The 72,089-nt window shown below is 38.4% G+C and overlaps 1 protein-coding gene and 1 long non-coding RNA gene across 2 annotated transcripts; both read right to left on the bottom strand.

The window, feature by feature from the left end:
* Window positions 1–11,156: 11,156 nt before the first annotated feature.
* LOC147567283 (uncharacterized) lies at window positions 11,157–11,815 on the bottom strand. Its single transcript, XR_015237617.1, has 3 exons — window positions 11,697–11,815; window positions 11,321–11,616; window positions 11,157–11,240 (listed from the first exon to the last, which is right to left on the bottom strand). It is a non-coding gene; the product is annotated as an uncharacterized LOC147567283 (long non-coding RNA).
* Window positions 11,816–22,432: 10,617 nt separating this feature from the next.
* ERD1 (Clp ATPase) lies at window positions 22,433–30,696 on the bottom strand. The gene is made up of 12 exons (XM_086653919.1): window positions 29,325–30,696; window positions 29,073–29,242; window positions 28,763–28,992; window positions 28,549–28,657; window positions 28,329–28,459; window positions 27,844–27,945; window positions 27,484–27,765; window positions 27,297–27,400; window positions 26,923–27,217; window positions 23,311–23,544; window positions 22,986–23,222; window positions 22,433–22,877 (listed from the first exon to the last, which is right to left on the bottom strand). Exons 1-12 carry the CDS (start codon window positions 30,095–30,097, stop codon window positions 22,566–22,568), a joined length of 2,979 nt encoding a protein of 992 aa, XP_086510045.1. The 5' UTR covers window positions 30,098–30,696; the 3' UTR covers window positions 22,433–22,565.
* Window positions 30,697–72,089: the final 41,393 nt, after the last annotated feature.

Raw genomic sequence — 72,089 nt, forward strand, 5'->3', positions numbered from 1 at the left:
AGTGGTGGACTATTTCTACTGGCAACGAACAGGCTAGGGCAACGGGTATCGTAAGGCTACCCTTATCTCTCAAGAGATCAACGGCCACGGAAGCAGTCTAGTGTGATCCTACTATTGCGGATCCAACAACCCTGCGCCCCCAAGAGCGGTTACTATCCTCTACACCCTATAAATAGAGGAAGCCTCACTCTTGGAAAGGGTTCAGACTCTCACTCGAAAACTACTTACTTATTCTCTACTTAGCACTCCAGAAGTCTACTGCGATCACTTCAATCATTCTATACTAAGCTCCGGCTACGAATCACCTACCCCGACGATCTCTGGTCTAAGCTAGCCTAAGGCAGAGATTCCGGCTAGAAGCTTCCACGAAACCACATCGGAACTTGCTAGAGGCTTCTCGTTTCTCTCATTCTCCGCTAGTCTATCCTTCTGTGAGCAGAAGACTACCCTTCCACAAGCAGAGATCTACTCTTCCGCAAGCAGAATCCTACTCTTCTATAACCAGAAGTCTACTCTGCTGTTTAAGTAGTCCAGAAGCTACCACAACTCCCCATTCCGTAGAACCGAGCTCCGGCCACTCTACGAGTCGTGCCACCCCGACGCTACAACGATTCTACCATCAATAGTAACTCTACCTTCGGTTTATTCCCTTTATTACATCGAACTAAGTTACTGACTTGACCGTCGGAGGGTCCTTGGCCGACACCATCTCCGGTGCCCCCTTGGACTTCACGGTTGTGTTTCCCTTGTGCAGGTTTACAGGCTACTGGTACCCGTTTTCCACCCTGACGTTAGCCCGACAGTAGCTGTTTCCTTCTCTGACGTTTGCCTACCCGTCTACCTGGCTACCAGAACCGACCTTCTGCCCGTCAACCCGTCTATTTGAAGGCCCGAAGCCTAGTTGCTGGTGCCCACCCGACGATCCTTCTAACCGTGTGACTTTCTACCCGTCCACAGTTTGGCGCCCACCGTGGGGCCTCAGCAACAACTATCAAAGACGACCTTTGCAATGGCAGATGACATGGTAGCCACTCCGATCGATGTTTCAGCACAGATAGCTGCTCTCACAGCCCAAGTACAGGAGAATGCCCAAAAGTTCAAAGCTCTAGAAGAAGAGAATTCTCTGGTGAGAGCAGAAAACCAGCTACTTCAAGAGAAGATCACCGAGCTCTCTGTACCAAGATCAACAGGGCTAAGGTTTCGAGCTCCTGTTACTTCGATGCAACCTTTCACTCCAGAGCCAGGAAGTTCTTCCAGCCAACCACCCATGCAATCGGCTACTGTCAGTGGTTCTACAACACTACCTGCAACTCAAGCTGGCTCTACAACACCCTTCATAATGCCTCTGCCTTCATTCCAGAGCTCTGCTCTGCCCCTACACTCTACTCTGCCCTTACACTCTACTGCTGCTCCTCTTTTCTCCTCTTCAATGTTTACTGTTCCCCCCTCACACACTGTGGCAGGTGGGACAAACCTTAACTCACAAGCTGACATCCTAAACTTGTCTTTTACAGGTACTCCTCTGGAGCAGATCATGGCTAGGAAACTCGTAGAGATGGAGGCAATGATCACCAGAATCCCTGGAGTCCCTGCTCCGCTAAGGAAGAGTCTGCCCCAGAGCTACGCAGACTCACCTTTCGTTGATGCTATTGCCTTGGTAGAAATGCCTAAGAAGTTTTCGTTCCCTAACATGAGGATGTACGATAGGACTTCCGATCCAGACGATCACATCGCATCATATAAGCAGAGGATGTTCACCGCTGCAATACCAAGAGATCTCAGAGAAGCATGCATGTGCAAGAGCTTCGGTTCAAGCCTCGTCGGACCAGCTTTGCAGTGGTACACAAATCTGCCCAACAATTCGATCACCTCCTTTGCCCAGCTCACAGACACATTTGTAGAGCAGTTTGCCAGTAGCAAAAAGCTAGAAAAGCTATCTGGCGATCTCTACCGAGTCCACCAGAGAAGGGGCGAGCCACTCAGAGACTACGTAGGGAGGTTCAACCGAGAGAAGGTATCGATTCCCTACTGCAACCAGGAGACTGCAGTTGACGCATTCCGAAAAGGCTTGCTACCAGAAGGCGAGCTGTACAAGGAGCTTACTAAATTCAACTGCACTACCATGGAGGATGCCCTGGCTCGCGCTTGGGTAGAAATTCGGTGGGAGGAAGACGAAGTCCACCGAAACAAATATTATTCTTATGATGACAGGAACAGGGACCGTCGCTCTAGACGACCAGATCGGAGAACAGATAGCAGACCAGGGGAGCCCTACCCAACTTCCAGACGTGGCCCTCCTAGGGAGAACAGAAGGCCACTTGACCCTCCATCAGGTCGCCCAACAGAGAAGCCTCAAGGACCCGTTCGTACCAGGATTCCAGAGTACAACCTAAGCATTGAACCAGTCGAACTAGTAGCGGTTATGAAGGGCATGGGCAGTACTGTAAGATGGCCAGGAAAGACAAAGACTCCTGGCGAGAAGAGAGACACAACCAAGTGGTGCGAGTTCCACGGAGATCACGGCCACAACACTACAGATTGCATAGCCCTCAGGCTAGAAGTTGCAGAGTTGCTGAAAAGAGGCCACCTTACCGACTTGTTGACAGAGAAAGGGAAGAGTACCCTGGCACAACGAGACACCCAAGTCAAGGAACCAGAGCAGCCGATTCCTACGAAGACGTGTCTAGTAATCTCAGGAGGTTCAGAAGTGAGTGGAGTTAGCCACTCTGCAGCCAAGAGGAGTGCTAGAATTGCAGCCAACCCTCTAGCCCACTCTACAGAAGTTACTCCTCATGCCTACACCAACCAGACAATAACCTTCATAGATAATGAAGCCACAGGGCTCGTCAACCCTCATCATGACGCTCTTGTTATCTCTCTTAATATTGCAAATGTTCTAGTTAAGCGTATTTTGATAGATAATGGTTCATCCACTAATGTGCTTTTCTTGAATGCTTTGCAAGGTATGGGCTTAGATGAATCTTGCATATGTCGACGCTTTACTGTTCTGGTAGGCTTTAGTGGAGAACAGAAACACACATTGGGAGAAGTCACCCTTCCCGTCTTCGCAGGAGGAGTCAACCTTAGCACTGTGTTCGTTGTACTGGACTGCCCTTCTGCCTATAATATCATACTCGGTAGGCCATGGATCCATAGCATGAGGGCAGTGCCATCTACGTTCCACCAAGTGCTCAGGTTCCCAACTCCCTGGGGTGTCCGAGAGATCAGAGGGGAGCAGAGTACCTCGAGGAATTGCTACAAAAACGCAATGAAAGCCCCGAAGTCAGCCTTATAGCAATTACAGAAGGAGAAACTCAGTAGCACCGATCCAGACTGCCCAAGTGTGGAAGAGCTAGATGAAGTCCAGATCCACCCAGACTTCCCGGATCATAAAGTACAGATTGGTTCTAAGCTCAATCCTACCCTACGGAGCAAGCTCGTCGAGTTTCTCACAACCCACCACGATTGCTTTGCCTGGTCTCATGCTAACATGACTGGAATCGACCCTGAGGTAATGGTACATAAATTGCAGGTAGATCCTAGCCATCCTCCAGTAAGACAGAAGCATAGAAAATTCGCTCCAGAACGAAACAGGGTAATAAATGGGGAAGTTCAGAAGCTGATCGAAGCTGGGTTTGTCCGAGAAGTCAACTACCCCGACTGGTTGGCTAACGTAGTCGTGGTAAAGAAGAAAAATGGGAAGTGGAGAGTCTGTATCGACTTCACAGACTTAAACAAAGCTTGTCCCAAGGATTCATTCCCGCTACCTCACATCGACATGCTTGTCGATGCCACTGCAGGCCACCAACTACTCAGCTTTATGGACGCGTTCTCTGGGCACAACCAGATACTGATGCACCCTGCAGACCAGGAAAAGACTGCCTTCATCACAGAAAGAGGCATCTTCTGCTACAAAGTCATGCCGTTCGGGTTGAAGAACGCAAGGGCAACTTACCAGAGACTGGTAAACAAAATGTTTGCAGGCATGCTGGGGGACACCATGGAAGTCTACATCGATGACATGCTAGTCAAGTCTCTGATAGCTGAAGAACATCTCAAACATCTCCAGCAGGCTTTCGACGTACTAGAAAGGTACAATATGAAACTTAATTCTACTAAGTGTTCCTTCGGTGTTTCTTCAGGGAAGTTCTTGGGGTACATGGTGACCCACAGAGGAGTAGAAGCCAACCCAGACCAGATCCAGTCTGTGATGAACATCCCTTCTCCCACATGCATCAAAGATGTGCAGAAACTAGCTGGTCGAGTGGCAGCACTCAGCCGTTTTATCTCACGGTCCTCTGAAAAATGCCACCATTTCTTCTCTACCTTACGAAAGGCCAAAGAATTTGCATGGACTCCAGCATGCGAAGAGGCACTCCAACAACTGAAGGAGTACCTGACCTCTCCACCCTTGCTATCCAAGCCTCAGGAGGGAGAAAAATTGTATGTCTACCTAGCAGTCTCCGAAACAGCAGTAAGTGCAGTGTTAGTACGGGAAGAACAAGGTAAGCAACTACCCGTCTATTACGTTAGCAAGCCCCTGCTTGATGCAGAGACCCGTTATAGCCAGCTAGAAAAGCTTGCACTGGCCTTAGTGATGGCTGCCAGGAAGCTAAGACCATATTTTCAGTGCCACCCGATAGTCGTAGTTACTACATTTCCGTTAAAGAATGTGCTTCACAAACCAGAACTATCTGGTAGACTGACCAAGTGGGCTGTCGAATTAAGCGAGCATGATATTTGCTACCAACCTCGTACTGCGATTAAGTCCCAAGTGTTGGCTGACTTTATAGCCGACTTTACACCTAGTACTCTAATTCAAGCCGAGAAGGAGTTATTGTGTCTTGCAGAGCAGAAAAAGTTGAAATGGACCCTGTCGGTTGATGGCTCCAGTAACATGAATGGGGTCGGGCTAGGGCTAGTCCTCCAATCCCCTGAGGGAGACCAAATCCAGCGTGCCGTCAGATGTGAGTTCAAAGCCACAAATAACGAAGCCGAGTACGAATCATTGATCGCCGGGCTAGCTCTCGCCAAAGAAATGGGTGTTCGAAGGCTAGAGATAAAGTCAGACTCCCAACTGATAGTCAACCAAACGCAAGGAGCATACCAACCAGAGATGCCAGGATGACCGCTTACCTAGCCAAGATAAAGGATATGTTAGCTGACTTCGAAGAGGCCAACATAACACAGGTACCCAGACTGGAGAATGGCCATGCTGATGCCCTAGCCAATCTAGGCTCATCGATCCCAGCCAAGTCAGAGCAGTCAATCCCACTAGTTACCCTCCAGTGGCCAGCCACATGGAAAAATCCTGCCCTGGAGGTAGCAAGTGTAGACTCCAGCAACAATTGGATGACACCAATAATAAGTTATTTGACCACTGACGAGCTACCAGAAGACAAGAATGAGGCTCGTAGACTAAGAGCAAAAGCAGCTAGGTTCACCATGCTGGAAGGTCAACTACTTAAAAGGTCCTACTCTGGACCCTATCTCGAATGTGTCACTCCAGAGGAAGCCAAATACGTGCTAGCCGAGCTTCATGAGGGAGAATGTGGCAACCACTCAGGAAGCCGTAGTCTAGCCAGTCGAGTCCTCACAGCTGGCTACTACTGGCCTACCATGCGAGCAGATTCTATAAGTCACGTCAGGAATTGCGACAGTTGCCAGAGGTTTGCCAACTCCTCCCATTTACCTCCAGAAAAACTCAACTCCATACTTTTACCATGGCCGTTCATGAAGTGGGGTATGGACATCGTGGGAAAACTACCCACTGCTCCAGGGCAGAGAGTTTACATGCTAGCCGTGACAGACTACTTCACCAAGTGGATCGAGGCTGAGGCGTTCCACCAGGTCAGAGACCGCGAGGTAAAGAATTTTATTTGGAAAAATGTTATTTGCAGGTTCGGGGTACCCAAGGAGATCGTTACCGACAACGGTTCCCAGTTCATTAGTTTCGACTTCCAGGACTTCTGCAAGGGATGGGGAATCAAGCTTAGCTTTTCTACCCCACGCTACCCTCAATCTAATGGACAAGCAGAGTCTTCTAATAAGACCATCATGAAAACTATGAAGAAGAGGCTCAAAAAATCTAAAGGGGCTTGGGCAGACGAGTTGCCAGGGGTTCTCTGGTCGTATCGAACTACTGCTAGAACCCCGACTGGCGAAACTCCTTTCTCCCTAGCCTACGGTTCTGAAGCGGTCATACCAGTGGAAGCTGGAGTACCATCAGTACGTTGTCAATGGACTACAGAAGAGTCAAATTGGGATCAACTCAACCACAACCTCGACACAGTCGACGAGCTTCGAGATATAGCAGTAATAAGGAATGCAGCATACCAGCAAAAGGTAGCCCGTCATTACAACCGGAACATCAGAGCTCGTACCTTCAAAGTAGGTGACTGGGTGCTCCGAAAGGTTTTCCAGAATACCAGAGAGGCTGGAGCAGGCAAACTAGCCCCCAACTGGGAAGGCCCTTACCTAATCACCAGGGTGATAGGCCAGGGAGCATACAAGTTCCAAGCAAAAGATGGGCTCAATATTAACAACAGTTGGAACGCCACTCATCTGAAGTTGTACCACTTCTAACCCTATCTCTTTACTTTACTTACCACTTCTAATAACACTTGTTCTGACTTAAGCATCGGAGAGTCGGTGGCCATGCCACCGACTACCCCTCTCACCCATTTTGTGACAGGATTCTTGACAATAAAATGGGACACACCCCATTAGACCTGCTGGTCTACCAGCGTAGACATACACACCTGGTGAAGTTGGTTCAACTCCCAGACCAAGGAGCATAAGGGCAGTTGCGGCTCCAGTATAACTCGGTAGCATACGACATGCCCACACCGAACCCCTCAGAGGGGAACAGGGAGTACCACATATTCTTATTTCCTCTGTCCATTTTCTATTCTCTCCTCAGAACATTACTGACTTGGGCGTCGGAGGGTCGATGGCAATGCCATCGACCACCCTTTCTTCTTTTCTGTACAGGTTGATTATCCTACGGTAAACATGGGCAAGCTAGAAACAGAACACTCTTCTCCCACCTTGTAGCATCAACAAGGATGACGACCTAAGCCCAGAACAAGCCTAGTCCGACCTTTAACCTGAGGGAGAGTAACACATGCCCTTACCTCCTTTGTATATTTTTTCTTTGTCATCTCAGGGCGTTGCTAACTCGAGTTTCTGAAGGTCGATGGCATTGCCGTCGACCACCCATCATTCCAGTGTGCAGGTTGGCTATCTAACGGCAGACTTGGACAAGCTGGGGAAGGACGCCCTTCTTCCATCCTACGGTGTCGACGAGGATAACAACTTAAGACCAGGACAAGCATGGTCCAACACTTTGTCTAAGGGAGAGTAACGCATACCTCTACCTCCTCTGGCTATCTTGTTTAACATGTAAAAAACTCACTAACTCGAGTTTCCAAAGGTCGATGGCATTTGCTATCGACCACCCCTCTTGCAGCGTGCATGGTCGGAAATCTAATGGCGAATTTGGACAAGCTGGAAAAGGACAACCTTCTCCCATCCTACGACGCCAACGAAAATGACAGCCTAAGTCCAGAGCAAACTGACTCTACACTTAGGCTGGGGGGACAATAGATGGCAAGACAGTGTTCACACGGACAATCCGACACCTCTGCCCAGATGACGCTTCCCCGCCGTTGGCATGCATATCCCTGCCTAGGTCGGAGTAGTACAAAGCAAAATGCAGGGCACAACCTACCCTCTACTCATTAAGACATACAACGTCGATTAACGAGTCCACCAAAGACTAATAAAGTGTGCGCAGTCGACGACTCAGGCTACCCTGATGTGTGCCTCTCCTTACCCCAGCCCTAGGCTGCCCTGGAGCACCACTCTTTGTCCTAAGGCTGCCCAAGAGCACCACTCTTTGTCCTACTACATACTTGTTGCACTTTTTGTTGAATTACTGTACTCAATGATTTATCAATTCGCAAGTCATCAATAAAGCATAGTTAAAGCAACTCTAGCTTCATTTTTCAAAGAGTAACCCAGAAGTTAGAATAACAAGGGGAGTCACCCCACAAAAAGTCTAGCATGCCCCATGGGCAACCAAAGATACTACAGCCCTCCGAAAGTCTAAGTTTAACACAAACTAACGACACAGTATTCCTGACATAGCCCCATGGGCAAGCAAAAGAAAGTAAATCTAACTACCACTCAGTGGAAGAAGCCAGCCCAAGGGTAGCACAACTCAACGGGGACGACTACCCGACGCTCTAGCCCTAGCTTGAGCCTGCTCTGCCTCTTCGATCGCCCTATCCTCCGCCTCCTGTTGGTCAAGAAGCGCAATCGTGCCAGCCGGGTCTCACTCGGTAAGGTGTGTCCCCGCCACGTACTCCCGCATAAGCATGCCCCTTGCATGTATCTGTACCCGCGCCCCGTGATCCTCAACCGCCTCATCGAACTCGTCTGTTTTCACCTTCAACTTGCCTTTGAACTCTTCAGCAAGACGCCTCTGCTCCTCGGCAAGACGAGTCTGCTCCTCAGCAAGGCGAGATCTCTCCTCGACGAGAAGATGCTCTGCGTGGTATTTCTGCTTCCACGCGTTAATCTGCTGGTCTTTTGATCTCTAGCATAACCCATGCCAGACAAAGCCTGCGACGGAAGCACATAAAAACACAATGTTAGATAACAAATCAATACGAGGAATGTTGAACACACCTGAGTAAGAATAAGGTACTCCTACCAAGGATCTTGTCTAGCCCTCGCGGTTGCGGTAACAAGGTCTTACCCTAGCTAACACGCCAACTACAAGCCTAGCATGATTTTACACTGTTGTTACACATTTTCTGCCTATCGTGATTCTACCCCGCCACTACACATTTTCTGCCATGCATATGTTAAGTTCACCACACTAACATGGCATGCATAGAACATAATTTGGTTGAATCCTACGCTTACTACGAGAGTAAAACAAGGCAAACATATGGCTAACCTAGCCCACATAGTCATGGTAAAAAAGTTCTACCTTAACTCACATGAAAACTCCGCGAGAAGTCAAGATCGGATGAATGACGTCGGCCGTCGCGTTGGCGAATCAACTGTCAAGTCGAACGAAAAATGAGGCAGCAAAAATTTCAGGTAACTCTGCAAATTTACACATATACGTACGTATATATATATATATATATATAATAAAAAAAAAAAAATCATGGCATGCTGCCTGGACAGGAATTCCTGCCCTGCGCCCAGCAGCAGGGCAGGAAGCTCCTGCCCCGCGCGCCAGCAGCAGGGCAGGAAGCTCCTGCCCCGCGCGCCAGCAGCAGGGCAGGAAGCTCCTGTCCCGCGCCCAGCAGCAGGGCAGGAAGCTCCTGCCCCGCGCACCAAAGCAGGGCGGGCACCCCTGCCCCGCGCGCCAAAGCAGGGCAGAAGCTCCTGCCCTGTCGCGACCTAACCCGGACACACCGCGTCAGCTCCTCTTCCTCCGGTCAACCCGACCATCTTTCCCCCTGACTTGCCACGTCCCGAACATGGCTAACGCTCTGGCATCCGTCTCTCTATCAATTACGAGCCTCCTTGACTCGCTGCCCACCAGTTACGGTGCCGCTCCATCCGACTCATGTCAAAACGCTCCGGCGTGCCACACGGGAAAACGAAACAACGATACAAAGCTTCCGGGTACTATTCCAATAGTTCCAGCTACAACTACTCCCTAAGTCAGCCACTCGCTAACTCAGGGAGTGGGGGACAAACTGTATTGGCAAAAAACAGCATTGGGCCTTCCTTATGCGCCCACCCTCGTGTATCATATGAGGGGTGCCTTCAGTAGCCTCTACGGTCTAGCAAGGAAGCCCACCGAAAGCCCAACACGCCTCGCAAGCCCAGAAATTCTAAGCAGGCCTACCCAAGCCGACGCTCCTGGCATGCCGAGAGGAAGTCTGCCATGACGATCCACCCACACTCCAGCTACACTACAAAAAATATGGTCATTTGGGACGGTTTTAAACTGTCCCTAATAGTCATAAACTGTCCCAAATGTCCATTGGGGACAGTTTCAAAACCGTCCCTGTTACCGGCGTCCCAAATAATATTTGGGACAGATATAGGGACGGCTAGATAACCGTCCCAGATTCATTTGGGACAGGCAGCAATTGTCCCCAATAATATTTACGATCCGTCAACCACCTATCTATTTGGGTCGGTTCTGTTTCACTAATCTGTCCCGAATAAATATTAGGGACGGAAGATTAACCGTCCCTAATAAGATGAAATTTACAAAAAAAAATAATTTAAAAATTTCTAGCTATTTAATATAAAATGTATTCAATGTTCCTAATACAGAATAATCAAAATTAATTACATAATCGGAAGAGAATGTATTTTTCAATCATTCTATATACCTAATTCCCAGATATCAACAGAAAAAAATACATTAAAACTATGTTATTTAGTCTCTATAAATCGTCAAGATATCCAATCCGCTTCAACTTTGATGCTGCCATTCCAAATGCCTTCAATAACGATCGAAGAGTCTGTAGTTTCCTGTCACATATCACACATAATCAACAGTAAGAAGATACCTTTGTAAGAACTTGAAAACAATAAATAATCCAATTAGAAAGATGCAGAAAAAGAAAAAAAACCTAAGCAACAAAATTGACAACCTATGTTACAAAAGAAACAAAGTATTGAAGTAAAGAAGACATAAAGTAACATCATCCAAGAATAAAGGATATACATAAAAAATAGAGTAGATATTTAATTAGAAACACTGACAAGTCACATTTGAAACGAAATGGGCAACCTATGATTTAAAACAAGTAAATCGGATCACATAGTGTTTTATGATACAACTGCTACATAAGAAAACAAATACTTAGAGTTAGTATTATTCAACAAAAGGAGGACATCTAAATGGGTTGAATGGGTAAGCATTATGAAGGTGTCCATGTTACATAGATCGTATTTATGTAGATATACTAGTTAATACCTATAAAGGTGTCTATATTACACATGTCATATTTATGTTTAGTTACATGGTGGTGTTGGATTGATTTCAAGCTTTACAGCTTAGTTACAAGGTGTTCAACTAAGTGTCTCTTACGTATAATCTAGGTTTAAAGCTAGAGAGCAACAACTCAAGGAGAATATGTTCATAACTAAGATATGCATGATGTAAAAGATTACCTTACGCTAATTTAATGAGTGGATGAACTTGGATCGGTAGGAGTACTTCCAAACGACAACTCAGGTGTTGAAACATGTTGCTGCAAAACGATTATATAGGTTTGTAATATTGATTTTGTAATGATATTAGATCTTAAATCGTAATTATTTAGGATTATACCTCTTTGTTGTGAAGATTTCTCAAGTAATCCTTTATTGCTGCTAGTTCCGCCCTTGTACTATCAAGTTCGTTTTTCATCTCTTCCATTTTTTTTTCGTTCGGATTTTCCTCATTGCTATTACGAGATTTGGTCGTTGATGATTCTCCCCAAATAGTTTTTGGAGTGCCTTTTCCGTAACACGGATAAATCCTCTACTTTCGGGTCCCATAACCTCCGCAAATATGGGATCAGGTCCATCTTGTTGTATAGGTATCCCGTCTTGAGTATTCTTGGCAACTCGGTCCCTCATTTCTTTCTTGAAATATTGAAAGTACAAAAAGGGATTAAAATATGTTTATAAGCAAATTGTATAACATTGGTTAATTTACTCATTACCATCTTTTCATCCGCCTGAGTTGTTACTGGTGTATTATCCTTTTTCGTACGTGTTTTGATGAATACTTCTACTTGAGTAGCTGGTGTACCCGTTGGTGCAATTCTTTCAAGATCTTCCTCGATCTAAAAAAAGTCATTATGTTAGTACATATATATATATATATATATGTATATGTATATATGTATATGTATATATGTATATGTATATATGTATATGTATATATATTTAAAAAATTTAATTATAATAAGTATTTTTCACCTCGATGCCATGTTTTGCATAATTCTTCGAACCACCAGTGTGTGGCATTGTAAGTTTCTTCCTGTTCTCTTTGTTTTTTCTGCTTTTTCCTGTGTTGTTACAAACAATGACAATGGTAAACTTATTAATGAAAACCAACAATTAAAACAATAATAATGTTTCATTGCAATTGTATTTTGAAACTTACCGCGTTTTTATCATCTTCCCACAACTTCACCAGCAACCTCCATGAATCTAAGGGAACAACTTTTGGTCTGTTTCTAATTCGTTCTCCCGATGTGGAAAAAGGATAAAAGTGTAAGCGCTTAAATTCGTATTTCTGATCTCTCCAAGCTCTATTTAAACTTTCAAGCACCCACTTTATGTTATCATCCGGGATGAGAAAATGCTTCCTGATATTGCGGACTGCTTCTTCCTTACGTTCTGAGGGCATTTGTTTCCAGCTGCTTATGTGGACAGGTAAAATTTTGACATCTCTCCCAATTTTTCCAACTAAAGATGACAATTTAGTTGAGTTTGTTTGAACAGGTTTTCGGCGTTTCCAACTTGTAAGTAGTGGATCATGCGTGTCCCCTAACCAGGTGAATTTCGTTTCTCCTCTTCCCTTTCTAGAAATGGCTTGTCCTTCTGATTCAGCCATCTACAAAAGCATAAGAATAACTTGTTAATATATTTAAACACTGAAACCAATACATAACTTAACCATCATACATAAAGGCAAAAAAAGAAAACAACATTGCACATTGGCACATCACTCTTCATAAGGATACGGCTGCATTATTAGGAACAATGAAAGGGTTCAAACCCCTTTAAAAGTTTTTGATTTCTACGAAAGATCAACATTAAACAGAATACATACCTGCTACGGTGCTAGTGACTGCCTCGATAATAATTTTATCTCCACCAAATGCACTGCTTAAAAAAAATCAAAAACAAAAGAAAAAGATCATATAACCCATGGTAAAGGGTGCAATCAAACAATATTTATTAGTAAATTACTCTAATTTGCAGCATATAAAGTGTATTACTTATGTAAATTGGAGAAAACTCACTCGATTATTGTAGAGATGTTGTCATCATTGAATAACACATAATCATGTATTTGATCCCTTTCCTCATTGCTAAGAATAAAGCCTTCAATACTTCCAATATGACTGTCATCCACATATCTTGGGGGTCTAGTTAGTCGGGTTTCAACATCCTCTAAGTATCTTGTGACAAACGTCAAGCACTCTTCAATCATGTATCCTTCTGCAATGGACCCCTCGGGTTGAGCCTTATTTCGCACATATTTCTTTAGTGTACACAAGTATCTACAAATTGTAAATGAAAAATTCATGTAATATAAATATGAGAAATAGTTTATTAAGAACTCAATTCACGTGTACAAACAAAAAATACCTTTCCACAAGATACATCCAACGGTATGTCATTCGATTCTTCTACCCCCATATCCACATCGTCGCCCACATTCCTTATCCCATAAGCATCGCGCAACATGCTTTCTATGTCGTCACCTCCCTCACTGTCTATGCCACTATTAGTAGGAAACAAATCAGGTTCAGGAGTATGTGACCCGTCAACACTTTCACCATGAAAATCCCAAACCTTATAACTGGACATCATTCCACGACAAATTAAATGTTCGTAGAGCGTTTTTCTATCAGCATACTCTACATTAACACACTCTATGCATGGGCATTTAACAACTTCTCCATCATAAACTCTTCCATGGGTAAAGGCATATTCAATGAATGCCTTTACCCCATCAAAATACTCCTTAGTTGACCTATATTTAGATATCCAACTCTTATCCATATGAAAAAAAATATGCCTGAAATTTCAAAACAATGTAACTTTATAGTACTTCCTTTACGAAAATTATAAAACAAGTGAAATGTTATATACATTTCAAAGATTGTACACAAACAGCGCACACAAGATCAAACGGAGAAGGTTTATCAATACATACAAGAATAAAAACTGGTCGAAGAGGATGCAAAACCAAAGCAAAAAACAAGAGAAAAAACGTGGAGAGAAGAAGATTTACCTTGAAGACGATGATGGAGGAAGAAGAAGAAGAAGAACAAGTGTTTTTCTTCTTCTTTCGAATGGAAATAGTTATACTGTATCTTCATTCGAATGGAAAAGTCTAGCTATGATTCCCATAAAAGTAATGGCAAAAGCTTTACAAATTGAAACAAAGGTGATAGAAAAGTTATTTGAAGATGGAGTGCAGAGTATGAGAATGAATTATTATCCACCCTGTCCGCCTGACCTAGTCATTGGCCTCAAAAGTCACTCTTATTCAGTTGCTCTAACTATTCTCCTTCATCTTCATTAAGTTGAAGAACTACAAGTTGTTAAAGATGGAAAATGGGTTCCTATTAAAATCATAAAAGAAGCATTTTTTGGAACAACTACTTGTAGAGGAAAAGGTTGTATTACATTGAATTAAAACAAGAAGATCCAAAAGGTCAAAGGTTCGATCCGTTCGAATTATTAGATTTAATATAGGAAGAAAATAGAAATATTCAGTCAATCCTGAGGGGGCACAGAGATCAACACCCCTCTACCTAAAATATGGATTAATATGAAATAAAACAAGTCTTTCCACGATTTATAAATTTTAGAGAAAACAAGTATTTTATGATATATATCTAACAATTAACATATCTAATCATGGTTTAGAATTGTCACTACCAGGTGGAATCGAAACGATATCAGATGCCTATAACAAAAGAGGTGTTAGGAGTTATGCATTTCTTTTGTGCCCATCAATCATTCTTCACAGACAGTTAATCAAACACTTGATGAGCATCTTCAAACCATTATGGTATGAAGCAAATAACAAGAGAAGAAAATAACAAGTTCAATCAAACTCAAAAGACAATATATATATAACCTAATTTAAGGCAAATAACTTATTTAAATTGATGTAACTAACCCTAAAATCGACTGAACATCAAAATTAGAGTTCTAAACCAGTTGTTAGAAGGTAAAAATTGATGGAAAAGTGATGGAACTAACTTGAATTTGTACTATAACAGCAGCCAAAGCTTGGAATTGAAGACTATGCCTTGAAGGTGATGATGGAGCTAAACCTAAAATTGATTGAGTTGCCCAAAATTAGAGTTCTAAACCTGTAGTTAGAAGGTTAAATTGATGGAAGATAGTAGAAACTAACCTGGATTTGTGAGCCTAGAACTAAAGATTGCAACTCAAAGGTGTTCAAATGTGATAATGAAGAACCCTAAATTTCATTAACTAACTTGAACTCGTGAGATGATGGAATGAAATCGATAAGGGTTCCTCTTGATCGTGGGACCTGAGATTTCTGCCAAAAAATTTAGAGGGAATTTTCCCGCAAAATTCTCGAATTGGGGACGGGGATTTTCTTGAATTCTCGGGTTTAGGAAAATCTGACCCTAATAACATAATTTTTTATGAGTTGTTCCAAAACTAACTTAGTGTTAAACTGTCCCAGATACATAGGTTTTAGGGGCAGATGCCTATAAGACTGCCCCGGATGTGCATTTATAGGGGACAGATGGAAAAATCGTCTGTCCCTAATAAACATGTTTTTTGTAGTACTAGTTGTGCGTACACGTGGCCAAATTGTTAGAGATTGGGTCAGTCCAATCCTAGCATTCTGCTACACGTTGGGGTCATGGTAGAAGACCGAGTCTTGCGCTACTTTAAAGGAGTGGTGGACTATTTCTACTGGCAACGAACAGGCTAGGGCAACGGGTATCGTAAGGCTACCCTTATCTCTCAAGAGATCAACGGCCACGGAAGCAGTCCAGTGTGATCCTACTATTGCGGATCCAACAACCCTGCGCCCCCAAGAGCGGTTACTATCCTCTACACCCTATAAATAGAGGAAGCCTCACTCTTGGAAAGGGTTCAGACTCTCACTCGAAAACTACTTACTTATTCTCTACTTAGCACTCCAGAAGTCTACTCTGATCACTTCAATCATTCTATACTAAGCTCCGGCTACGAATCACCTACCCCGATGATCTCTGGTCTAAGCTAGCCTAAGGCAGAGATTCCGGCTAGAAGCTTCCACGAAACCACATCGGAACTTGCTAGAGGCTTCTCGTTTCTCTCATTCTCCGCTAGTCTATCCTTCTGTGAGCAGAAGACTACCCTTCCACAAGCAGAGATCTACTCTTCCGCAAGCAGAATCCTACTCTTCTATAACCAGAAGTCTACTCTGCTGTTTAAGTAGTCCAGAAGCTACCACAACTCCACATTCCGTAGAACCGAGCTCCGGCCACTCTACGAGTCGTGCCACCCCGACGCTACAACGATTCTACCATCAATAGTAACTCTACCTTCGGTTTATTCCCTTTATTACATCGAACTAAGTTACTGACTTGACCGTCGGAGGGTCCTTGGCCGACACCATCTCCGGTGCCCCCTTGGACTTCACGGTTGTGTTTCCCTTGTGCAGGTTTACAGGCTACTGGTACCCGTTTTCCACCCTGACGTTAGCCCGACAGTAGCTGTTTCCTTCTCTGACGTTTGCCTACCCGTCTACCCGGCTACCAGAACCGACCTTCTGCCCGTCAACCCGTCTATTTGAAGGCCCGAAGCCTAGTTGCTGGTGCCCACCCGACGATCCTTCTAACCGTGTGACTTTCTACCCGTCCACAGTTACCGAACCAGCTTTACCCTATCATCTCCAAACCGATCAACACCCAAACCCACGTAACCGAGACCCACACCAACCGATCACCCGAAACCGAGAGCCCAACCTAGTCCTTACCCAAACCCGTGAACCAAACACACCATTCCACCGTACAAACACCCAAACCCAACGAGCACCGATAGTTTTTCAAACCCCTCAAACCGATCTCGAACACCACCATCAACAAACCGAATCCGATTGTCCCCATCCAAATTCATCTTATTGTATTCGAATGGAAGTACCATCATATGATGGTTCAATAAATATCGAAGATTTCTTAGATTACGTCTCACGACTCGAGATCTTTTTTGATGTTATGCAAGTAGAAGGTCCTGAACAGGTACGTTGTGTTACTGGTTATTTATCTAAAACTACTCTAACTTGGAGGAAACAGGAATCCGAAAATCGACGTTTATCACAACTACCTCCCATTTCTTCTTGGTTAGAGCTTAAACCGTTAATGTTCTCACGATTCCTCCCTCCGGACTATGAGAACCAATTATGTGTTGATTATTTACGTTGTCGTCAAGGAAGACGTTCAGTTGAGGAATATGCTTCGGAATTCCAACGTCTAATCACAAGGCTTAATCTTCCCGATTCAGAATCAATGAAAGTGGAAAAATTCAAAGACGGACTTCGGAATGATATTAAGGATTTGGTTAATTTACGGTCTTTCAATTCCGTATCTGAATGTATCAGTGTAGCTCGATCTTTTGAATCAGATTCACGTTCTATCTTTCGGGGACACAGTACTAGAAGTCAATCAGTAAGAACTTTACCGGATGAATTAGATCAACCAAAACAATCAGAGGAGGGAACTAAAACAGTAGTTGAAAATCCTTATAAAAAACCTCCACCGGTAAAGTGTTATCGTTGTTATGAAACGGGACACTATTCTAATGCTTGCCCCTCTCGCGGTAAAGCAAATATTATAGTAAAGAAATCAGATTTTGATTCAGATGAAGAACAGTTGGAACGTATTAACCTTAATCCAGACAACGGTGATCGAGTTATGTTACTAACTCGGAGAATTGTTTTTACACCTTTCGAGAGGAATTTATCGCAACGAAAGAATTTGTTCGTTACACGGGGAACAGTACTGAATAAAGTGTGTACTATAGTGATTGACAATGGTTGTGTAGAAAATTTAATTTCTACAAAGCTTGTCACTTCTTGGGTATTCCTACAATGATTAAGTCAAACCCGTATAAAACCGCTTGGATTCAGTCGGGTACTACTACACGGGTTGATCACATGTGTACTATTAATCTTTCTATTGGTTCTTCTTATTTGTCTACAGTTAATTGTGATGTCACAGATATGGATTTATGCCACATCATATTAGGACGACCATGGCAATCTGATGTTGATGCCACTTACCGTGGTCGTTTGAATGTTTATGAATTTCCGTGGAAGAAAAAGATCGTGACGTTATTACCAATTGAAGATGGATCGGAGGAATTACGTTCTCTTCACAAACGGTTCGGGACGAACCTCTTGAGGGAAGGGGATGCTGATGCAGGGGCACCCGGCGTGGAGACTTTTTCCATGACCGAACCCGGTCATGGGCCAACCGGCCAGAGAGAGTAGATTTAGGAAGTCCTTATTTTAGTATGATTATTAGATAATTTAGGTTTAGGAAATTATGTTATTTTAGTATTTCCAATAATTGGAAAGGTCCAGATTTGAGTCTAGTTATTTAGGCAGTTGCAGTATTTAATTATTTAGGAAAGTCTAATTCAAGTCTATCTAGGAAAGTCCAGAATCCTATAAAAGGATATCTAGTTTGTCTATTATTCTCAGATTGAGAGAAAACCCCCTTTGAAATTTTAATAAAGATGAGTATTTAGAGTTATTTGATCTTTATTTTCATCGTTCTTATTTAGTTATTTAATCTCTTTTAATTCCGCTGCGTTTCTACATCAGTTTCCCACATGCACAAATTTTCGTTCTCAAGAGAGGCAGTAGTTGGAGCTGAATTTTTGAGCCTGAGTTAAGGCTAAAATTTTTTGAGTGAAAAACTGATTTTTTTGAACCTAAAATAGGCTGGGGTTGAAGTTGCTCTCAAACCTTCTTTTCCTAACTACTTTTACTATTGTCTTCAATTAGGTTTCTTAATAACTATGTTTGTGGCTACATAAGCAGGTCAATGACTAACACTTTAGATGTGGACTTTAATTATCTAATTCGGTTAGGAGAATGCTCACATATCTACTATTGTACGTACAGACTGACGGTGTAACCTGTGTGCACGGGGCGGATAGTGCTGTCAACCACCATACTCAAACCACCATACTCAAACCACCATACTCGAATTTATACATAAATCACTTTTCTATTAGGTTGATGTAACCACGAGGGAACCAAAATTATATGAGCACCTGCCCATAGCAAGAGCAACGAATAAAGAAGTGACAATCATTCTAACAAACACCCCTGATTTGATAAATACATAGTTACTATAGGCCAAGCACACGATGTTTTGGAAGTGAATATGTTTCTGTAGGGGTTGCTATTTTCCATTTCTCTCAGTCAGGCATATCTCGACATTCCTCAGTAGATTGTGGTTCATAATCATAATTTTATTTGATAATATCAGTAGCCACAGTAAAGGCAAATATATTATCAATGATAATTTCATTTTGATCCCACGCTTTTTTCGGCATTTGTGTAATCGAATCTCCACTTCCCCAAATCTCTGTCTATCAGAAGCTTTTGGTTCTGTAGAGGGTGTCTTTGAGAGTTCCGTGTTATTCAACTCATCATCGTAGATTCATTCAAGATGATCATGTCAAATCTTGGGAGGGTTATTCACCTTACCCTTTCCCCTATTATTCATCGGTTTGGTACTATTTTCGAGTTTTTTTTCCTATTTTCGGTGGTAAATTTGTCTGTTACTTCTTTTCTATTTATTCATGTGGAATGCACGTCGATGTTTTTTTTTCCTCTGAAACCACGTTTCTGTTTATAGTTTAATTTATTTTCTTCCATGCTCATAGGACAACTGTAAATGTGCTTCAAGCACCGGTGTTAAACACGTAGGTTGAGATTCATGATGTGTCATGATAAGAAAACAAGTAAGCAATTGGAAAAACAAGGGAGAACGCTGTGGCTAAGTAATGGGCCGGTCTAGGGGCATAGTGACACCGCGTACTTTGGTAAGAGCTTTTAAAAATGGCTGGAGAAGTCAAGAGGACATCATATTGAGCCTAGCAAATGGATTTGGGCCTGTTTGGCAAATTTATGGGTTGTCAAGGGAGGAATCATCTAGAGATATATGGAGCATTAAGGAGTACTCTAGAAGGTTTCTAGGGACTTCCATGGAAATGTCTACACACTTCCAAGCCCTTAGATCTTAGACACGTATTTTAATCGTGATCGTCTATTATAAGTGTCTAGTAGTATAAATAGGGGTTAACCTCCTCATTTGTAAGTCATCCAAGTGAACTCAAAGTGTGAGTGACTTGGGAAGCGTGCTTGTAATCTTGTACTTGAGAGTTCTTAATGCAATATAAGAGTTCCTTCCACCAAGTGTTAGTGTGGTTTAGTAGAATACTCTTGCTAGTTCTCTTAAGTACTTTAGTGACTTAGATTTCTTGTGTGATTCCTCCACCAAGGGATATTGTTTGTCTATAGTGAAGGTTACTTGGCCAACTTGGGGAAAGCCTGACTTGTGCTCCACTTTTGCCAATCTTGAAGCGTAAGTGCCGCACGGGTAATAGGCGACAATGCTAGGTCGAATTTTACTCAGTGACAACGCGCTCTCGGTGTTGAGTCTGCAAGACTATATCCTGATGATTCGAGAATTGGTCAGCAGTTGACTGAGGTCAAAAAGTCAAGATCTCAGCGGGTCAACCCGCATCAAGTCAACATGGAGGTTGAATCCGAAGGAGGTCTGCCACTTAAGCCCCGAACTGGAAGGTCGGTATGATTATCTTAGACGCCTTAAGTCATGCTTGACTCAAATACAACCAGGTCTTCCCTGGAATTTACGAGCAGATTAGGGGAGTCTGCATAAGTGGAGCTGATACCTCTATTCCGAAATATGGGAAGTAGAAGCGTGCCTAATGCTTAATGACGTAATCTCGAATCTTATCAAAGATCCCAGACGGTGAGGGTCTTTGGTATTTATCAAACTTTGACTTCAAAATTCTTGGAAGGAGGAAACATCTACTAAAGAATTGTCAACTCGGAAATATAATTTATCGAGAATCCTTATAAGAACTTCTAAATATCAAAGATATGGGATATTCTCAAAGAAGAACCCTAATATCCTCAAGCTAAGAAATAATAGTTTTAATCAAGGCAACATGGTGGATCTCAACCGCCTCATCATCACCGCCTCCTTGGAGTTGGCCAACAACCTATAAAAGGTGATCAAATCGTCTTGGTGCGAACTCGTTGGAAAACTCATTCAACACATACCCGAGTAAGTCTCTAAAGGTTCATTGAATATTCAATTCTTTAAACTGCAAGGACAATCTGACTGTCTTGAGCTCGAAGAGGTTTCTAAGCTCCTTGCAGGTTTCACCCTTAGATCGAGATGAGCAAAAGCAGGATTCAAGGTAGGAGTCTCATCACTCTAAGTGGGGGTCAACATCACGGTTTCACCATTCTCACTGATACCAGAAGGAAAATTTTTGACATCAGCATATCCGAGACGTGAAAGGTGCACAATGTCTTGTTAATCCTCTATTATATATAATGTCTCCGCCTAATTTCAATCGTGAGAGTATTTTACAAAGAGCTGAATTATAAGATAAGAGAAGTAAAATTTTGCAAACGAAGATTCATAAAATCTTTTCGAGCTTTAGGTGAGATGTCTATCTTCACGTGGTGTTCTTCTACATATAAATATTGTGACTTCAGGTCATCATGTATGTGACGTCGTATAAAACTACGAGAATTTGCAAGTTTAAATCAACAACCCATTCGAGATAACATCTCCGAGATAAATCTAGAGTGTTAACAACTGGTTTGTTTAGTCATTAATGAAAGCAGAAATTCAAGTACTACACTAGCATAACAACTCGACTCATTTTGAGAGAGACAGTATAATAAATTGCTCTATACTTAATTGGTAAAAGACTGGTATTGATTATATAATGTAAGTATAAACATTGAAGCTATAAAATGAGATAAGAAACCAGCAACTGACTCAGATTAGAAATATACAATTACTGTAAACAAAATGGAAGTTTACCACTTTCCTTCTCTTTGTATAATAGTGATACAACCATGGGTTATTATACCCAATCTCAAACTATTACAAAGACATGTATGTATATTTGCACGTAATAGGTCAAAAACCTACGCATCTTTAATCCATATGCACATTGCATGTAATAGGTCAAAACCTATGCATCTTTAACCCATATGCACATCCTGCTTGCCTCATTGCATGTTACAGATGAAACTTATATAACTACCAAATCTACGAATTCAAATGGTGGATTAGTTGGAGATCAGTCTGGGTATCTAATTTTTATTGGAGAGAGATATTTATAAAAGAAAACGATATTTGTCAAGAACAAAATAGATCCAAGTACATATGATTTTGGTAAATCGTATGGCGTTAGCCAAAAGAAATCTCATTCAGGTATATATGATTTTCCTAACCGTGCGGCGTTAGCCAAAAGAGATCCGACTCAGATACATATGATTTTCGTAATTGTACATCGTTAGCTAAAATGGAATCTACCTCACTGGTAGGGCGAGGTGTGGGAACCTTGTCCCTTAAAAGTTCAGAATGTTTAAAGGCACCCACGGTCAACCACCGTATAGCATAACATTATTTACAGTATAATTGAATCTTTATACAGATTATAATCACTATACAAGAATAGGAAAATGCTCTGTTTTGAACAAAATCTTGCAGAGTTAGTTACAACATATGTACAAGTGATGTTATATATCATACAGATGGAGCATCAGATAATTGGGATTTTTGGTTTGAATGAGCTGTGACAAATGGTTTTCCAGACACAGTGTCGACATCAATGAAAGCAGTATCCCCAGGCTTACACTCACCGGAAAGGACCGCTTCACTTAGTAAATCTTCTATCAAAAGAGATATCGCTCTCCTCAGAGGCCGAGCTCCATAGCTCTGGTCATAACCTTGTTCACATACCAGTTCGACTACGGCTTCAGACATCTCCAGCCCTATTCCCAGGGATACTAATCTACCCTTCAATTCCTCCAACATTATACTCAATATCTCCTGCATCTGAAACGCAATCATCCCTCAGTATTTACATAAATCACATAAAAGTTTCAACCTTTTATCGATGTAGTCTTATTCGTGCAGAATAAAAAGAACGTGACGATGACAAACCTGTGTCGTCTGGAGGGGGCGGAAAACGACTACTTCATCCAACCTGTTGAGCAACTCTGGTCTGAAATACGCCTTTAGTTCTTCCATTAACAAAACTTTCATGGCAGTGTATGAGCCTGACTTGTCATCATCGTCAATCAAGAACCCCATTCTGTTCCGTCTACCTTTTGCTATGGAACTAGAACCCACGTTTGATGTCATGACAATCAATGTATTCTTAAACGATACTCTTCTTCCCTAGAGACAAACAATTAGGGAAAAGGAAAAAGTTTTAGTTGCGACGATGCTGCAAATCATGTGCTAGAAAGTGAACTTGATTACGAACCTGGGAGTCACTGAGGTGGCCATCTTCAAAGACCTGGAGGAGGATGTTAAATATGTCTGGATGGGCTTTCTCAATTTCGTCAAGCAATACAACAGTGAAAGGTTTTCTTCTGACTGCTTCTGTCAGAGTGCCTCCGTCTCCATATCCCACATAACCTGGAGGAGATCCTATCAGCTTGCTAACACTGTGCCGTTCCATATATTCACTCATATCCAATCTTAGCATTGCTGCCTCCTACATTCAGAACATCAATGGAAAGGTAAAGCTTGGATGACGTAATAGAAATACTTCTGTATAACACAATAGAAATGCTCAATGGTAATAAGTGAAAAGCCATGTAAGATGATCAATTATGCTTCTTATACTTGTTTGTGTACAAGTACTTCTACTCATTATCTAATGCGACAATGATTTTCATAAAGTGCTTTATCTCGATCTAGTCGGAATTCAACTTTTGTAAAATTGATGCAATGCTTAATGACAGACTTCAAGACAATTAGCAAGATACGCTTGCCACTTCCAAAGAAGATCTCATTTGTCTGACATTAAGTTAGGAAGGCTACCCTTGGATGTTTACGAAATTACCTTTAGCAAAAATTATGACAAGTGAGTGTTGAACAAGAGAACTTAATCGTGGATGTCAAGTTCTTCCTCCTTCCCGGTTACTTTTATTCCTTTTAAAATTAACAGTTTCAACCAAGGAATGAAATTTTGGTTTCGGTTAAAAGTTTGGCCGGTCCAAGGTGGAAATTTTACAAATCTGCGGAAATGTTAGTATCTTTATTAAGGTTTGTTTAGTATAAAAGGCTAGTATCTGAGGGGATGTATATGCAATAAAATAGTTAAGTTAGAGGGCTAAATTTATTTATTCACCTATAATAACCCTAAAGTAGTTACGTTAGGGGTTAATCTACAAAAAAAACAATTAGTTTAGGAGGTAAATTGAATTATTTTTAACCATTCTGTTAGTTTGAGGGGCTAGTTTCACTTAAGAAATTGTTTAGGGGTTAAGTAAGAAATGATGTTACAGAAATAATTAGAGTCTAAAGGCGCCCCTCCAAATTGTTATTGGCACCCCCGTAGGGCATTGTGATAGTAAGGGAAGGGGTGCCAATAACCTTTTTGGGTGGTGCGTTTTAGAGAAAGGGAAGGGGTGGCAATAACCTTTTTTGGGTGGTTCGTTCGAAAATTTTCGACATTCGATTCCATGATCTCAACTGGATCCAAGAAACTAATGCAAGCAAGGAACTAGTGCATTGGTAAAAAGGAAGCCACAAACTCGGCCCGCTGAAAAAGGAAGCATGTACCCTATTGTGCCTACATCTTCTAAACCATAATATAATATGGGGAAATAAATGGAAGACCATAAATGTTTCCAATCATCGAAGTTGTGCAAGTTTATCAGAGAGAATCCCCCTACCTACTTTCTAAATATTGATTTATATGCAATAAATTTTCATCAATGGAGTCAAAAAAACTATATAAAACTAGAAAACACCAGATTAAGTTCATACTAAGGGTTTTTGGTTGCAATTAAGAATCTTGTTTGATTTACTAATTTACTTGACTAATCTAGCAATTTATATGACATTCAAATCTCTCTTACGATTTAAAAGAAAATCATAGTATGTTGACGCAGGAGCATCCATGGCCAACAAGGGCACAAAGCTGCCAAAGCAACCATGGCTTCGACGAAGTGGCAAATTAGGTTTCTAAAGAGATTTTCGGTTCATCTAGGTCTTTTAGTTTACCTTGTTAGTATTATCTTATCTTGCTATATATTCGGATGTTGATAAGCTTGTTCGCCCAGTTAGAGATAACTTAGGAGTCTATAGGATAAAGTTAATGTCCAAAGAGGATTGTTTATATCTAACTCAAGCGTCCCTTTCGGCCTCTTCCAAAGAGCCTACGAATATAACAAGGAATCAAATGTCGAAAAATTTCGACCATTTTTTAGAAACAACCTACACCAAAGGTAACTTACATATTTTTCTTGCAAGATCGGTCGAAATTTACGAAATTTCGGCTGAAATTTACAAGAGTCGGCTAAAATCAAAACAAACTGAAAACATATTGGTGATTTTATAGGTACAAATACCAGAACTTTCGAACAAGTAATAGAAAATAAAACCCTACCATTACAAACTTTCTTTTCTAGTTTAATTTTCCTCATCTCGTTCTTTTCTGATCTTGAAACTTCTTAAAATATTTTGGATCTTTGTTCTTTTACTTATCTTTAAAACACTTGATCTCCTTCTCTAAAACACTCAGTATTGAACTCTCTTTCCATCTTTAGGGGCGAAGAAGGTATTAAGGTTTCAAGAAGAAGAAAAGAAAGTGCGGCTGAAAAAGTAGAAATTGATTAAGGTTCCAGTTTTTTTAAATTGAAATTCTAAAGGTCCCACCCAAAAAGGTTATTCACACCCCTACCCTCACTATCCCAATGCCCTGTGGGGGTGCCAATAACAATTTAGAGGGACGCCTTTAGACTCTGAGTATTTCTTAAGATTATTATTTTACTTAACCCCTAAACAATTTCTTAAGTGAAAATAGTCTCTCAAACTAACAGAATGGTTAAAAATATTTCAACTTACCCCCCAAACTGAATGATTTATTGCAGATTAGCCCATAAGGTAACTATTTTAGGGTTATTATAGGTGAATAATTAAATTTAGCCCCCCTAACTTACTATTTTATTGCATATTAGCCCCCTAAGATACTAAATATACCTTAATAAGAATACTAACATTTCAACAGATTTGTAAAATTTTCACACAGACCGAAGCGTTTCCACTTTTTGACCGATCGAAATTTTCACCGAAACAAAAATTTCATTTCTTGGACTATAACTATTGTCATGTAGATGTTTAACCACGGGGTGCTGAAATTATTTGTTCTTCGGCTTTTTTTATGCGTGTCATGCATTCCTTAATGAATAATCACTTTAAAAACATGTTTTTGGGAATGACGAATGAACTCGCACTGTAAGGAACCCGAGATGAGGGAGGTTCATTCTCCCTCCTTTCATGGTGCACAAGTTTCATTCTAGAATCTAGACAATTTTACATGACTGAAGTTGCCTAGGCGAAGCAAAACCTACAATTAGACCTAAAGTTGCCTAGGTAAAGCAAAGCAACCACCAAAACAAATATTAAATTCTAGAAAGCAATTAAAAATTCAAAAAGCAACAAACCAAGCAAGAGGTGACAATTAGTCATCAATTGCACATTGAGGTTGGAAAAGAAAGAGGGATGTTGACACTTGACATGGGACTCGCGAACATCTTAGAACCCAGAAAGCCCACTGACATGGACACTGAAGTGTGGTTGCAGCTTGCAGGTCCAGAGTGCACATGAATCCCTCACTGGGAAATAACCAGAAACTCTGGGGTTCTTATGAAGTTTCATAAAATTAAACTATCTAGTCATTGTGGTACCCAAATTTGTGAAGAAAATAACACAAGAGTTACACAGAAAGACAAGCTAAGTTTTCCAGAAATGCCAAGGGGAGCACATGATAAGAACCTACGAGATATGAATAAAGCTTTAGGCATTATCCTGTGGAGTCCTATTGCATTATCAATGTAAGAACAAAGTGTATGTGAAGACTTACAGATCCAAAGTAGCAGGCTGCCAGAGCTTTCGTAAGTTCTGTTTTGCCAACACCAGTTGGGCCGCAGAAAAGCATTGCTGCAATGGGTCTGTTGGGGTCTTTCAAACCAACACGTGATCTCTTCACGGCTCGAGATATGGCAGCAACAGCATCTTGTTGGCCAACGACCCGCTTCTCAAGCAGGTGGTCAAGATCCAACAAACTCATTCTTTCATCTGCAGTGAGCCGCTGAATGGGGATACCGGACCAAAGTGAAGCAACAGACGCTATCTCTTCCAGTCCTACGACTACTGGTCTGCAAAACTAGGAACTAATCAATACCAAACAGCTAGAGACATACTTAAAACCCTCATTTTTGGCGGAGAGAATCATACTCATCATCATCTGCTGTGGTAGGCACAGGGGAATCAGCGATGATTTCTGTGTTATCCTCAGAGTCAGAAACACTGGCTCCATATTTTATTTTATTTGCCAAGACCTGCATATAAGAGAAATTTTGGTAACTCATGACAAGGCCTATCTGAAAACCATTTTGACATAATCTAGAAGCACTCTTATTACCACTTCATGCATTGAGTGAACAGCTCTGATTTCTTGCCAATAGTCATTTGGGGTCTGTGAAAGAATAATTGTTTGATGTTCCTTCTTCTTCTTAAATGCATCTATACGAGCCCTGCTGCCAGCCTCATCAATGAGATCAATTGCTTTGTCAGGAAGATACCTATCAGAAATATATCTTGCTGACAGCTGTACAGCAGCATTTATAGCTTCCAATGTATATTTGCACTTATGGTAAGACTCGTACTTCTCTTGTAAACCCAACAATATTTTAACTGCATCCCCCTATAGAAGGTCACATGAGATCAAGTCACAGTGAAAAATGATGATGACATAATTAACAAAAGCTGGCACCATTATTACCTGACTCGGCTCATCAATAAACACAGGCTGAAAACGGCGAGCCAATGCTTTATCCTTCTCAAAGTGACTCCTGTGTTCATCCATGGTTGTTGATGCAATACACTGAGAAGTGAACTGTCAGTGCTATCTATATTTAACGGGAAAGTAGAATAGCAGAAAGAGCTCTTTCCTTAACTCGCTTTACTAAGAAAGTCTTTGTCAACTAAGTTAAGACACTGCAAGCAATGTACTAAAATCCAAATATACTTCTGGTTTCTTATATCAATAGAAGCTCAAAGGCTCTTATATCATGATTCTATATAGTCATTCACAAACGATGAGGAAGGATGAGTATTCATGGTTAAAAACTTCAAACATCAGATTACCTTGCTAACTAGTAGAGATTAAATGGATATGATCTAAGACATTGTCCTATTCCAAACAAATAATGGGTCGTTTTGGATTTATTTGGTACAGGATGTGTGGGCAGACCGTACTGACGTTACCTGTAATTCACCCCTCCCAAGTGCAGGCTTCAATAAATTGGCAATGTCAAGACCTGATCCTTTGCCTCCTTTTCCAACAGTTCCAGATCCAATAAGTGTATGGACTTCATCAATAAACAAGATCACGTTACCTGCATTGACCCATTCAAAGACAATGATGGATAATAAAAGGTTTATACCACAAAAACAAAAGAAAACCGAATGGGAGGCAGTAAGAAACCTGCTTTTAGTATCTCATTGATCAGTGTAGTAACACGTGCCTCTAGCTCTCCTCTCTCCTTAGCACCTGCCATTAGTAAACCAATATCCAAGGATACTATGCGTTTTGTCTGCAAATAAAAATAGAAAGCGACCCAATTGTGTAAAATGAAAAGTCTTAACAAATTGAAACTAACAAAGCAGGGTGATGATCGAAAAATTCAAAACTTGTGTACCAGTAGAGAATCAGGAACATCCCCGTCTGCTATACTAATTGCCAAACCTTCAGCAATGGCAGTTTTCCCCACCCCTGGTTCTCCAAGAAGAATAGGATTCTTCTTAGTTCTTCGGCAAAGAATCTGAACAACTCTTTGAACTTCATTTTCTCGAGCAATTACAGGATCTATAAGTCCCTCACTCGCTCGAGCAGTCAAGTCTACGCAGAATTGTTCCAAAGCACTTTTCTCTACAAAAAAACAAACGGGAAATAATCAGAGCAATCATCTAAATTACTAGAGATGGGTCAAAGTGACAAGAAAAACCAACCTTTCTTTTTTTCAGAAGGTCTTACAATAGAGTTCTTTTGAGATGACAACTTTTGATGTATTGATTTTGATGAAGCAGATGAAGATGATGGTTCTCTACCATCTTTTGCAAGTTCCCCTTGAAGCTTGGAGATTGCTACTGCTGCTAACTGATTAATGTTTGCTCCCAACCTGATTCATCAATATCAGTAATTTGGGTATGCAAAATTACATAGCAATATATATATATAGAGAGAGTTTTAGAGAGAGAAACCTCTTGAGGACCCGAGCAGCACTACCATCATCAGCAGTGAACAACCCAATGGAGATATGCTCAGGAGAAATGAAATTATAACCCATACTCCTTGAATACTCAACTGCTGCTTCAAAAACCCTTTTTGTGCTAATCGAGAAAGGAACATCAGAAGCTGATACAGAAGATGATGGTGATGAAGAAGAAGACTCAGACTTTGAATTATCATCGTTACTGGAATTGGGTTGATCGTTCCAGATAGTACGAACAGCATCTCGAGCTGAATCAATGGAGATACCTGAACCAAGAAACCCATTTGGAGAACGATCTTCAGCTATTAAACCAAGCAAGAGATGTTGGGTAAAAACCATGTCTTTTCCTAAAGCTCTAGCTTCTCTCTGTGAGAAAATGACTGATTTGATTGCCCTTTCCGTGAATCTCTCAAAGACTGCTGAAATTCTAATTCTCCCTCTTCCTTTTCTATAATTAGAAGACCAGGTAGAGAAAGATAGTTGATTTGTGGGAGAGAAAATTGGGGTTCCAAATATGGAAGAATTAGAATAAGAAGAAGAAGAAGAAGAAAGGGAAGTTCGAATTGGGTCAAAGGGAATAAGAAATTTAAATCGGGTGGCATAACAACAATCAAGGGAAGAAGATGAAGATTTGAATTTATGATGATCACGATGGAAGGTAGAAGAAGGAGGATTGAAACGACGAGGGTTAGTTAAACGAGAAGAAAAATCAAAAGAATGAACTGATAGAGGTGAAGAAGAAGAAGAAGTAGATACTTCCATTTCAGAACAAGAAAGAAATAACAGATTACAATTAGACCTTATTCAGAAGAAGAAGAAGAAGAGAAGAGGGTGATCACACTTTCTCTCTCTAAACTGATTAATTTTTGTTTAGAGAGAGAAAGAGAGAGAGGGGGAGAGGGTTAATAAGTAATTGTTTGTTGAAGGAAGACAATTATACGAGAGTGAGGATTAAAGAAAACGTTTTTGACTTTGTGTTTGTTAATTATAGAGGTTAATTGACAGCGAAATTGAAGAAGAAAAAGGTATAGAGGAAGGAGAAAGAGAGAGAGAGAGAATAGAAGGAAGAGGAGGCGTTACTCAATCCCATCCCGCGTTGCTTTTCTTGTTTCTTTATACTTACTCCATGATAATTATATGTGTCTTCTTCCACTCGTATTACAAAATCCCTTGAATTGGGTTTCTCATTCGGCTCATACGAGACCGTTGGTGTTGGTGGTGGCGGCCGAGTTATTTGCCGGCCTGGACTAGAAGACTCCCAATTGGGCACGCTATCTCTCCGACCCAACTAGGAGATAGAGACTACTCTCGTTGTTATTTGTTTGTCGTCTTTATTCATGATTGTCTTTCTATCTTTGTTCCACGCTCCTTTAACAAAAAAAAAAATATCTTTGTTCCACGTTCTCTTATTAAGAACTTTCTATTGGCACCTAAGCCAAAATAAGGTAAACTAGTCAAAGCAGTTGATTTGGCCCACATCTCGACTCAGGGGTCGAAGGTTACATGTTTTAAAGCTTTTTTGTTAGAAAGAGAACATAAACGAGTCCTACTTTTGTTACTAAAAACATGATACAAAGGTTCTATAGGAGCCTCCCGTAATTGCTAAAAGTGTTTCTCGTAATTGCTAAAAGCACCTCCCAAATTGACTTCAAAGCTCTACAAACGTCCCTTTTTCCTGTTCTTCTTTTCCCACCCAAATTTGAAGACGAAGATGACAAGAAAAAATATATAAGAAGGAAGTAGAATTAGAACGAAACAAAAAGACTTGGAAGTTAGATAACGATTAAGGAATTGATGTTTGGAAGTAGATCTGGATCTGATCATGCCACTCTCTTGAAAACTCGAGAAAAAACCCTAGTTTAACTCTATTATTGTTTTTCTATGTAATAGAAAATTCCTAATTTTATCTGATCTTTAATCTAATCATATGTATATCTTCATAGGTATAAAATCTTCATGGTTGAGTTCGAAAGAAACAAATTTCCGTTTATGTGGAAAGAAAATTAGAGAGTTGAACTAGATTTGTTTAAAGTTTTTGTTAATAAGGGAAACAATTCAAAATCTATTGTACAATATCGAATGTTCGATCTTCCGATCGTGATCTGGCTTCTGATTGCGACTTTTATGTAGTTCATTTTCATCTTTATTAACTTCTTCTGTTTAAAGTATGGAGGGAATAAAGAACAAACAAAAAGGGGCGCCTACAAAATTCTAAGTTCAAACGGGAGAGACCAAGTTCAAACTAGTTGGGAGGAGATTCCATTAAGACTAGGTTTTCATAGCGCCCATGAGCACGGTAGATCCCTTGAAAAATATGCTACGAAAGACGTTGAGAAGAATACTCAAATGAACAATAGACTAAGTGAATTCGACATTATGTTCGTAAAGAGAGCAACCATCAAAGGAACTAGCATGCTTCATCTTGAAGTGCGTGGTCAACAAGGTAGAAGTACACTCTAAAATAATATGTAAGTTGTACGTGGATGGTGCTTCGAGTGAAGCCTCGAAGGGAGTCGGGAAAATGCTGATCTCTCCCGAAAGAAACCAATTTTACTAGACTTTACAGTTCGACTTCTCTGTTACAAACTACGAAGGCAAGTGACGCGAATGGAACTCGTCGACTAAGGAGGAAGGACGCTTTTTATACCATGATTGATGATGTACTTAATCGAAGATCCTTCGCATATCTTCTACAAATATGTTTGTCAGAGAAAGAGTATGATTATTGATGAAAGAAATACATGAAGGCTCTTGGGGAAATCATGTTAGACCTAGAGTGTTGCCCAGACAACTAATAGTGGCAGGATATTACTGGCCCGAGATGCAATAATATTGCAACGCATACATGAAATACTAAGAACCTTTTCTGGTACATTCAAATATACCTAGGCAGCATCTGACGCGTCGATTGATAGTCAACCCGTGCCTCTTTGCTCAGTGGGGTTAGATCTTGTAGGACCTTTCTTAAAGAGCCCAGGAGCAAAATATCATCGCGAACTAGTAAGGATATACTACTTCACTAAATGGGTAGAAGCAATAAATTTAACGAAGGTAGAGGGCAAAAGACATTCTATCTTTTATCTAGTAAAACATTTTTTGTAGCTTCAGAGTCCTGAAAACTCTGATAATGGATCTGGATCACATTTCGAAAACCACGAGGTACAGAACATTTTTGTCAGAGTTCCAAGTAAAGGAAATATATGCTACTATAGTACACCCTCAAGCCAATGCAAGTAGAGGTAACTAATTAAACTATAACTCAATACTTAAAATCTATATTCGAATAGAAAGGTGAAAATTGCGCAGGCATACTCTATCGGGTCCTCTGGGCCTACTAAACAACACCAACGGGTCAAAGTATTTAACTCGTAAGATATGGATGTCTATTTTTATGGTCAGTGATGATGTCTAAAAGTGGTATCTATAGACAGGCCTAGCTTACGAGTTGAATACTTTAACACTGAGACAACCGAAGAAAGAATCAAGGAACATCTGGACTTGATAGAAGAGGTCCGACCAAACATATCTTAGAAATTTCGTTTACCAAGACATGGAAGCCGAACAATAAGAGTAACGTGAACATAATAACATTCTAGATATGAGACATTGTATGGACGAAGTCCAGATTTGTACAGAGGCCCCCAACAACCAAGTTGTTCCCCAAATGGAAGCAAATCATGTTCCCGAGAACGTACACCTTGGAAGATGCGAGCGAGCACGTCTTACCCCCGCCTGAAACTTCGACCATTGAAAAAAGCATGCAAAAGAAGGTCCAAAGGGGTCTTGCAATGTACACGAAATATTTTCCTTGCATGGAATATTGATGTATCATGAATAAGGATATTTCTTCTCAAAACTATTGAACAGTGTCAAAATCACGATATATATATATATATATATATTAAACAAACTATTCTTAGATTGATTGTTTCAGTAGAATTTGTGTTATCATTTTAAATAAACAAACAAGAACATTATAAGATAGAAAATGTATGCTGCTATTTAACATTTTCCAAAACATAAGAGAATAGTCTGTTTGGTAATTTTTTATTTCTTACGAAAGATATCTTATGTCAACATGGATTAATCAGTCAAAGTCTGTTTGGCTGATGATGTTTGGAAGCATAGGGGTACGTTTGCGATTCCGAGAGTTGAGATAAACTTTTATGTAATTTTATAAATTTAATAAAAATGATATAACATATATTAAATGAATATATGGATTTTTACTACGACCAAAGTCATAATCAAAAAGGTTATTTTTTAGTTACGAACTACTCCGTAACCGAAAGTTTGTAGCTAACGCTCATTTGCTACGGACTTTTGTTCATTTACTATGAATGTGGGCGTAACAAAAGCCCTTCAATTTTGTAGTGACTACAACTAAAACTATTTGGGAGGATCCAGTGGATGCGGACGCACACCTTAGATCCGTTCCCGACATCATGAGATTCGAGTGTGCTGATGTCGAAAAATGGCTTTCCGTCTATCAGTCAGAAAATCAAGACTTGATGCATGACAACGTTTGTTATTATGAATATTCCGTCAGGGTGATTGATACTCCTTCCTCCGATTCCTGCTCCTTCCACCTCGCTCCTTAGAAACCTGGAGGAAAACCTGCAAAGGATTCGGAAACCTCTCCAACGCTCAAGACAGTCAGATTGCTCTTTATAGTTAAAGAATGAGTATTGAGTGATCCTTGTGGAATGTATTGAACTTACTCAACTTGCCTTGAAGAATGTGATGTGATGCCCTTTTATAGGCCGATTTGGACCGTCTGTGATACTGTGTAGATAGGCGGTTGTGATTCACCGCTTGGAAATTAGACTACTGTTCGTAGTTAGGGGTTCCTTTTTGGTATATCTGGTATCTAAATTATAAGAAGTTTCTATGTTCAAGGATACTTCATAGATATCCTGCCGAGTTGATGGATCTTCGAGGAGTTGTTTCCTCATTTGAGACTCTTGAAGCCCAACTTACTTAAACACTTGAGATCTTTAGCTGACTGAAATCTTATTCGAGATTATGTCAGTAAGCGTGTGCTTCTGCCTTCCCAGTTTAGGGTGTAAGGCATCAGCCTTGCTTTTGTGGACCCCCTCACTCTTCTTCAGAAATCCATGGCAAACCTGGTTGTGTTTTAGGTGAAACAGGGTTGGAGCTCCATAGCTAATATTTACCGACCTCCCACTTCTGGGGTTAGGTGGTGGATCTTCGCGGGTCCAACAGTCATGTTTCCTTAAGCCAGGTTGACCCGTTGGACTTCAGGTCTATTATTGACTTATGGACGTTAGTCAACAGTTGAACATTTTGTACATCATCAGAGTGCACACGGGCCGCATCAAACTGAGCTTGCTAATATTAGGTTTTCTTCCAACCCCGTAGTGGACAAGTAGACTTTTAGGTCGATACACAACCATACAATCATCCTTTTATAAATGAATATTTGCCCAAAATAATTAGGCCTAGTGGTCGAAAAATACACTACAACATCGATATGACTATTACATCCAAAACAATATAGCCTCAGGACCATTGCACCAAAAGTAATTTAAGCTCATGACGGTTTGGACCAACTCGTCCCACCCAAGTGGATGACATTCATAACGGCTAAAATACCCCTCGATCCATAAGACTGCAAAAATTAGATTTTCTTTCAGATTTCACCCAACCCCTTCTATCCGTATGTATGTCTTACTCTCTCTCCCTCGCATATTCATCCTCCTCCAGATCTTGGAAGACGATGAGATAAATGACGATCATCAGCTTCAAGTTTTTGTTTTGATTTCTTCGGGCGATCGGTGAAGCAAAAACAAACTAATGTATACAAATCGAGATTTTGTCCAAAATCGACCAAGAAGTTATTTTCATTGATTTTGGTTCAAATCCATAATAAAGACAATCTCTTTTTCCTCCTTTTTCTCCAATCTTTATCTTCAACTCAAGATGAAGAGAAAGGTCAGGTCATGATTAGATATGTAAAACTTTTGATTTATGCATGTTTTATTAATGGCGAAGGAAGAGAGAGAAGACAAACAGGTACATAATTTTCATGATAAAAAAGAAAAATGAACAAACAAGTAGACGTGAGAATCAAACGTTGTTTGTTCAGCAAAAACTGTAGTTTGGTATAAAAAAACAAGTATGTTTAAGGACATACAAGTATATTTTACGAGAAAAAAAAACTAAGACAAATTATGTTTTCAACAAACAGATCGACGATCATAACAAACTATAGTATGTTGGGAACAAACATGTGATTGGAGCAAACTGTTATACTGTATAAACAAACTGTAGTACGCGATACAAACAAACATGTATTTTTTTCGAAAAAAATGAAGAACAAAAAATTAATTAATATAGTAAAAACAAAAACATGTGTGTGGGTGTCATTTAACTATTTGTATTTACTTCAATAAAAGGAAAAAAATGGTCAAAACTTTAAGGTTGTGTCTGATATCAGGGAAATAATTCTATGGAAATAAAAGAGTTTCATGAAAAGTCTTCCACGGAATTTATTCTGTGGAAATAAAAGTTCTTTCGTTTGATAGTCATTTATTATTCCGTGGAATTACGAACTCTGTTATTTGGTTGACAACTAACTTCTACGAATATAATATTCAATTAAGAGTTTCTAGTTACTCCTTATATAGTCAAAATGTCATTTTTTTCTTTTACGTTACAATTACATTTCGTCCTTATGCTGTCTAAATTACATTTTTACCCTTATCTTTTCATAATTATACTCTTGCACCTATGTTTTCAATGTGAAAGTGCAGACATGCCATTTTTACAAGATAAAGGTAAGAATGTCATTCAGACCACATAAGGGCAAAAATGTCACTTTGATTTACGAGGGTAAAAATGTATTTTAACATAAGGGAACATGTCAATTTGATATTATAAAAGGGTAAAAAATGTAATTTTAGCTATATAAAGTCAAAATGTCATTTTAACAACTTTGTAAAACATGTCATTTGGTAAGAAGGGCAAAAATGTCATTTGCCCAATGTATAAATAAAAGTTTATTTTGCTAAATTTTATGGGTAAAATGTCATTTACAACATATATGGAGATAAATATTAGGTTTCAAGTATCCGAATATATTAAAATATTTTTATTTTGATTTTTGACTTTCCACGGAAACTAATTCCTCGGGTAGTGCAAGGAATTAAAAGTGGGTTATTTCAAGGAAATAGATTCCCTAGGGAATTAAAGCCATGAAATTATACTGCGTATCAAACGGTGGAAATACCTAATTCCATGAAAATTCTTTTATTTCTATGGAAATAGGAGATATCAAACACACCCTAAGAAAAAAGAAGAATAAAAAAGTACAAGATAATCCCAGTGGTTAATGATGCACGTAAGTATGATGCTATTGAGTTGTGCAGCTCTTTTATGTGGATCATTATTATCAGTAGCTCTTCTAGTACAGAAGAAAACAATTAGAGAAAAATGATGGAAAAAATATTAAAAATAAATTAGTGAAAATATATCTAAAATTGGAAAGATACAATTTTTGTTTGACAATTTCGTAATTTCAACCAAAATAAGGTAAATAATCATTTTAAAATTGTAATAGGTCATTCCGAATTTCTTTCGCCTCATCATTGGAGTAGTCTTTTCTAATTGGTGTAGGTCTTTCTGCCATTTTTGAATAACAACCTCATGATTTCTTCGGTAGACAAACATAAGAGCAACTCAGAGTGTTGGCTCCTAAATGGTAGATTGGGCAGTCTTATCTCCATTTTGGAACCTCTAACCTTTTTAGTTTTCAACTCCAAGAGAGGCTCCCAAACAGGTTTCAATACAAATTTAATTTGCTTAGTTCGTGTTTGAGATTTTAATACTAATTTTCAACTACATAATTATTGACTTCAAACTACAAAAAGGCTTAATCTATGTCAATAATTTTGTGTTGACTGCAGATTCTAGTTATACATGTAGATCCAAAATAAGAACCTACCTATTGCTCACGCAAATATACGAGAGAGGGGGATGGGTTGTCGTGGTTGTTTACTGAATACGAGTAGCAGTAAGTCTAAGGGGGTGGTAGCGGTTCAGGACAATGGGGGACGTTTTCATGTCCCCCAGTGCCCGTGTTATTGGTTTCCCGAATGTCTGTGTTATTCGTTTGTGACATTTTAAATGTCCCCATTATTTGTTTGAGACATTTCACATGTCCCGAAATGTCCTAAAATGTCTGTGTTATTCGTTTGAGATATTTTTAATGTCTCTCAATGTCTGTGTTATTCGTTTGAGACATTTCGAATGTCTCCCAATGACTCTGTTATCGGTTGAACACGAAATTATAGATATTTCAAGACAAATAATTTCAAAAACAATTGGAGACTTTTTAGTGTAAATTTGAAGAGGTTTTGGAGAGAGAATATTTCTCAAAAGATGAAAGACACTTGGGGACATTTAGGTAAGGAAGATAATAAAAATAATAATTATTATCAAATTAGATTAACAATATATAATAATATAACATTATTAATTATTATATAATATTATTATTATTATTATAATATAGTATTATATTATTATTACTATATAATAATGTTACATTAAGTCTCACATCTCAAGTTTTCAGATAATAGGAACGAAATAATAAGGGTTGATGAAGGACTATTGAGGCAATTGGGTCGGGTCAAAATAGGACCAAACTTGCAATCAGGTCAGAATCAGAGGGCTTTTCGCAATCAGACCAAATTCAGGGACTAAGTTGGGCTTTTTAGTCGTTCGTGGTGTTTGGTTGAGGAGAGTTTAGGGTAGGTGAAAAAACTCAGTGAGAAAGAGAGGAATCTGGTAGAAATTCAAAGGGGGCAACTTAGTTTGTCGAATTTAAGCTTCATAAAGCGATCTTGGCTTTTGCGAAATTTTGGTAAGAGATCTATTGTTTCCCTTCCTAGAACTCATTATTTCTGTGACTTGAATTTTAATTGAGTTTGATTTCGAATTTGTAAGAAGTTTGAGAAGCATTCATGAAGAAGCAAATCAGGAATACTTAATCAAGGTAAAATCTGTAGTTTTGATGATTTAATTTAGTTGTTCTAAATTCTAGGACTTGGGACAAGGAATGAAATGTTGGTTTCGATAGAAATTTCGATCGGTCGAAATGTGGAAACGTTTCGTGGAAATATTGATGATTTAATTTAGTTGTTCTAAATTCTGTAGTTTTGATGATTTAATTTAGTTGTTCTAAATTCTAGGGTTTGGGACAAGGAATGAAATGTCGATTTCGATAGAAATTTCGATCAGTCGAAATGTGGAAAGGTTTCGTAGAAATATTTCAGTCAATGTGGAAATTTTACAAAACCATATCAATGATTTAAATATGTCAGAATTGTATAAATTACCAAAAATAACATTGTTATTCTGAGTAATTATAAATAGTTGACACAAGGGGCGAAAATGTTGACAAAGCAATAACATAATCTGTGAGTTCAAGTGTTATTTGCAATCTCACAGTTAGTTTAGGAGGGAACTGAATAACTTCTTCATAAGACAGTTAATAACACGGGTCAATTACAAATTTATAACTTATGAAGTAATATTTGGGGCGCCGTTAACATTTTCACAGGGCGACTTTAACAGTTACAGGGGTGTCTTCAAAAGTTATTGAGGGGCGCCTCTATAACTTTCGAAATAAATCTAGGGTTTTTTACTTCAATTTCAACTCGTCTTCCTCGATAGACTTCTAGGTTTTTTTTTTTTTTTTTCTCTCTCTAGATTTTGGAATCAAATTAAAATCACTTTAAGTTTCATGAATTTTGGGGGTTTCAATGGGAAAGATTATAATAATGAATTTGAGAAGAAATTTTAGAGAAATGATGTTCTTACAAGCGAATGGGGACGGAGTTCTTAATCGCTAGGTAGGGGAGACCTCTTGTTTTCTTTTATATTATCATCTAGATTCATGCTAGAGATGGAGGGTGAATGATGTTCTTACAAGAAAATAGTTTTATTTCTTCTTTTAGCATAATAAATACATTTGCAAAACCAGATAAAATAGTTGCATGATAGATTACTGATAAGAATAAGCTTTTCCTCCTAACACGATATTGGAGGGATGGTCTGACTCTTCGAATTCGGTGAAGCTAAAAGGTATCTAGTTAAGTTAGGTGTATATTAATATGTGTGCATGTTTTACTTGCGAAAAGGTTTTTATCGTAGTTTTGTTTTTTGACCCCTCTACCAGTTTAACTCGTGTTGGTGAGTTATTAACCCCCTACCAGTTCTTAGTTTGCAAGTACTTCTTTAGTAGTATGGTTAGAATCATCTCCAGCGACAGGACTAGTAGATGGATTACAGAGGTTGTGGCGCAGTGCCCGCTTTGGGGTGTCATTTTTATTTTTTTCTTTGGTTTTTCTTTAGCTTAAAGTTTTACTTTTATGCACGGAGAACCACATAACATATATACGTATCGCAAAGGTTGTATAAGGATGTTTAGATTTGTGCAGGATGAGTTAAGTGAGTTCTGGTGGTTCGCATTTGAACTAGAGTTTGTTACAATATTTATTTTTCTTTTTAGCTTTCGTTGTGTTTGTGTATGCGAATGTATGGTTTGCATACATGACATGTTTTAAAAGTGTGAATGTATGGTTTGGATACATGACATGTTTGTTAGAGTATTTATTTTAAAGTTCATGAATAGCCTCGAATACGGCACAAAAGAGGACGAGTCAAACGAGGGAACCAACTTTCTTAATCAAACGAGTAAGTCCCCAAAGTTTACTCAACATTCATTATTTCAACTGGAAGGGCAACCTGATTATCTTAAGTGTCGGAGCAGTTTCCGAGTTCCTTGCAGGTTTTGCCCCCATATCGAGATGAGCAAAAGCGAGATTCAACATAGCGGTCTCATTATTCAAAAAAGACAAATTACGACATCATCATGTGTCATTAAACCAAAACCAAATTGTGTTCAATTCTTTTCGAGTCGTCCAATTTAGTTAAATGACACCATTCCTCTAATTCCTCCTCCTGGGCAATTTAGCGGATATTGCAGTGCCATGCCAGCAGATGGGCCAGGGGCAGGAAAAATTAAAGGAATGAATAGAATTTTTGTTATGTAAAATCAAAACAAGTATGCTTTTCTTAGTATAGAAAATTTCATCCGATTTGCATGTTAGTGTAATTTACCTAATAATTTGTTTCCTAATAAATTATTGGGAGATTTTATAAGACCCCCTCATTTTTCTTCATTTTTGTTAAAATTCCCCCCCCCCCCCCCCCCCCCCCCCCCCAATGATTATTTACCAAGTGAAATGGTTCATGCGGGAGGCCTTTTAAAACTTCCATTATTAAGATTTCTCTAGTTTTAAAACTAAGAGAAATGTTTACCTTAGGGGATAACTAATTTGGACGCAGGTGTATTTTTAATGTCTGCCACATTCAAACGTCAAAGTTCGTGAATATCACGGACATTTAATGTTAACAAAATTTTGCTAACTTTGGTGTATAATAGTTTGGTAAGTTATGTGAAAGATTTTCAAAGAAATTGTAACCAAACTTGTCCACCAAAATATCCCAGACTTTCCTCACCCAAATTAGGGCGAAAAATAACTTAATTGATAATAATACCACTAATGTTAATTTATTATTGGTCATGGTAATTGTTACAATAACGATAATTTAATAATGAAATAATGACATATATTATTGTCTTCTCAAATAAAATAATATCTTTTGCCCACAATAATTATTTTTTTTTTATTAAATGAAATAAATTATGTCATTATTACACTCACGAACTTTTATTGGCAACTAAATGTAGGTGGATATTGATGAACATTAGTAGATATTTATTATAGTATGTTGGGAACAAACATGTGATTGGAGCAAACTGTTATACTGTATAAACAAACAATTGATCGAAACAAACTGTAGTACGCGATACAAACAAACATGTATTTTTTTTCGAAAAAAAGGAAGAACAAAAAATTAATTAATATAGTAAAAACAAAAACATGTGTGCGGGTGTCATTTAACTATTTGTATTTACTTCAATAAAAGGAAAAAAATAGTCAAAACTTTAAGGTTGTGTCTGATATCAGGGAAATAATTCCATGGAAATAAAAGAGTTTCATGGAAAGTCTTCCACGGAATTTATTTTGTGAAAATAAAAGTTCTTTCGTTTGATAGTCATTTATTATTCCGTGGAATTACGAACTCTGTTATTTGGTTGACAACCAACTTCTACGAATATAACATTCAATTAAGAGTTTCTAGTTACTCCTTATATAGTCAAAATGTCATTTTTTCTTTTACGTTACAATTACATTTCGTCCTTATGCTGTCTAAATTACATTTTTACCCTTAGATTTAGTTGGATGTGGATATTGATGGGTAATTGATGGATATATGTTATAATACTATTATTAGCTTATCAGCTTATCATATGAAACAACATACTATTTGCTATTATTTCAAAGCCCTATCTTCTATCTTTCCTGAATATTTGGATGTTTGTAAACATTAATACATAATATTAGATAATTGGTGAATATTTGTTGTTTTTGCATCTTGATACTAAGTGACCCAAGGGTTGAACAACAGAAGTCCACAAAATTCTGAACAACTTCAACAGAATGTCATTGACAATATATCAATGACAATTTATGCAAAATATGGACTTTCCATTGTCAATGAAAATGTCGGTAGACAAGAAGTCCGTGAAAGTTCGCAAAGGTCCCGATCAACCACCCTCAAAAGTTTGTGTGAGAGGCATGTCAATCACCCATGTTTTTAGTTTACCACTACTCAAGTGTCTGGCCATTTTTAGATTCTGAGACGCTTTGCAGTATCTGCAACACAAGTGAGAGCACGAACTCTAATGAACTTAGGGTCCGTTTGCTACGTGTGAAAATATTTGATGTGGAAACCATATTTTTTCCGATGGGAAAAAAACCACGTTTTCTTACAAAAATTCAATTTTTGTGTTGATACGGCATGGGAAAATATCTCAGATCTTTTTCCTACCTTTTTTCCCACGAGATATCGATTTTCGCATCATTTTAGACTAACCAAGAAAATGGATTTTTCGGCGAAAACGACTTTCTCATCCATGTCTTCCCACGTATCAAACATACCCTTAATGTCCAAACTGACGTCATTTTGGGGATATAATTTAATTTTTCAAAGAAACCTTTCCAAATATAAAGTCCTTCAACAAAAAATCACTTAAAACTACCTAAAAGTCACTGGAAAGATATTATAGAACTGTTGGCACTTGGCAAAGGCCCAACTCAACCGTAGAAAACAACCCTAGTCAAGAGGTCACAAGAGTACACCTAAAAGCACTGTATAAAAGTGCCACAGATGCAAGACTGCACCTAAAGTGAAGAGTAAAGTGATTTGTAAAATGCATAATAGGTTACCAACTCAAGCACATTTAATAGCATCGCTATAGTGTATCTAAAGCCTTCCTACAAAAGCACCATGCCAGTAGTGCACCAAAAGCATATTGTGAGTTCTCCACAAACAACTGCTTAACCAATATGACCAATTGACAACAATAGATGTTCTTCCAAACAGGCAACAGGAAAGGAATTTACTAGATGTTATGTTATACTAATAAAACAGCAGGGTTTTTAATAACTGCATGGGTTTCACCCTTTTATAATCACTGCGAACTATTTACTAACTATTAGCTAATCTATCATGTCACAAGACTTCCAGCTTGGTATTATGATCCCAAATTTTTCGCTTAGCAACAGAAATGAAATTCAGCTTACAGTGTCATAGACAGTGATTTCAGCTGAAATTTCTCGGTCGAAATGAACATAATGGATTTCGACCAAGATTTGCGTGATACCCGTGACATTACACTGTAGACATGCAACCTGTCTGTTAATGTGACGATGCTCATTTCATAGAGATATGTATAAACTCATAAAGACACGAAAAAAAAAAACTGGAGGTGATGAGAAAAATCTGCAAATATTATACTATTGCTGTAGCAAACATGCCAAAAAGTTACCTGCACAGTTGAACATCATCAAGAATTCAAGATGACGCCTCTTTTCTAGACTTACTCTCTTCTTCTCTGTTTTGTTGGTTTTAAAATATGCTAAGTTTGCTAACTGTACCCTAAATAACAGAACAACAGGTTGATAACGAGAGTTCATCAATAAACTAAACAACCAGGCATCTATGGTTTCCGCCTCTTAAGAGGATCTATTTAATAAGGGTGGAAGAGGTATTCAAGTCAAATATTCCTACCCAAGAAGTTCAAAGGAAATATTCTCATATATATCTCCAAGATATGAATATATTAGAATTAGGATTATTTCTATATCTACGTTATTTGTTTCCATCCATTGTAATTCTCTTCTATTATAAATAAATATGGAGGTATATGGTTTTCCTCATCCAAAAAACCAAAATCTTTCATGGTATCAGAGCCTAGAAAACTCAAACGAGTATAGTTTCGATCATATTTTGCTTCTGCTTAACCGGCGGCGGTAGCCGCTTCAATGACTATCGTCCGCCGGAATCATTAAATTTTTTTTTATTAGTTTCAATTAAATTAGGTCAATATCTTTTTTTTTTTAGTATTCTCATTATATTTGATTCAACAAATCGTAGTTTGGATGATAATTATATGGGAGTAATTGCTAGTAAATAGATCATAATCAATCTAAGGAAAGATATTCATGATGATCTTCACAGTGTTACTTGGTTCATGTTAATGGTTTATTATTCAAGTTAGTTATGTGTTGGTGGAAATCGGTATCATAAAAGAATCGTAAAAAGGGGCAGTTTTGGCAGGAGCAGTTATTTTATTTCTTCCCAGTTGAGAAATCTTCCCGGACCTCGATTATTACCTCAGTTTTTAGGCTGATTATTTTTTGCCATGAACCTCTGAATCCGTTGTGATTATGTTCACTAAGTGCAATCTTGTTGCCATGGGCCTCTGAACCTACAGTGGTTATGCTCACTAAGTGCAACCTTTTAATTAAATGACCTCTAAATCCATTGTGATTATGTCATGTTTGCTCGTTACCACTGTCCTAAGTTATTTGGTTATTTGTGTTATCTACACCAAACAAAAGCTTCTTAACAACCAATCCATTACAATGAAGTATATGTCGAAGAATCGTATCATGAAGTTTCTTCCCATGAAGTTATTTACCAAATTGAACTTTTGGTTTGATCCTCCGTTCAATTTGAGGGAGGGTAATAAGGGTGGAAGAGGTATTCAAGTCAAATATTCCTACCCAAGAAGTTCAAAGGAAATATTCTCATATATATCTCCAAGATATGAATATATTAGAATTAGGATTATTTCTATATCTACGTTATTTGTTTCCATCCATTGTAATTCTCTTCTATTATAAATAAATATGGAGGTATATGGTTTTCCTCATCCAAAACCTAAATCTTTCACTATTTTGTCATTTCTTTGATTTAGCACCTATTTGATTCGCGTTATTAAAACCCTACTTAGCGTTTTTCGTCTATGGTCCTTCATTCAAACATCCAATTACATATATATGTGAAGTAGCATACTATATAATGTGAGATGTAATATAAGGCAGGTGACCCACCTAGCCCTGCCTTGTGTTTTTCGTCTCTGCCTACCCTGTGGTGGTTGCATCTTAAGTTCCTCAACAATCATCATCACTACCCTGCCATGCCAAGACAAGCATCTATGTTTTGATGGTAAAATGTGCGATTTACTCTTGGAACTTACTAAATAGCTCTATTATTTCACGACGACTCCATATACCAAATTGAAAAACAATTCGATTTCAGTAACTTAGTCTCCACGGCAAAAAATCAAGAAGAGAATCCACAAAATTGCTAGTTCAGTCTGCTAAATCTTTCAAGTGCAAACCCAATTGCCTGTCTCTTATTAAGCGGTTAGCTCATGAACTGCTATTTGCCGATCAGGTCTCATGCTGACATTTCTAATGAATAATGCTGACTAAACCTTGACTTTCAATGGTCATGCAAAGTAAAATTGTAAAAATCATGTGATTTATACATCTACAATTCAATCTTATAAATCATGTGGTTTGTTTATTCTTCTTTTATGAATCGTTGACTTGAGCTAAATAGTTTTCTGTTCTAGTTTCCGAACTTTTGACACAAACCTTTTTACTACATGAGGTTGAGCAACTACCCCTAGCATATATATCACCTTTATAAGGATTAAGGAAAACTAAAGAACCACTCATGGTTCACAAAGTACTCTGACAGTTTATGCGTGATGGATAACCAACATCCGATGCGTATATACCCTTAAGGACCTTAGCTTCAAGGACCTGCTCTCGTAGAGACAACAAACACTACAAATATTATTTAACAAGTCTTTCGAGCAATACCAAATATGCCGAAAACTCACCTGCTTTTTTGACCATCAATATTAAGCCTTCCCCTTTCTAGCCTTCATCTCTTCTTCCCTCTTAAATCTCAATAACCAATTCTACCATGCAAATATCACAAGCATCTGGGTTTCAATTGTTATATGTTAATAATAGCAATGGATCCGCTCAATTGGATTTATTAGGAGCTACACATCTAACTACAAGTTGGTTGGAAACCATTAAGGCAGACTTAAACATGTTCTTAAAAATAAATACAGTAAGAAAAATGGATTTTGCCAAAATTAAGATAACAATACTTAAGGAAGAAGGAAACCAACTTTATCAACCAACGTACTCATTCATTGATAGAAGAGTACTTAATTCGTCTGTAAGACCCTCTCCATTGATTTATACCGTAAACCTTCAATTTCAGTAATATGAATTTCACAACTCTAGTTCATGTGCTCCTAGGGAAAGCAATCGTACTATCATTGATCTCGAAGTGCAGGTTTGTACGAAATCAGATTGTTAAGAAAATTTTGAAAAAACTGACCTATTTATTGACCTCTTTCTTTGACATCAACAAAAAGACAAATACAAGGCCAAACCTAAAAGGTACGATTATCTCTTGCCATTAAGAAGGAAACCAACTTTATCAACCAACCTACTCATTCATAGATAGAAGAGTACTTAATTCTTCTGTAAGACCCTCTCCATTGATTTATACTGTAACCTTCAATTTCAGTAATATGAATTTCACAACTCTAGTTCATGTGCTCCTAAGGAAAGTAATCATAATATCATTGATAACACATGACAACAATAAAATCAAGAATTTTTAAGCCATAAAGTACTTACCCATGAAACCTTCTGTAGCCTGACATTCTGTACTAATGTGAAAGCGTTTACCTAGATCAACAGGATATCGTTCACAGTATACATATTTACGGCCATCCTTGTATAAGGAGAGTGTATAGCAATGCAACATAGGGATATTCTTGAACAGTTAAAGCTACAAAACTATTTCTAATCCCATTAGATAATTAACCCAGTTTACAACTCTTTTTATGAATAAGACTGACTTGCTAGTGGGTTGGAGCCTTGGAGGTATTACATTACTTGAGGTGTGACTAATTAACCAACATCCACTAGCATTTAAAAATCCTCGGCTTAACCTTGGTAAGAAGAGGACGCTTGCAATCTCTTTCTATTAAAATTTTAGCAGACTCATAAAATTCCACGAAATAGAAAGTCCAACAAAAAATAACTTAAAACTACCTTTTTTTTTTGTTGAAACGCTTAAAACTATGTAAAAGTCACGCCACAAACAGCATCATGTAGAGGCCTAAAATATTAGTGGAAAGTGCTTGCCACAGACTTTACAGAACTGTTGCCAAAAGTCCAACTCAAACGTAGCAAAAAAGCCCAAGCCAAAAGCGTCACAAGATTACACCTAAAAGTGTTGCTGGTGTAACAAAGCCGGCACCAACAGCGCCCAAAAGCACTGTATAAAAGTGCCACAAATGCAGGACTGCACCTAAAGTGATGTGTGAAGTGCATAATCAGTTACCAACACAAGCACATTTAATATATTGGCTAAAGTGTATCCAAAGCCTTCCTGCAAAAGCGACATGTCAGTAGTGCACCAAAAGCATATTGTGAGTTCTCCACAAACAACTGCTTAACCAATATGACCAATTGACAACAATAGATGTTCTTCCAAACAGGCAAGAGGAAAGGAATTTACTAGATATTATACTAATAAAACAGCAAGTTGATTCATAAGCTAATCAATTCCTTTTTAATAACTGCATGGGTTTCACCCTTTAATCATTGAGAACTATTTACTAACTATTAGCTAATTTATTATGTCCCAAGACTTCCAGCTTGGTATTATGATCCCAAATTTTTCGCTTAGCAACACAAATGAAATTCAACATACAGTGTCAATGACTGTTCAGTTCGACATAGACAGTGATTTCAGCTGAAATTTCTCGGTCGAAATGTACATAATGGGTTTCGACCAAGATTTCCGTGATACCTGTGACACAAGACTGTAGACATGCAACCTGAGTGTTAATGTGACGATGTTCATTTTATAGAGATATGTGCGTACTCATAATCATAAAGACACGAAAAAAGGAAAAACTGGAAGTGATGAGAAAAATCTGCAAATATTATACTATTGCTATAGCAATTAGCAAACATGCCAAAAAGTTACCTGCAGACTTGAACATCATCAAGAATTCAAGATGAAGCCTCTTTTCTAGTCTTACTCTCTTCTTCTCTGTTTTGTTGGTTTTAAAATATATTAACCATAGCCTAAATAACAGAACAACAGGTTGATAACGAGAGTTCATCGATAAACTAAACAACTAGGCGTCTATGGTTTCCGCCTCTTAAGAGGATCTATTTTGTCATTTCTTCGATTTAGCACCTATCTCATTCGCGTTATTAAAACCCTGCCTTGTGTTTTTCGTCTCTGACTACCCTGTGGGGGTTTCAACTTAAGGCCCTCAACAATCATCTTCAATACCCTGCCATGCCAAGACAAGCATCTATGTTTTGATTGTAAAATGTGCGATTTATTCTTGGAACTTACTAAATAGCAAGTAGCTCTATTATTTCACGACGACTCCATAAACCAAATTGAAAAAAAAATTCGATTTCAGTAACTACGTCTCCACGGCAAAATATCAAGAAAAGAATCCACAAAATTGGATAACTATTCTGAAAGGATGACTATAGATGAATAGACTGTCTTCCACGGCAAGGGAACTATATAACCTAGTTATTCCAGTATAAGGGGCCAAATATTGTAATGCAAAAACAAAATAGAAACGTTCTTTACAATTACTATAATTGAACTATACACTGTTTTAGTAGAACAATACCCATTGTGGTTTGTTTATTCTTTTTTTATGAATCGTTGACTTGAGCTAAATAGTTTTCTGTTCTAGTTTCCGAACTTTTGACACAAACCTTTTAACTACATGAGGTTGAGCAACTACCCCTAGCATATATATATCACCTTTATAAGGATTAAGGAAAACTAAAGAACCACTCATGGTTCACAAAGTACTCCAACAGTTTATGAGTGATGGATAACCAACATCCCAGGCGTATATACCCCTCAAGGACCTTAACTTCATGGACCTGCTCTCGTAGAGACAACAAACACTACTAATATTATTTAACAAGTCTTTCAAGCAAAACCAAATATGCCGAAAACTCACCTGCTTGTTTGACCATCAATATTAAGCCTCCCCTTTCTAGCCTTCATCTCTTCTTCCCTCTTAAATCTCAATAATCAATTCTGCCATGCAAATATCACAAACATATGGGCTTCAATTGTGATATGTTAATATTAGCCTCCCTCGAGTGACTGCTACTAGCGATGGATCCGCTCAATTGGATTTATTAGGCGCTACAAATCTAACTACACGTTGTTGGAAACCATTAAGGCAGACTTAAACATGTTCTTAAAAATCAATACAGTAAGAAAAATGGATTTTGCCAAAATTAAGATGACAATACTTAAGGAAGAAGGAAACAAACTTTATCAACCAACCTACTTATTCATAGATAGAAGAGTACTTAATTCCTCTGTAAGACCCTACCCTCTCCATTGATTTATACTGTTACCTTCAATTTCAGTAATATGAATTTCACCACTCTAGTTCATGTGCTCCTAGGGAAAGCAATCGTACTATCATTGATCCCGAAGTGCAGGTTTGTACGAAATCAGATTGTTAAGAAAATTTTGAAAAAACTGACCTATTTATTGACCTCTGTCTTTGACATCAACAAAAAGACAAATACAAGACCAAACCTAAAAGGTACGATTATCTCTTGCCATCAAGACGAATTTTTATTTTATTCCCTCTAACTGAACTCTAAAACCTTTGTATTTTAAGATTCAAATTTGATCTAGAGAACTCGTGACAACAATAAAATCAATCATAAAGTACTTACCCATGAAGCCTTCTGTACGTAGCCTGACATTCTGTACTAATGTGAAAGCGTACCTAGATCAATAGGATATCGTTCACAGTATACATATTTACGGCCATCCTTGTATAAGGAGGGTGTATAGCAATGCAACATAGGGATATTCTTGAACAGTTAAAGCTACAAAACTATTCTTAATTCCATTAGATAATTAACCCAGTTTATAATTCTTTTTATGAATAAGTCTGACTAGCTAGTGGGTTGGAGCCTTGGAGGTACTACATTACTTGAGGTGTGACTAATAAACCAACATCCACTAGCATTTAAAAAATCCTCCCCATAACCTTGGTAAGAAGAGGAGGCTTGCAATCTCTTTCTATTAAAATTCAAGCAGACTCAGAAAATCCCACAAAATAGAAAAATCAGACGCCCGACTATGAAAAATGATGAACGACCAGCATCGTGGGCATGTATATTCTTAACTTCAAGCAACTAAAAAGCTCGAGCACATCCTTCCTCCATGCAACATGCACTGGCTATTGATAATATCTAACAAGGAAGAGATCTCAAGAGATGGAAAAGATCTCCCAAGATTACCTGCTAACCTGCCCAAAGAGTTCCTACTCCAGCAATATAGGATTGCGTGAACGACTGAATGAATCCTATTAACCCATCGACAGATAAGATTTTGTAATAGAAAATAGTATTCTTCCTTTTGATCTCCCATATTCCCTAAACAATTGTAAGTGGGTAATGTTCCAATTCACTCAACTTCGCTTCGGAAATTTGACGCCCTGTCATTGTTGGAAGCAATTTCAACTGTATCAACTATCAACTATACACTAATGTGTTCCGAAGATTCTAATAAAGAAACTCCAGACTTGTCGAGCTAGGAATGGTTCATCAAGTCATTCACCTTTCCTCCTCGAATTTACATATGAAACATCTCCATTCTGGGCTTCCCCTCCTCGAAAGCATATTTGAGGTTGGGAGTTACCCTGAAAAGGCTGACCCAATTGTGAAGCCCATTCTTGTCGGAGCCACTTCTGTTGGGACCATTTTTCATGTTTTCTGATTTTATCATAGCCAACTATATTCAGATTTTTGGCTCCCGAAGTGTTTATCAACTCCGTTATCGCCCACTTCCCAACCATTAGCGCCTTTCCTTAGATGAACTCTTTGAGTTTCATAACATATCTATTTTTTTTTTGAAACAAATCATAACACAAATTGATTCTTGTAGTTGCAAATCTCCTAAACCTTACTAGTACAAAGTGCAAACTGAATGGCTTGTTCCCATTTGGCCATTAACTTATTAATAACTGCCAATGACTATCAGACTTATAATAACAATTCCTAATTAATACAATTTGATATCTTCATTACAAACAATATAATGGCAGTATCTTATCTTATAGCCCGAGGAGGCGGATCACCTTTTGAATTAGATATACGAACAGTTTAGTGAGTAAGTCCTCCCCACTCAATGAACTGGAGAAGCTAGCTGGATTCTATATAATAAAAGAGATATCATGCAGAAAACGTTCAAGAAACAAAATATTCAGCTACTGCACTTTCATACGAACTTTCTTTACAACTCTAATTTCCAAACTGGCTTTGAGGCAAAATAATCTCTAGTTTTAGTTTCCGAACTTATGATGCAAGCCTTATACAGAAGGATTGGTACTAATTCCGGATGACGAATGACCAAGTACCAACATCCTCAAGCATATATATTTCTATTTCTATAAAATAAATGGACATAAAAAATCTCATGAAACAGAAAACAAAGAACCTGAATGAAGACTTCTTTGCTCTTATCGAGATTCTTCCGTACTAGTTAAGCATCCTTCGATATACTTCTTTTCTAATGAATTTGTCAACATAGCTTCACCTGAAGAGATATATTGAGGAAATCAAGCCTCCAGAGGCCAAGAGGTCCTAGATCAATATCGCCGGAAACTTTGTTCCAAACTACAACTATTGTTTTCCTCTTATATGAACCCCTAAATAAAAAATATATGGCGATGACCATTCTTCATCCTCCAAGATGTTACTCTTTTGTCATTTCTACTGCCATTTTGCAAATGGATATGCCACTAACAACATGAGGCAACATAATCTAGCTAAGATGCATCTCAATCTGTTGGGTTAAGAGTCAAGCAACTATAGGTTCTTCAGCAAGCCGAGATGCTTTTGTAAAATAAAGAAATTGTACACAAATTCCCAGTCAAGTCTCCTAACTCTTTTTGAGTGCAAAATGAATTGCATAGTCCTGTTTAAGTGGTAGTCCAATGAATAATTTCTATTAGACTATCAGGTCTCTAGTCACAAGTTCTAATTAATAGTACTGAACATGTTCCTGAAAAGACGACTTAAAGCAGCCGAGCTCAACAATGTCTAATCAATACTACACCTTACGTAACTTTTAGTAGACAGCAAAGCTTATAGTGACTGCAACTCACTATAGACCCGAAAAAATGGATTAAAGCAGATTTAACATGTTCCTATTAACAAAAGAAAGCAAATAACGAAAATATACTTAGTCAAAAACTGACATTAAAAGTATAATTTAGAAAGAAGAAGAAACGAATGTTATCAACCGAAGGTCTACTCAATATTAGATAAAAGAGGACTACAATTCTCTAATTAATTTGTAATGCAAACCCCTTGAATTTCATCAAAACAATATTTATTCTTAAAATTTTAAAAAATTTGTTGATTTCCAATCAAAAGTGAAGGTTTGTACATAAAATCCTAAAGAAAATCAAGCAAGCCATAAAATTTCTTCGACATTGAAAGACAAACACAATACCAAAATATAACAGAAGAGACCTTAACCGATGAGCTTGTGCTTGTTTGGAAGGATCAATTGCAGATGATTGAAATTTGTTGTTCACAGTGAACTTAATTCATGGTTGCATTAGATAATTACCTATTACTTTACTCTTCTTTCTATGAATCAGACTTTCTAGGTGAAGAAATGATTTACACCAAATAGAAAATCAATGCACATACTATTTTGTGGCGAAAGGAGGTTTTGCAACCACTTGTTATTAAATGTCTGACGGATCCAGTAAATTTCTTAATATAGAAAATCCACTGGCAACTTATTTTGTGAGAAGTGATGTATTATCATGGATAACATCCACCCAGCATATGGTTTTAACTTGTACTGAGAGAAACGAGCAACAAATATTATGTATAATGAGATTATGGAACTAGGAAGAAAATTCAGAGAGATAGAAAACATGCCCAAAGATTACCTGCACACTTGAACATCGATGTGAAGCCTTTCAAGCCTTCCTCTCTTCTTCCCTCTCAAGCCAATCAATAACCATAAAAGTAGACACATTTCTTTATTGTAATATGAAGTCCTTCAAGAAACATCACCAAAACTACCTAAGTATATCACTGCAATTCCCGAGAAGAATCACCTAGGAGTTAACTAGAAATTGCTCCCCAAACACTAGCTTTACGGAAGTGTTGCCCAGAAAGCAGACTCAAAAGCGTCACCATAAGTACACCAAAACGTCTTGCTGGTGCACCAAAGGCCACAGAGCCCCAAAAGCTCTACATAAAGTGCAAAAAAGTCAGAATGCACCTGAGGCATCTTGGGAAGTTCACAACAGATCACAAATGCTAGGTAATTCTTTATATTATAGGGGACATCCAGGATACTTCTCAACTCATATCAGAGCAAGGTAATTCTTGTCCTAATGAGAATCATACCACACCGAATTGTCACTTCGTCCCACCACATCCGTCTTTGGGAGTTGGGACGATATAGTCACAGATTTTCTATTCTGAGTGAGTGAAAGATTAATACTAGTTCGAGAGGGCTCGGTGATGTAGGACAGAAATGGGAAGTTGGAAATAAGGAAGAAAAATAGCTTGATTATATTATAGATATAAGAAATAACGCACTAGTATCACACCAGTACAAACTAGGAATCACTCCTAGAGCCCTTAGGCATCACACCTTTGGGGTATTTGCATCACACAAACACATAAAGCTTAACTAGCTGCTGGAATACTCTCTGTCTCTCCCTCAAACAGCAGAATACAACCCTTATATATAGCCTAAAACTGACCCTTAATATCCCATACTTATAGACTTTTAAACTTCTAAACTCCTAGGACATAAAAGACATTAAAGAGACACTAGATGACATTAAAGACATTAAAGAGACACTAAAAGACATTAAAGACACTTAACCATCCTAATACTTAGAAACTAGTAGAATCTCCACAAAGACATGTGGATCAGGCCCGCATTATTCAAGGTTCTAAGTGGGCCATTCATGCAAGACACGATAAATCAGAATTTGGATTTGGCAATCCTTCTTTTGACGTCTCCCATATGCCTTAAACAGTTGCTGCCATTCATCTCTATCAATTCTCCCGGGCTTGAGAAAACTCGACCCCGACGAGTTAAATGCATAAAATTTCTCATCAAGGTCCTGATCAAGTACTTTGGACTCATCATCTCTATCAATTCTCCCGGGTTTGAGAAAGCTCGACTCTGGCGAGTTAAATGCATAAAGGTCTTCGTCAAGTACTTTGAACTCATCATATCTAATCCTTGTATAGTCAGTAAGTGGGTGCCCCTTCCAATTAATCCAATATCCTTGATGGGAATCCACCTCGATAGAAACACTTTGATGATCAACAATGTCTTTAGTTTCTTCATTTTCCACTGTTAGAGATGTGGTAACGAGTCCAACAACTGATACATGGGAACTATTTTCTTCCTCCTCTAGGTCATTATCCTCATAGATTCCATAATCAAATAAAGTTTCATTTTCTAGAGTTTTCTCTTCATTATTTCCGGCTTGCTCATCTCCTTTTGCAGTTTCAGGATGTTTAGCAAGATGGTGTGTTCGAGTTTCCATCTTAGCTAGTCTGGTTTGCACGTCTTTGAGTCGTTCTGTAATTTCAAAAATGATATCGTCTCGTTCATTCTCAGTTAATCTTCTCCTAAGTCCGGATCTAGTTGCCATCATGTAACCTCGCTCTGATACCAAATTGAATCACTATAAGTACCACAAGAAAGTGAAACGAGGCAGCGATGACTTACCGGTATTGAGGTATTGTCTATCCATGCCACTTTATAAGGATGTGGGTGCGGTTGGGCAGCAAGCTTAAGGTGTTCAACTGTGGTTGCTGAAACAACATTCATGCAGCTCCCACCATCGATAATTAGCTTTTTAGCTTGGTCACCACAACGAACCAACATTTGGAAGATTGAAGTACGTCGCCAATCTTCTTTCTCAACTTTTGGAGATGCTACGATGCGCCTAACAACAGATAAATGAGACGTATCTTCTTCATCTTCTTCTAAGTCATCGGGGTTATATGTCCCGTAATCAAACAAATTTTGATTCTCCTCATCTCCTTGTATACCGGCCTCCGTTTCGTCTTCTATACCAATATGTAAGTTCTTCTTAGGGCATTGGTATGCCAAATGACCAGTCTCCCCACATTTGAAGCACTTATTTGCTGAAAAGGGTTTGCCGTTGGCGTTATCTCTTGCAGAAGAACCCCTAAAAACTTGAGATTTGTTGGCCTGTTGATTTGTTGCTGTCCGAACTCCATAATTAGCATCATTAGACCTCCGATTTGCTGTTTCCATGGTTTGACTCCCAAACTTCTTTGTTATAGGGTAGCTTAGGTACTCATCCATGTCCAACGCAAGTTGGAAAGCATGTTCCAGATTGTAGATTGGATGTCGAAGTAATTCCCTTCTTATATCAGCTCTTAGGCCTGCTTTAAATCGAGCAAGGGCTTGTCGAGGATCTTCCACCACTTCACTCCTAGTTTTAAGCTCATCAAATTTCTGCATGTATTGTATCACTGACATGCTGCCTTGCTTTAAGTTAATAAGTTGATCACACAATTTGTCATGATAGTTTGCTGGCATGTATTTCTCTCGTAGTTTAATCTTCATTTCTTGCCATGTGTCAATTGATGGCAGTCCCTTTCGTCTGATGTCTCCTTCAACACCATTCCACCACACTTTTGCTAAGCCCACCAGTTTCATCTTAGCAAATCTAACTCGTCGCTCGTCAGTCATATCAAACCAATCAAAGTACTCTTCGATTGATGTAAGCCAATCTGAAAATAGAGTTGGATCAACCTTACCTTCAAAATCTGGCACTTCAATCCTTACTTTCTTTGTAATATCACCAGCTGCATCATGTTCTGGTACCCTCATGTTTCTTAGTGGGCCATTCATGCAAGACACGATAAATCAGAATTTGGATTTGGCAATCCTTCTTTTGACGTCTCCCATATGCCTTAAACAGTTGCTGCCATTCATCTCTATCAATTCTCCCGGGCTTGAGAAAACTCGACCCCGACGAGTTAAATGCATAAAATTTCTCATCAAGGTCCTGATCAAGTACTTTGGACTCATCATCTCTATCACTCGGTAGTCTTGAGAATGGTTTGGGTAGGGGGTTTTCTTCATGAATAAAGAAGATGGGTAAAAGTATCCCCAGAATAACGTTTCAAAAGTGCACCTAAAAGTATCGCCCTAATATACATCTAAAAGTGCATCCAAAAGCATCAAAGAAATTGCTTCAAAGTGTTGTATTGATAGTGCACCAAAAGCGTGTCGGGAGTTCTCTGCAAGCTCCTGATTAAACAATTTTACGAAATTAACCATTGGTAGCAAAGATGAAGAGAGAAAGTGACAGATATCCTTTATTCCTTTGTAACAAGGAAAGGAACTTATAGAGAGCAAAAATGCCCGAAACTTACCTTCACACTTGAACATCAACATGAAGCAGCTATCCGGCGTAACTCTTATCTTTTCCTTTTTCATGACTAAAATTCACAATCCCAAAAACAGGTAGTGGCTTCTCGTAGCTTAAACATTATGCTTATTTGCCTAAACGCTAAAACCAGTTGACTGGACATGATCTATAGAGTCGTAAATAATAAAACATAGAGTTGATTCATAAGCTAACCAATTAGTCCTTCATAACTAAATGTTTTCACCTCTTTCTTATCATCTTCAAGATACTTCTTCCACGCAACTACCAAAAGAACAAAAGATCTCATTGTATAAATTGAGCATATTACTAACTATTAACTAATCTATTATTTGGTAAGATTTCCAGCATGGTATTATGACCCCAATTTTTTTTCTTTTGGTGGTCAACACAAATAAAATTCGACATACAATGTCTTTTTTTATTATTTCAGTGCCAATGACTGTTCAGTTCGACATGTTTCAGCTGAAATTTAAGTACCTATGGAAAATGTATATATTTCATGGGTAACCACTATTTATACTGACTAACAGATTTTCGTGACCGCAACATTTATAATAAAGGCACCATAGGAAAATGGTGATACCTATGGCACTACATTGTTGACAGGAAGGCGGGGGAGGTGACAATGTTCATTTTACAGAGATTTATGTTGAGACTCATATTTGTTGATGTAGACAAAGAAAAAGAAACTAGTAGTTATTAGTGATGAGAATAAAGTAGCAAATATTATACTAGTGATACTATTTTAACAAGAGAACTACAGGTATAGCACACTGTTTTATAGCCTTCATCTTTTCTTCATTGTTTTGTTGGCTTAAGAAGACGAAGTTCCCTAACTGTCGCCTAAATAACAGAACAACGACTAGAGTTCTTTCATAAACTAAACCAGTCTATGTTTTTCGCCTTCCTAATTTAACACATTTTCGAATGGTGATACTAAGTTTAGGAATTGGCTAACCTATTTTTGGTGTCGCCTCAAGGCCCTCAACAATCATCCAACATCCTGTCACGCAAAGACAAGCACCTGTCTTTTATTGTCAAGTGCAAACTGAAGTGCATATTCCTCTTTATGTGGTTAAGGTATGAAGCCTTTTATACTCCATCACATTCTCTAACATAAGATAGAATTGCTCTTTTAAAAATCAATGAACTGAATTCCCAGCTTCAGGAAGAACTTGAGTGGCTGACTACTTTCAAAAGGCACGACTACGAAAACCTGGATGAGCTATGTGTCTTTGGTGTCTTTGTTATAGAAGACACATTTGGCGGTAATATCGTGTTATTATTCTGAAGGGACGACTATAGATAATTAAACTATGTCTTCCATGGTAAGAAATATATAATGCCAAGTTCTTCCAGTATAAGGAGCCAAGTCTTGTAATGCAAAATAGAAACGTACTTTACCAGAAAGAGCTGGCTATAATTGACCTATACAGTTTTAGTATACAGCAATACCCATTTCGGTTTGTTTATTCTTCTATTTGGATCATACTGGCTTGTCAGTTAAATAGTTTCTTGGTTCTACTTTCCGAACTTATGATGCAAGCCTATGATTATACAAGGGTTGACCAACTACCCCTGGCTTATATAGCCTTAACATTGATAAGGAGAGAACGCCTGCAGTCTCTTTCCATAAATTTTTTGGCGAACTTAGGTACCATAAGATAGAAATCTAAAGAACAGCCCATGGTTCACTAAATACTGACAATATCTAATGATTGATGGATAACCAACATCCCAGGTGTATGTATCCTAAAACTCAGGAACGTGCTCCCCTTGTGACAACAAACACTATCAATATTATTTAACTAGATACTAGTGTATTATTTGACTAGGACATGTCAAAAACTTACCTGTACATTGGAACACCAATATTAAGCCTCAACCTTCTAGCCGTCCTCTATTCCTCCCTCTTTGATCTCAACAATCAATCCTGCCATGTAAATACCACAAAAGCGGGTTTTCGTTGTGATACGTTAATGTTAGATGAACTCTTAAATTTTCTTAAAGAGTAACTTATAAGTTAGGTCATTAAGAAAATCCAACAATGAGAACTGAAAGTCAAAACAAATCTCAGTAGCTACATCTTTGCAACGAAAATCAACAAAAGATTGTCCAAACCATGCCCCCTCAATTCTTTCGTTCAAGCAGTTAACCATGAATAACTGCAAGTAGACTATTAGGCCCCTAGTAAAAAAAGATTCAGAAATAGCGCTGGCTACCAAATTAAGTGAACTTTTAACGGGCTAGCTATGGGCGCTACACAGGGAACTACAAGTCAATTTGAAACCATTGAAGCAGACTTATCAGCCACACAGCGAACTACAAGTAATTTGAAACCATTAAAGCAGACTTATCAGCCAAAGTACTCATCATCTATAAAAGACCATCAAAGACTTATGGTACCAACGCTTTGTACCATGTGCACTTTCTAAGAGACAAATGGTCAGCAGCCCCAAAAAGACTACGACATAGTTTTGGGACACAACAAAGATAACGACGAGCATTCAAGAAAATTGAGAAATAGAGTTACTCAAGCATCTTCCCAAACAATTCGGGAATCTTCTTCTACAAAGTAAATGAAACTATGGAAGTTGAAATCCTGCATTCCAAAATTCAACAAGAAATAAGGTGGTCATTAGTGAATTCAAGAAAGGAACTTCTTACGTATTCAAGAATCTGTTTTTTGGTTATCTCTTGCCACCAAAACAGGATTTAACTTGATCACCACTACGAGTAACCCATTTACATTCGAAGGTTCGATTTAATTTTAAGAACAATAAATTACAAAGCAGTTAGATGTGAAATCTTTTGTAGTCATGTACATTCTCTACTATAGAGAGACTAGCTCTTTGAAAACAATAAACTGCACTGCCGGCCCTGGGATAAAATAGTTTAGCAGCTCCTTCCGCTCATGTGAATGCAAATACCTGGATAAGTTTCAACCCCTAATGGTTGTGGTAAATAGAGACCTTAGGCGATAAGCTTGTGTTTGTTTAAGGGATCACCCGCAAATTATTGAAGCATGTCGTTCACAGTAAAAATATTTAGGAGTGTCACTATGTAAGGAGCCAAGTATTGTGATGCAAACACATGCACACTCTTAAACCATTAGAGACACTATATTTGAGCTGTTCCCAAAACCTCCTAAAGGAGAGCCAAGGGTAGACATCTTTAAGGCTTGCAATTAATATCCCTAAGACTCACTATTAGGCATTAGCATATATATCCTTAAGGCTTAACCTTGGTAAGAACAAGCTTGCTATTTCTTTCTATTAAATTTCTAATATCGAGAAATGACGGATGACCAACATCCCTAGGCACCTTTAAATCCTTAACATCGAGCAACTAAGAAAAATTCGAGCGTTCGATACAACATGCACACGATGTTGCATTATTTAACTAGGAAAGAAATTAAGACGATAACATGCCCAAAAACTACATGCACAGTACACACTTGAACAATGATATGAAGACTCATCTTGTTGGCCTACTCTTTTTTTTTCCTCTTTGACCTCAACTATGGCCTTCCAAAAAGCATCTACGGTTCTCCTCAATTGAAAGGAGACGAAAAATATCCTTTTACAAAAAGGAGAGGGCTGCAGACCAGATGTCCGCAAAGAGGCGAAAAAGTATCGACAGTGTTTGCAAATTCTAGTTGTTACTCCAGACCCAAGCTTTTGTATTGAATAGCCATGTTCTTTTCCTACCATATCCCCCCGTACATTTGCATAAGGGGTAAATATTCCATATATCAACAATGGAACTTCTAATGAAGAAACTTCAGATTGGTCGAGCTATGATTATGGACAATGGATCATCAGGGGACACGTCAATTCAGTTCTGGAAAGCATTAATGAGATTTAGTGTTTTTCTTTTGAAGTTCAGGTTAGACATATTTATGTGGGCTCTGGAATTGTTTATCAGACGCCAATACTTATTTAAGCCATTAACCAATTTCTAACTAATATTCTTGAAAATTTCTAACTAATATTCTTGAGAATTGAGATGTAATGTAAATGAAGCAATCTGGACAAAATTTAATTGACCTTTTTTCCCCTACACTTTCTTTTTCTTTAACACCAAGAATATAGACAAAGACAAGATCAAAATGCATGATTTTCTATGTTGTCCAAACAAACGTTACTTAAGTGGAATCAGTTCACAAGGCGAATATGAAGTACAAAATCTCACGAAATTGAAAACTAAAGAACCAACCTCTAGCATGTTGTCTCCTCGATACACATACACGTGTAAAGAACGAGGAGATTTTTTGCCATCTTGCCATTGTCTAATACTTCTTTTTTAATGATATGTCAACATAGCTTGCATGAGAACAAATTTATTAATGACATCAGGCTTCCAAGAGATGAGAACCGATACAAGATATTAAGAACCAACACAGCTATACTAAAAAGACAACATGTATCATTCAACCCGTCTAGATGTACCAAAGCTCAACCGAGGCCATAGCACGTGCTAAAAGAAGCATCTCAATCTGTTGGGTGAAAAGTCCAAAGTCCAAATAACTGTAAGTTTTTCTGGCTTATTTTGGCATTTGGTATCGAATACATGGACGAGGGACAAACGTACCATGCGCTCATGTAAAAATGTGTTACGAATTGATCCTCTTCAGATTTCTCACGTGTTCAATTAACTGGGGATACGAACTGCGTAATCTTTTCATCATCTATCTCCTCAGTCTTTCTTATCTGAAACACACATGTATCCATACATGTGGAATCATTCTACAGTTGGTGCAAGAACATTGTCCATGTTCAATTGAAGAAACAAAAAAAAATCAGAAAACCGAAAACCGAAACTTTATATAGATGCACACTACATATAGAACCACCACCCAAGCTGAAAACTTGCAAGTCCTTCCCTTTGTTATTGGTGGAAAAGTAGAATATATGTACTTGCACAAGTTAAAAAACCCAAAACTTCTATAATCAATTGATAAAAAAAAATTAATTGTTGACAGCCACATTTATCAATAAAGTTTACCTTTTCTTGTGACATAGCAGACTTTACAAGAAAGGAAGGCTTCAACAAGACAATATGCACTTTCTATAAAATTACAAAGCAGTTAGATGTGAAATCTTTTGTAGTCATGTACATTCTCTACTACAGAGAGACTAGCTCTTTGAAAACAATAAACTGCACTGCCGGCCTTGGGATAAAATAGTTTAGCAGTTCCTTCCGCTCATGTGAATGCAAATACCTGGGTAAGTTTCAACCCCTAATGGTTGTGGTAAATAGAGACCTTAAGCGATAAGCTTGTGTTTGTTTAAGGGATCACCCGCAAATTATTGAAGCATGTCGTTCACAGTAAAAATATTTAGGACTGTCACTATATAAGGAGCTAAGTATTGTGATGCAAACACATGGACACTCTTAAACCATTAGAGATACTATATTTGAGCTGTTCACAAAACCTCCTAAAGGAGGGCCAAGAGTAGACATCTTTAAGGCTTGCAATTAATATCCCTTGAATATTGATGGAACAGTGTGGTATACCACATTAAAGTTCCATTTCTTAGGCATCACAACCGACAAATGTAAAATCCTTCCCGGAAATATTGATGGAATAATGTGGTATACCACATTGAAATTCCATTTCTTAGGCATCACAACCGACAAACGTAAAATCCTTCCCGAAAATATTGATGGAACAATGTGGTATACCACATTAAAATTCCATTTCTTAGGCATCACAACCGACAAATGTAAAATCCTTCACGGAAATATTGATGGAATAACGTGGTATACCACATTGAAGTTCCATTTCTTAGGCATCACAACCGACAAAAGTAAAATCCTTCCCGAAAATATTGATGGAACAATGTGGTATACCACATTGAAGTTCCGTTTCTTAGGTATCACAACCGACAAACATAAAATCCTTCCCGAAAATATTGATGGAACAATGTGGTATACACATTAAAGTTCCATTTCTCAGGCATCACAGCCGACAATGTGTCACCCGATCCGCCCGCCCGAAGTAGAACCCGATACGCCCGCCCGAAGTAGAACCCGATACGCCCGCCCGAAATAGCATGGTACCTGCCCGCCCAAACTACAACCCGACCCCATTGCCCGTTAGATTTTATGATCCAACGGCTGAGAATCACCAGCCGTTGGATCATAAATATCTTCTCTATAAATAGGGGTTAAAACCCTGATTTCAGTTTTGCAACCCTAAGTCCCTAACAGAGAGAGATCCACCGCCTCCACCTTCTTCCACCATTTTTCTTTTCATTCTTTACCAAATACCAATACAGATCCAAAACCTCCATCCATTAAATTTATTTTCATTACTTGCAGACAAGTTATCAACCTTTTTGAAGAACAAGTTCGATCATTAAATCAATCAAAAACAATGGTTAGTAACTAATATCTCTTAAAAACTAAGACTTTTTTTTCAATATTCTTTAATATTTTCTTTCTGGTTTTAAAATAATCCTAAAGATTATATTCGGCTCACACCGATGATATGAGATTATGAGGTGTTTTGATGCTTTAGAATATAACTTTGGGTGATTATCTCTAGTAGACTAAGATTTTTTTTTCCAATCTCTGAAACAGATCCACTTCTTGATCAGTCTCAGAGATATAACAAAATATTATTTTATTTTTTTGAAAAAAGACGAATAAACATTTCTTTCAGAGATGTTACGAAATTAGTTATTTTATTTTTATTTTTATAAAAGATGAATAAATCATCACTGAAACAGATCTTCTTTTTGAGAGAGTAGATCTGTATCAGAGATGAACGAATATTTTTTTTTTTATTAACACGTCTCTGGAACAGATCTATTTTTTGATCTGTTTCAGATATGTATCGAAATAAAGATGTATGTTTGCTAAAAAATGATGTAAACAAATAATGAAATTAGAATTTTTTTTTTTTTATAAAAGATGATGAACATCTCTAAGACAGATCTATTTGATGATCTGTTTCAGAGATGTGTAATATTATTGTCTGACTTTTTTTTATGAAAGATGGTGAACATCTCTGAGACAGATCTATTTGATGATCTGTTTCAGAGACGTGTAATATTATTTTCTGACTTTTTTTTTAATGAAAGATGGTGAACATCTCTGAGACAGATCTATTTGATGATCTGTTTCGGAGATGTGTAATATTATTGTCTGACTTTTTCTTTATGAAGGATGGTGAACATATCTGAGACAGATCTATTTGATGATTTGTTTCAGAGATGTGATATTATTGTTTGGATTTTCTTTTTATGAGATCTAAGATGGTTCAAGAAATGTTCATTTATTTCAAGCGATGGTTCAAAGATGGTTCAAGAGATGGTCACAGAAAGTTAGAACATCTTGATGTCATTTTGTTTGCTTTTTTTATGTAAAAATTGTTAAAGGATGTATGATGATGATCATAAAGGATATAATAAACGAATTTGTGATCTTGTAGATTCATCTCTGGAAGAGATTTTTGATCAAAATCTGTTTCAGAGATGAATCAAATTGATGTATTTTTTTTTCTTTTTTGTTTTTGATAGTAGATTTGGTAATGGTGTACGATGATAAATCAAGTAGTCATTTAGACGAGTAGATGACCCTAAGTAGATCCATCTCTGAAACAGACCATAAAGTTTTCATCTGTTTCAGAAATGTGACTCTATTTTTTGATGATATTGTTATACGATATGGAATTATGGATGGTGATTATATAAGAAATGTGAAACATCTCTAAAACAGATTTTGATCAAACATACCATGTCTGTTTTAGAGATGGAATCACATATGATGTAATTTGTTTGACTCTATGGACTTTAATCACATAATACATGAACTTCGATTCTTGAGATGAACTTGGCTGCATTAGATTGACAATACTTTTGTGGTTGTGGTTTATACCTAGGTTGATCTGACAGACTTTCCAATTAAACAAGGTGTTTCTGCTCCTGTTGGATCTCTGGCAGTAGAAGTGGGAGGGTCAAGTTCTATGGAGTCTAAGAACGATCGAAAATCTGAGGTTTGGTTAAATTACACTTTTGTTGATGATCATGATACTCAAAATCCGAATACCAAAATAGTAATGGCTAAGTGTATATTTTGTGGTGTCATGAGAGATGCCAATTCTAAAAATGGCACCACCCATTTTAAGAGGCACACAGCAATTTGTGCAAAGAAGTTAAAGATTGATCTCTCTCAGTCTAAGTTGATCCAAAACAAAAGACATGGAAATTTGGCTTCATTTCAATTTAGGCAAGCAAGAGCAAGAAGAACACCATTAAACTTATAATTCTCCGTGAGTTGCCTTTGCAATTTGTGGAGGATCCGTTCTTTGAACATTACATTACAGACTCGTTTCACCCTTGTTTTAAGTCGTTCTCACGAGGTACGGCAAGAAATGATATATTAAAATGTTTCAAAGAGGAAAATGATGTTTTGAGAGATTTTCTTTTGAGTGCTCCTGGTGGGATATCTCTCACTTCTGACATATGGTCTTAAAATAAAAAATTGAGTTATCTGTCCATTACGGCTCATTTCATAGATCAAAATTGGTGTATCCAAAAGAGAATAATCTCTTACATTCTCTTAGACAAGTCGCACACTGGTGAACATATTGCAAGTATCTTGTATGATAAACTTACAAATGATTGGATGATTTCTGGAAAAATCTTTTCCCTTTCGATGGATAATGCAAGTGCAAATACTGTTTCTGTATCTCGCTTGATTCACTTGATGCCTCATTTGCCCTTGAGGGGTGAATTATTTCACGTTAGATGTTGTTGTCATATCTTAAATCTTGTGGTTCAAGATGGTTTAAAAGTGCCTTAGTTCAAGGAAATGCTAACTCGGGTAAAGGGTAATTTGGAATATATTGCTTCGTCTGAGACTCGAAATGCCCAATTTCGAGCCCATTGCGAGTCAAAAGGATTTGTTGCTAAGAAATTATAGTTAGATGTGAAACATAGGTAGAATTCGATGTATCTTATGTTGAAAAATGCATTACCATATCAAAGTGTGATAGATTCTTTTTTGTCCGACCGGTCTCCACCTTTTGTAGTATCCGAATTCGATTGGTTGCACGCTGATATGCTATGTAAATTTTTGAAGCCGTTTTACGATGCAACTACGTTCTTTTCCGGAGTTGAATATGTTACTTCGAATTCAGTTTTTGAGTATTTGGTTGATATTGGAATGGTTTTTCATGATTACTGGAGTAATCCACTGTTTTCTGAAATTATTTTGTCGATGGAATCGAAATTTATTAAGTATTAGGGAGAGACTCCGGTTTTATTTGGTGTTGCATGTATTCTTGATCCTCGGATTAAGATGGAAGTTGATATGGTTTTATCTCAGCTTGAGAAATGTTTTCAAAGTTCCGCTTATGCTATTAAATGTTCTTTGTCTCAGTCTGCCACAATGGTTAGTAAACTTCGTGAGTTGTTCGCCGAGTATACAACCACTTTGAATATTTCACGGCCGCAAACTTCTTCTACGGTTGATTCCTCCGAGACTTCCGAATCTTCCAATCGGGGTGCATTTTGGAGAAATATAAAGCGGGCACGAAAAGATCCTTTGGCTACTACTTCTGAAAAGATTTCTCGATATGCTTCCAAGCCCGATCCTTTGGTAGATGATCTTGAAAAGTTCGGCGTTTTAAGTTGGTGGAGTGAAAATGAGAAGAGATACCCGATTTTTTCTCGAATTGCCCGTGATGTTCTTGCTGTTCCGGTTTCTACTGTTCCTTCTGAGTCTGCCTTCTCTTTGGGAAAGAGAATTTTGGGTGATTATAGAAGCAATCTAACTCCGAAAATGTTGGAGTGTTGTGTTTGTCTGAAAAATTGGTGGAAACACCAACTTAATGTTAGAATGATGCAATTTGACCCTTTGAACGACGGATTTCCAGAGTCGGTTCCTGGGAATCCATCGTCTTAAGTTCAATTTCTGTAATATTTTGTGAACAAATTTCTAAATTTTGATGTAATATTTGTCTAGAGATTATATTATTAATTGAAATTGGTTTAACTTATTTTAATTAAGTTTTTTTATCATTTTTTATTCAAAAAGCCCGCTGCCCGACCCGCCCGAGCCCGTTTGAGCCCGATCGGGCTCTCGGGCAAAACCGGGCCGCGGGCTTAAACAAACTCATATTCGCCCGACCCGAAGTGCTCGATATCCCGATCGGGCACTTTATACTTGAGCCCGATTCGCCCGAGTCCGAAAATAAAGAATCCGAACCCGCCCGATTCCCACCCCTAGCTAGGGGTGTGATTTTTTTTTGTTTTTGTTGAAAGACTATGGGTGTGATTGATATCTCCAATTTGGATGGAAATAACAATTTATATGGAAATAGGTATTTTCATCGTTTACACGGAAATAAGAATTATGTGTCTCGCCTAGAACTGGGAAAACAGTCTGGAAGCCCGTGGCCCGCACGTACCCGCCCGAGTACAAGTGGTTATATGGGCACCCGCTACCCGACTTGGGTAGGTCCGGCCCGAAATATCGGGCATACATAGACGGGAGACGGGTAGGGTCTTTCACCCGGCACCCGCCCCGATAAGCCCGCACATTACCCGTCCATCAGAAATTTGAAGGAGTTGAAGGAGATGTCCTTCGACCAAGGTGACAATGCGAACAATTTGTCGGATAGGACAATTGATGTGGAAGATCATCAAATCCGATTGATTTAGGGATCGTAGAGTTGTAGCTAGAGACCAATTACGATCGTCGAATTACGAAGTAATTCGCGGCTAACTTCGATCGGATCCTACAACGGGTTACACATAAGAGTGACAAATTGATCTAGGATATGACTAGTGGGAGTGAGATATAATCATGGGAGTGTCCCATAAACATATCTCATAGGCCTAAAAAGGAATTAGGCAAAGATAGTACAAAAAGGCCAAAAACAGGGTTTTTGGGCCTTAGCCGATTCGGGCACTTCTAGGGCTCGGATTGAGCTGATTTTTGGAGGGACGTTTCCTTATGTTATGAACATTAAATCTGCCAATTTTGGCTGGGTTTGGACGTCATATCCTTAGGGAATTGAGAAAATACCAATAGTTGCTATTTTCGACTATTTCCCTAAATCTTATTCTAAAGGGTGTTTTGGGAAACCTAAAAGGAGGTGGATTCTTATTAGGGTTCTATATAAACACTCTTAGGGCAGAGAATAAGGTGTGGAATTTCTCTCTAAGCTTTCTTACTCTACCACATCAAGTAGAGAGGAGAAAGTGAGCTAATTCCCATTAACTATCTATCTAGTCAAAGAAGAAGGTGTTCTTCTATCCAACCACCATTGGTGTGCTAGCTATACAACAAGGTGGGAGATCAAATTGATTGCTCGTGTCCCAAGTAGAGGAGCTACACTTGAAGCTCTTGGTCTTCTTCAATCAATTCAACTAGTTCGAGGGAAAAGCGATTAAGGTAATCTACTATCTCCATTAGATTAATTACTAGTTTTGCATGTGATCCTGGGAATACTAGTGTAGACATTAGATGTCTTATTTCCGCTATAAACACTAGTAGAAGGGTGTAAATCCCAACAGTGGTATCAGAGCCTCTTGCAATGAACTAATTTTTGCTAAGAATCGAACTAGTTCATATTGGATATGATTGATAGTTTAATAAATTGAGTTTATAAAAGTATTTTAAAAGTGTTTTAAAATTATTTAAACTCACAATTTGATATTATTGAATGGGATTCAATGAATTTCAAATTGAGAATCAAATTGATGATTGAAAGTGTTTTAAAAACTCAATTTGATTGAATTTCGGACTAATCCATGCTTGATTAAGTTGATAGTTATGTTTAAAAGAGTTTTAAACATAAAAATTTGATTAATTTTGAATTGGATTCAAAGATTTTTCAAATTGATTTCAAAATTGTTATTTGAAAAAGTTTCAAAAACCTAGATTTTGATCCAAAATTGGTTTGATTAAGAGTTGTTTTTAAGTTTTGGAAACTTTTGAAAACAAAAATTTGGAATTTTAGAAGTGTTCTAAAAGAAGTGTTTTGAGTTTTAGGAAACTCTCAAAACAAAATTTGGAAAATTTTAAAAGTTTCTTCAAGTTTTGTAAAATTTTAGAAGTGTTCTAAAAGATTTCAAAATATAGAAAGAGTTTTAAAATTGGAAGTTAGCAAATAAGATTTGCACAACAAAAAAAAAAAAAAAAAAAAAATTTTGGAAACTAGGGTTTTGGAAACCCTAGTGTCCGGCCAGGAAGCTTCCTGGCCGGACAGAAGCTGCTGGTCGCGTTCACTGGACGCGTCCAGAGCAGCTGCTGAGACACGTCCAGGAGACGCGTCCAGCAGCTGCAACCAGATTTCCACTGGTCGCGTCTAGGACGCGTCCAGAGCAGCTGGGACGCGTCTTGGAGACGCGTCCAGGTCGAGTCTAGGACTCGACCACCAGTTGTAATGGAAGCATCTGGACGCGTCTTGGAGACGCGTCCAGAGCAGCTCGGAAGCGTCTAGGACGCGACCAGAAGCTGCACTGGTAGCTTCCTAGACGCGTCTGAGACGCGTCCAGAGCTCTCGACCAGACGCGTCTTGGAGACGCGTCTGGGAGGTTCTGGGTGTCTCGGACTAGTCCAAGACACCTAGTGCTGGTCCGGTCCAGCACCAGACACGTCTAGGACGCGTCTGGTACATGGACTAGCGTCCTGGCTCCGGCCAGGACGAGACCAGGCCTTGATAGGCCTCGGTCAGGACATGCCAGCCCTATGGGCCGTGCTATGTCCAGACCTTGTCCAAGCCCTTTTGTGGGCTTGGGCCGGGACTTGTCTAGGACTTGTCCCGGGCTTTTTCGAGGCTTTTCGGACCACAAAAAGGGACCATCATTCGAGTGGGAGTTTTTGCCAAAATTTTCTTCCGATTCCAACCAAATAATTCCAAAATCAATCCGGGCCATCCAAGGGCCCAAAACGGATTTCTCTTTAAATTGATTTATGAAATCATTAAGAATCGAACCAATATTTTTTCCGAAATTGACCCGGGCTTTCTCGAGCCCAAAACAGAGTTTTTCTTAAAAGTTGATTTTAGAAATCATAAAAGATAAAATCTGAACGCACCATTAGTTAAATTCTTCGAATTTAGACTTAAGGTCCGTAATGTGACGTGTGATGTCAACAAAAGTATCTCCCAAGATAATCATGCATATATAATTCTTAGCCTTGATATATTATATGATTGCATGTGATGAGAATGCGGGAAACTAGTATGGCCATAGATTTATTTCTTTATTCTTGTTTTAAGCACGGATGGGTGCATGCTTTGTAATTAATTTTAATTTCAAGTTTATACGATCTGCGAATCGTTAGAGTCTTGTAATTAGAGTTTAGGGTCTATGAGTCCATTGAAGAAACTCGAGGATGAAATCCAAAGGCGAGTGGGAGAAATCAATGGAGGTTCAAAGATGGCGATCTAAGACGAACCGAAAGGCGAAACAAGAAGAAAACCAAAGGAGATTAGATCTTCTAGGTTAGGGGCCATACTAGGATCCATGTCTGCTTGATTTACTTTCTCGCGCGCATTTACTTACTTATTTACGCTTTATGTCGTGGATGTTAGTTAGGCTAAATAGTTCACTATAACAAACGCCAGACTAGCGTAAAAGTCCCCAAAACGTAATCTTGAGTAATCGCCTATCCAGATTAAGACACTCGTTGCGCCCTTGTTCGAGAAAGGTGGGTCGGCCTTCGCAGAGTACCTCCTCTACCTTGGGACAATGCGGGTAGGTCTATAGAAGAGGCCTACACGTCTAAATGGTTCTACTCAACGAGATCAGCAAGAGAGTCTTGGATACTCGAGGCAAAAGGATAGATTAGTCATTCATTAATGAAATCTATCAACCAAGAGTCATAAGGTATGATCAGTGAAGTAGTTCACTCACCCGGAACGACGGAGTAAAAGGGTAGGGCCTTCGTCCGCTTTACTCCGAAGAACTGGGGTCTTGGAATCACTTATTCAATCGGGGACGATTTTTATTGAATAATGTGGGAAAACTAAGTTTTTCAAAAACGATAACGAGTTTTAAAACTTTGCCATTTCTTTATGTAGTTTTAAGATGACACAAACGATTTCAACATTGAATCACACCTAAGGGAGGTGCTGATCCACTTCCTACAATGGAAGAATGAATCCGAGAATAGTTCTCAGATTAAAAAGGAAGGTCACTAGAATACCCAATCCCAATGTTGACTCATACAAGAGAAGGTCAAAAGCCATTTGCAAGCAATCGTATAACATTCTCTTTGGAAGAGTAATGAATGCTAGCATAACCATTAAGACAAACTAAGGAAGAAATTCCTACAGAAGTCATAAATGGAGAGGTACGAGACCTCCATGGCAATCTGAAAGTCATCCTAAGGGAAGACAACAGAATACATCTATCACCCAATTCAATATCGATTGAACAAAGATTGATAAAGACCTCAGATGAGTCACTCAGGTTGTTACAAACAAACTGAACAGAACATACGGGAATATCCAGTCTAAGAAAGGTTCTTGAGATTTGGTACAAAGAATCTAAGAAAGAGATCTTGAGATTCAAAAGGGCAAAAGGATCAGTCAAGTGAGACAAACATTTGATCAAAGAAAAGCAGTTGCCGAGTACATGATCAAGAGTATTCCTCATTACTGTGGATGTTTCTAAAACAATGGCTAGACCATTTAAAAGGAAACTACCTTTAGCACCTGGAGGACAAAAGGAATGGAATTATGAATTCCGGTTCCGTAGCCTTGCTAACAAAGTTAAAAACAAGTACCGTAAAATTCCTTCATCAGGTATTTAAGACCAGATGAGCGGCTCAGTGGGAGCTTAAGGGAATTACATACTTGACTAAAAGAAGTAAAGATCCAAGAGGGAGCAGAAGCAGTAATGCTAGGGATGCTGAAAGGGATCAAAGTCTTCTTTTAGACACTGATCTAACTTAGAACTTAATAGTGATTATTTTGTTCTTCTAGAAACACATGATGTTTTAAACCAGTGGTAAAATTAACTGAAGGTTAACATTGATAATGGCTAAAATCAAGAGATTCAAACTCATTAAACTTCAGCATTGTCAATTAGGTCTTAAGGACTGAATTGACAAAGTCACCCTTTTCAAAAGGCATAGAGACTGGTAATCTATTAGGACTCATACAGTGTTATGCAGACCTATAAGTTTACTTGCAGAAGCTAACGAGAGAAACTTCAAATACGTACTCTGACAACTTCATGAAGTATGGAAACGTACAAATCATAAAGTATAAGTCGGAATGTTTGAAAGGTTCAAACAAAGTACAAACCGAAGTAAAAGAATCATTTTGACAAGAGAGTTTAAGTCATCCGATTAGATTGGGGTGATAAAAACTTGAGTCAAATACTAAATAACCATCAAAGGAGTTGAGAAAACGTTTCCCAACTCGCTCCATGGAACACATCTGAGGGATGGTGGATTCAGTGGGAGTAATCGAACATTGCTATGCATAATTCGATCAAAGATGGGTTTAAGCCAGTCTTCCGAATATTTTGGGACATATTCTATAAACGATTGTTTTCACACTTACCAAAGTCCGTCTAACAGCTAAGCTTGTAAAAGCATTACAAAATTAGCTAAAGCTTGACGCAATTTCTTTAGAAGAAATTTGGGCTTTTTCCACAAGCAATCAAGAGAACAACGTGTTTGTTGCTCATGATAGTATTCTTCTAATAATTAGCACACCTAGTAGTC

This window comes from Eschscholzia californica, unplaced genomic scaffold (assembly GCF_041429995.1).
Source record: "Eschscholzia californica isolate CP2 unplaced genomic scaffold, dmEscCali1.0.p SCAF_1, whole genome shotgun sequence".
NCBI classification, from domain to species: domain Eukaryota; kingdom Viridiplantae; phylum Streptophyta; class Magnoliopsida; order Ranunculales; family Papaveraceae; genus Eschscholzia; species Eschscholzia californica.

Excerpts from the sequence above, each read along its gene's own strand:
- ERD1 (XM_086653919.1), bottom strand. The coding sequence starts at position 30,097 with ATGGAAGTATCTACTTCTTCTTCTTCTTCACCTCTATCAGTTCATTCT. Across the intron at positions 27,401-27,483 it reads TTCACTCAATGCATGAAGTG|GTCTTGGCAAATAAAATAAA; the intron begins GTAATAAGAGTG and ends TCTTATATGCAG. Across the intron at positions 23,223-23,310 it reads GCCACCTCAGTGACTCCCAG|GGAAGAAGAGTATCGTTTAA; the intron begins GTTCGTAATCAA and ends GTTTGTCTCTAG.